The sequence below is a fragment of the Arachis ipaensis genome, chromosome B9 (assembly GCF_059453495.1).
Source record: "Arachis ipaensis isolate K30076 ecotype BB chromosome B9, ASM5945349v1, whole genome shotgun sequence".
NCBI classification, from domain to species: Eukaryota; Viridiplantae; Streptophyta; class Magnoliopsida; order Fabales; family Fabaceae; genus Arachis; species Arachis ipaensis.
In genome coordinates this window covers 43,738,214-43,810,302 of record NC_142444.1, presented here as the reverse complement: position 1 = coordinate 43,810,302, position 72,089 = coordinate 43,738,214, and the positions used below count along the sequence as shown (strand labels likewise).

The following is a 72,089-nucleotide window of genomic DNA, read 5'->3' as shown; positions in this document are numbered from 1 at the left end:
TTGTTCTGAAAAGATGCCAAGAGAACAACCTAGTTTTAAACTGGGAAAAGTGTCACTTCATGGTGACTGAAGGAATTGTTCTTGGGCATAAAATCTCAAATAAGGGAATAGAGGTGGATCAAGCAAAAATAGAGGTAATTGAAAAATTACCACCACCTGCCAATGTTAAGGCAATCAGAAGCTTTCTGGGGCATGCAGGATTCTATAGGAGGTTTATAAAGGATTTTTCAAAAATCGCAAAACCTCTAAGCAATCTGCTAGCTGCTGACACGCCATTTGTGTTTGACACAGAGTGCCTGCAGGCGTTTGAAACGCTGAAAGCTAAGCTGGTCACAGCACCAGTCATTTCTGCACCAGACTGGACGTTACCATTTGAGCTAATGTGTGATGCCAGTGATCACGCCATTGGTGCAGTATTGGGACAGAGGCATAACAAGCTTCTGCACGTCATTTATTATGCTAGTCGCGTTCTAAATGATGCTCAGAAAAACTACACAACCACAGAAAAAGAATTACTTGCAGTGGTTTACGCCATTGACAAGTTCAGATCATACTTAGTAGGATCAAAGGTGATTGTGTATACTGACCATGCTGCTCTTAAATATCTACTCACAAAGCAGGATTCAAAACCCAGACTCATCAGATGGGTATTGCTTCTGCAAGAGTTTGATATAGAAATAAGAGACAGAAAAGGGACAGAGAACCAAGTGGCTGATCATCTGTCTCGGATAGAGCCAGTGGAAGGGACGTCCCTCCCCTTTCTTGAGATCTCTGAGACGTTTCCTGATGAGCACTTGTTTGCCATTCAGGAAGCACCATGGTTTGCCGATATTGCAAACTATAAAGCTGCAAGGTTCATACCCAAGGAGTACAACAGGATACAAAAGAAGAAATTAATTACTGATGCAAAGTATTACTTGTGGGATGAACCTTATCTCTTTAAGAGATGTGCAGACGGAATAATCCGTAGGTGCGTGCCTAGAGAAGAAGCACAGAGGATCCTGTGGCATTGCCATGGATCTCAATATGGAGGTCATTTCGGAGGTGAGCGAACAGCCACCAAGGTCCTCCAATGTGGCTTCTATTGGCCCACACTCTATAAAGATTCCCGAGAGTTTGTACGTAACTGTGACAGTTGCCAAAGAGCTGGTAATCTGCCTCATGGGTACGCCATGCCTCAACAAGGAATCTTGGAGATTGAGTTGTTTGACGTATGGGGAATTGACTTCATGGGACCTTTCCCACCATCATACTCAAACACTTATATTCTGGTGGCAGTTGATTATGTATCAAAATGGGTTGAGGCCATTGCCACACCCAACAATGATACTAAAACAGTGCTGAAGTTCCTCCAGAAACATATCTTTAGTAGATTTGGCGTCCCTAGAGTACTAATCAGTGATGGGGGCACTCACTTCTGCAATAAACAGCTTTACTCTGCCATGGTTCGGTATGGAATTCGCCACAAGGTGGCCACTCCATATCATCCACAAACCAATGGGCAAGCTGAAGTCTCTAATAGAGAATTAAAGAGAATCCTGGAACGGACAGTAAATACCCGTAGAAAGGATTGGGCACGGAGCTTGGATGATGCTCTGTGGGCTTACAGGACAGCATTCAAGACCCCCATAGGTACCTCTCCATACCAACTTGTGTATGGTAAGGCATGTCACCTGCCTGTGGAATTGGAACATAAGGCCTACTGGGCAACCAGATTCCTAAACTTTGATGCCAAACTAGCAGGAGAAAAACGATTGCTCCAGCTAAATGAGCTAGAGGAATTCAGATTCACAGCTTTCGAAAATGCCAAGCTTTATAAAGAAAAATAAAAAAAATGGCATGACAGAAAGCTGTCATCTAGAATCTTTGAACCAGGACAGAAGGTCCTGTTGTTTAACTCTAGACTCAGGCTATTCCCCGGGAAACTGAAATCCCGGTGGAGGGGACCATACGTGATTACAAGTGTATCACCATATGGTTATGTGGAGCTTCAAGATATTGATTCTGATAAGAAGTTCATTGTCAATGGACAGAGAATCAAGCATTATCTTGAAGGCAACATTGAGAAAGAATGCTCAAGGCTGAAGCTAGATTAAAAGCTCAGCAAGGTCCAACTAAAGACAATAAAGAAGCGCTTGCTGGGAGGCAACCCAGCCATGGGGCAACAATCCTCTAAGCATTTTTCCCTATTTCTATTTTTATTTTTATTTGTTTATATAGAGTTCATTGACAACAAGGTAAATAATCATTTACAGAAGACCTCGGCACACAAAACAGAGAAAAAGAGCTCACTGAAAAGAAAACGCCAACAAAAGTATATTTTGGGCGTTCAACGCCCAAAATGGGCATCCACTGGGCGTTGAACGCCAGTAATGGTAGCAATCTGGGCGTTCAACGCCAGAAAGAGGCACCCATGGGCGTTGAACGCCAGTAATAGCAGCAGCTGGGCGTTGAACGCCCAGGAGAGCAGCATTTGGGCGCTGAACGCCCAAAACAGGCAGTGTTTGGGCGTCCAAACGCCAGGAAGGCAGGGAGGAGCCAAATTCATTTTTTTCCACACGTATTTCCATTCTAATTTCAAATTTTATGTTTCAATGCATGATTTTTACATGAACATGTTAAGAACCCTGATTTCTAAAATCCTTAATTTCTAAAAATCCCTCTTTCCAAATTCAATCCAACTCTTTTCAAATCTTTTCTGAAAACAAATCTATCTTTTTCACTTTAAAATCTTTTTATCTTATCTTATCCATATCTTTTTCAAATCTCCATATTATCTTTTTCAAAATTCAGATTTATCTTTTTCAAAAATCTATCATATCTCTTCAAAATTAAACTATATCTTCTATCTTATCTTTTTCAACTCAATCTTTTTATCTTATCTTATCCAACTTTTCGAAAACCCACCCCCCATCCCTTTAAATTTGGGTTCAGCCTCCCTCCTCCTCCATCAACAATTGCACCTAGCTCTCCTTCTATCCCTCTCCTTTCTTTTCTTTTGCTTGAAGACAAGCAAACCTCTAAGTTTGGTGTATTTATCCGAGATCACTAAGATCATGGCTCCTAAAGGAAAACAACCCACTCCAAGAGGCAAGAAGAGAGCGTTCCAAAACCACTTTGGAATCAAGGGAAGTTTTTATCTAAAGAACATTCAGACCATTATCTTAAAATAATGGGTCTGAGATCAGTGATCCCGGAAGTTAGATTCGATCTGAAAGAAGATGAATATCCGAAGATCCAGGAGCAAATTCGAATCAGGAACTGGGAAGTCCTAGCTAATCCTGAAACGAAAGTAGGAAAGAACATGGTCCAGGAGTTCTATGCTAATATGTGGCAAACTGACAAGCAAAAACTATCTGGAACTGCCTTCTATGAATTTCGGACCATGGTCAAAGGAAAGATTGTTCATACCACCCCTGACAAGATCAGAGAGATCTTAAAGCTACCTCAGCTAAAGGATGATCCAGACTCCTTCAACAGGAGGATGATGAGAGCAGACATTGACCTAGATAAGATTCTAGAGGACATATGTATCCCTGGAGCCAGGTGGACCACCAACACAAAGGGTGTCCCAAATCAACTCAAGAGAGAGGATCTCAAACCAGCCGCCAAAGGATGGCTGGACTTCATTGGGCGTTCTCTGTTGCCTACTAGCAACCGTTCTGAAGTCACAGTTAAAATAGCAGTGATGATCCATTGCATCATGATGGGAAAGGAAGTGGAGGTTCATCAGCTGATTTCAGCTGAACTCTACAAAATTGCTAACAAAAATTCTAAAGAGGCCAGGTTGGCTTATCCAAGCGTGATTTCTCTGCTCCGCAAGGACGCTGGAGTAAGGATGGGAATAACTGAGTATATCCCAATTGAGAAGCCAATCACCAAAGCATCAATGGAAAAACAACAAGCACAGGAGGATCCCATCAAGAAGAGAGCACAGGAATTCCTCCCAGAGATCCCTCAATCTGAATACTGGGAGTATCTTGAGACGTCTGTTACCAAGATACGGGAAGCTATGGAGCAAATAATAAAAGAACAGAAGGAACACGGTCAAATGCTGACCTATATGTTTAAAGAACAAGAGGAGCAAGGGCGTGACTTAAGGGAATTGAAGCGCCAAAAGTCTTCTCTTGTAGGACCAAGCACAATAGTTATGGTGGACCCTTTCGTGACAACCAACCTCCACCAAATCACTATGGTCAAGAACCATTCCGAGGTGCATACCAAGATGATGAATATGGTGGACCCCCTTGTAGTTACCAACAAGCCCCACCCTATGCTTATGAACCACCTCCACAATATACCTTTGAACCACCACACTCACAAGTCCCCTGCTACCAAACACCCTCACATGATCCTAACCCTTATCCACTATATCAACCACCTTATGAGCCATATGAGCCATACATAAATCCACCCCAATTCCAACCCAGTTACTCCCAAGGACCACCACCTCCATATACACCACATCCGTATCCATCAATCCAAGAGCCCTATGGTCCTACTTATGATACCCAAGCAGAACAAGAGTCAAAGGATCATCTCAAGGAAGCAGTGGATCAACTTCAAGCAACCATCCATCAAAAGTTTGACCCAAGAGACTCATGCAATGAACAAAGCATTCCCACGGATGAGTGTGTTGAGCAACAAGTGGAAAAGATGGAGAGTGTTTAACCGCCACATCCTTATCAAGAAGAACCACCTCCGTATCATGAACCCTTCCTCCCAAGTAATGAACCCTCATATCCACCCCAATCTCCAATGAATGAAACACTTGGTGTAATTTTTCAAGGGCAAGAAGAGATGAATAATAGTGTGCTAAATTTCACAGCCGCCCTGGGCGAGTTGATAAATCAATTAGCTTTCCAACATTTGAACACTCAAAGTACTCCCATGGCTACATGTGGAGAATCTAAAGAAAAGCGTAGCATGAAGGAGACACTAGAAACTCCGGTGGACAATGAAGAACATGGCTTTGTATTGGAACAAGTGGAGGAAGCCATAATAGTTGCAGAGGATGAAGCTCCATGGGAATCTAGAATTGTAGAGTACTCCTCTAATAAGATTGAAATTGATGTCAAGAAGGCCAGTGCACAACCTCCATGGCATATTCCTTATAAAGACTTGGATGGGATAGATCAAGAAGTAAGTTCCCTTGGTGATGAGGATCATGCATCAAGTCCTCCTAGTGATAAATCTACATCCGCAAATGAACTCCTTGAATATGAAGACACTTCTCTGATCGAGTCTGAGAATGATGTGGAAGCGGAAATTCTTAGAAAAGGGCGGACGGGAGTTGAGTATGCTTTGTCAAGATTGTTGGAGACTTCTCCACCTAGGTTGCCACCTACTCCTTCATTTGAGTGGATAAGGCTTGTCTCTATTCGCCTTACCATTCCACCTGAATATGGTATTCTTGAAATGGATGGCCAACTTAGGAGACTTTGTGGCATTAAGCGTAAGAGAAGGATGTTTAGTGGTTGGAGTTGCAAATCAAGGCTCATCAAGGTTGATACTTCAAGAGATAGATGTAAGAGCTCAACTGGTGATAAATCCAAAGAAGAGTTTGGTACTTTGTAGAGAATTCAGAGTGCTTGCCACCTGGATGGAACCATGATGATCAACTTGAAGACGGGTGTAGAATCAAGATTTGGGATCCCAGCATACAAGAAGATAAACTTTGGGAGCTCAAAGCTTGTGAAGAACTCCATCAAGCTTGAGAAATTTACATGGAATAGACAGAGCTTATTGGAAGTCCAAGCATTGGTGGCAGTTTCAAGATGAGTTCAAGCACAAGCCACCATAACAAGGAGCTCACCAAATGTCCAACTTAAGGACTTTAACTAAAAGTGCTAGGTGGGAGACAACCCACCATGGTATATTCTTTCCTTTTTATTCTTAGTTTTATTTTATTTTATTTTTATTCGTGTTCATTCATAATTTCTACATAGTCATCTATATTCTGCATTTTGCATACTGCATAATATATATATATATATATACACATAAAAAAAAGGGGGTGCAACCCACACGTGCACACAGGCCACGCGTGGGCGTTGATAGCAACTTCGCTCTCCCATCTAACGAACAGAAAGTTGTGATGGAATCGTGCGACTGGTATGCTCTGCACACAAATCAAGCCACGCGTACGCGTCTATGACGCGCGTGCGCCATCTGCCACAAGGGAAATCCACGCGTACACGTCAAGCACGCGCACGCGTGGATAGGAAAATCGGCGTAAATAGCATTTTGGACAAAAAGTTGTGCTGCCCCCACGCTAGAACTGTGCTAGAGGCACAAGGTCATCCACGCGTACGCGTCCCTGACGCATGCGCGTACTTTTGCTTCCAGACCACCCACGCATACGCGTGGACGACGCTTACGCGTCGAACGGCCAACTCAGTTTTCACGCGTCCGCGTCGCGCCCCGTTCCTAAATTCTTACTTCTTTCTTCTCTCCTTTCTTCTTCCTTCTTCCTCCTTTCTTACTTTCTTCTTCTTCATTTCTTTAGCTTCTCATCCTTATTCTCTGTCTTTCTATTTTTCTTAATTTATTTGCATACCTTCATTCATTGCATTTTCATCTTGTGCATATTTTTATTTTCTTTTCTAAATTTATTATTTTTCCATTGGTGTTAAATTTTCTTATTCAACTGTTGCATCTTTTCTTGCATTACTCTGGTACTTCATGACTTGTTTTATTCTGATTAAGGTAATATTATTTAAGTCACTGCTAATCCTTTATGATACTTGTACTCTTTTTTCATTGACATGAATTTATACTGCCTTTTCCCCATTGCTGCACTTTTTGCACTATTGATATGCCATTTGCTTCCACTATTTTCTCACTTGCATGTTGTAGCTACCATGTAATTGAGACCCTTATTATTTGGCATTAACACCCATATTTTATTTGTTTTCTATCTTTGTTTTTGGGTTACCTTTCTTCCTTTTTCTCTTCTTTCAGGATGGCCACCGAAGAAGGAAAAGGGAGCTTCTCAAAGGGGCAACAAACAAGTCCATCTGCACAATCTTTGGAGAAAAGCATCAGTTGTAGCAGCCCGCCCACTTGCACATCTCAGCATGCACCGATGACGGTGCAATCTTTAAGTGTTGGGAGGTCGATACCGATCTCCATGGGTTAGTTATTTTCTTCTCAACACCAATATTTTATTTTCTTTGTTTGTTCATTGTTGCATTTGCATGATTGATTGCATATTTGTTTGATTTTGTGCATATTTTACCACCACTTGGTTAAAGTAATAGTTTTCTTTTTCAAGAATTTTTTTTTAAACATTTCACTAATTTGATTAAAAATTTTGATAAACTTGTTTGAAGGAATATTATACTGGAACATGGTTTAGAGCTCGAATACACAAAACTTGTGAGATTTTGAGCCTATTTGAATTGGTTGCATTCTATCAACCAATATTTTATTTTTGGTGTGTGTTGTTCTCTCTAAAATTGTGATCTTTGTCTTTCTTAATTCTATATTTCCATGGTTTGATGTATGCATGCACTTATATGATTGAGGCCTTATTTCACTGAGCTTACATACCCATTTGGCCTTATCCTTTCATTATCCCTTGCAAACCAATTTTGAGCCTATTATACCCCTTTGTTCTTTACTTTAGCTCATCACTAACTCTAAGCGAAAAACAATAATGTCCTTAATTTGAATCCTTGGTTAGTTTAGACTAGTGAGAGTGCTCATGAATTAAGTGTAGGAAAGTTGGATTTGGAAACGTTTGGTTTAAGAATTGGGTGTTATATATCTTTATGAAAATGTGAAAGAAATGTTTAGGACATGTTCATACATTCAATAATTTAATCATATGCATTGAGAAAAACAAAATATATATATATATATATATATATATATATATATATATATATAAATAAAAATAAAAAAAGAAAAAAGAAAAAAAAGAAAAGAAAAAGAGAAAAAGAAAAGAAAAAGAGCAAATAAGTAAAAGGGGACAAAATGCCCCAAAATAAATGGTGAAAGCAATGCATATGTACTGTACTCGAAATTAAGATGCATGAATATATGGAAAACATGGTTAATGGATAGTTAGATGTGGTATTATGATTACATGGATTGTCTAAAGTTAGGTGGAAAGTTTAACTTAATTAAGGATTCAGATTTTAGTCCACTTGGCCAAATACAATCCTACCTTGACCCTAACCCTATTACAACCCTTAAAAGACCTCTTGATATGTGTATCTGTGCATTAATTCTTTGTTGATTGGTAGAAGAAGAGCAAGCCTTAGAAAGCAAGATTAGTAGAGAATTGAGATATCAAACCTTAAACACTTGAGTGATTAGAGTGTATACACTTCCGGTGAGGGTTCGATGCTCGATTCTTTGTTCCCAGCTTTCATAAGCTATTTCCTTCTGCAAGTTTACTTGTACTTTATTTTGTGATTTGAATTAGTAAAATCAAGTTCATATTTGTTCTTAAAAGATTTGTTTACTTTTAACCAAGTAGGTAAAAGCATTTTGCATAGAGCTGCATTCATACAGATAGGTTGCATTTCATACATTCTACCATTCCTCTTCACTCTTATAGCTTCTCTTGAGCTTAGCATGAGGACATGCTAATGTTTAAGTGTGGGGAGATTTGATGCACCACTATTTGGTGGTACATCTTGTACTTAATTGAGTGGATTTTTTTCACTAAACTCACACTTATTCATAGAATTTGCATGTTTTATATTTTCCTTCCTGATTTTTTGCTATGATTGGAAATATGTTTCTTGGGTCTCAAATTTGCTATGTTTAATCCTCTCTTATTACCATTCAATGTCGTGATATGTGTGTTAAGTGTTCTCAGAGATTACAGGGCAGGAATGGCTTAGAGGATGGAAAGGAAGCATGCAAAAGTGGAAGGAATAAAAGAAATTGAAGGAACTGCAAAGCTATCAGCCCTGACCTCTTCGCACTCAAACGATCATAACTTGAGCTACAGAGCTCCAAATGAGGCGGTTCTAGTTGCATTGGAAAGCTAACATCCGGTGCTTCGTAACAATATATAATTTGTCATAGCTGCCCTGAAGATAAGTGACGCGCACGTGTGACCTGGAAAAAATCCAATCCACGCTCACTGACGAGCGGATATTTTATACGCTTTTTAGGGTTAATTTCATATAGTTTTGAGTATGTTCTAGTTAGTTTTTAGTCTATTTTCATTAGTTTTTAGAAAAAATTCATATTTCTGGACTTTACTATGAGTTGTGTGTTTTTCTATAATTTCAGGTATTTTTCTGGCTGAAATTGAAGGAGCTGAGCAAAAATCTGATTCAGGCTGAAAAAGGACTGCTGATGCTGTTGGATTCTGACCTCCCTGCACTCAAAGTGGATTTTCTGGAGCTACAGAACTCGAAACGGCATGCTTCCAATTGCGTTGGAAAGTATACATCCAGGGCTTTTCAGCAATATATAATAGTCCATACTTTTCACAAGAATAGACGACGTAAACTGGCGTTCAACGCCAATTCTCTGCCTAATTCTGGCATCCAGCGCCAGAAAAGGATCAAAAGCTGGAGTTGAACGCCCAAACTGGCACAAAAACTAGCGTTCAACTCTACAAATGGCCTCTGCACGTGACTTGCTTAAATCTCAGCCCCAGCACACACCAAGTGGGCCCCAGAAGTGGATCTCTGCATCACCCATCATAGTCTACTCATTTTTTGTAAACCTAGGCTACTAGTTTAGTATTTAAACAACTTTTAGAGACTTATTTTGTATCTCATGACATTTCAGATAAAAACTTTGTATTCTCTGACGGCATGAGTCTCTAAACCCCATTGTTGGGGGTGAGGAGCTCTGCTGTGTCTCGATGAATTAATGCAAGTATTTCTGTTTTCTATTCAAACACGCTTGTTCCTATCTAAGATGTTCATTCGCGCTTAACTGTGATGAAGGTGATGATTCATGACACTCATCACCATTCTCAACCTATGAACGTGTGCCTGACAACCACCTCCATTCTATATCAGATTGAATGAGTATCTCTTAGATCTCTTAATCAGAATCTTCGTGGTATAAGCTAGAATTGATGGCGGCATTCATGAGAATCCGGAAAGTCTAAACCTTGTCTGTGGTATTCCAAGTAGGATTCAAGGATTGAATGACTGTGACGAGCTTCAAACTCCTGAAGGCTGGGCGTTAGTGACAAACGCAAAAGAATCAAGGGATTCTATTCCAACCGGATCGAGAACCAACCAGTGATTAGCCGTGCTGTGACAGAGTGCGTGAGCGTAGTTTTCACTGGAAGGATGGAAGGTAGCCATTGACAACGGTGATCTACCAACACACAGATTGCCATAGGAGGACGTGCATGCGTGAACAAGAAGACAGAGGAAAGCAGAGATTCAGAAGACAAAGCATCTCCAAAACTCCAACATATTCTCCATTACTGCATAACAAGTAACCTTTAATTTATGCTCTCTTGGTTATTCACAATTCAACTGATAAACATAATTGACTTACTGACTAAGATTTACAAGATAACCATAGATTGCTTCAAACCAACAATCTCCGTGGGATTCGACCCTTACTCACGTAAGGTATTACTTGGACGACCCAGTGCACTTGCTGGTTAGTGGTACGAGTTGTGAAAAGTGTGATTCACAATTCGTGCACCACTCACGCGTGGACGACGCTCACGCGTGACTTTGCCGCGTGCTGGACGTATCAGAAATCGGTGGGGATGATTTTTGAGCTATTTTTGACCCAGGTTTTGGCCCAGAAAACAGATATTAGAGGCTATAAAGTAGGGGAATCCATTCATTCATTCAGACAACTTTGATATACACAATTTTAGGTTTTATATGTAGTTTTAGAGGGAGAGAGGCTCTCTCCTCTCTCTTAGGTTTTAGAATTAGGATTTCTCTTAGAGTATGGTTATTTCTTCAATCCAGGTTCAATGTTCCTTTACTTTAGTTTCTCTTCTACTTTTATTCATTCTATTACTTTAGTTGATTACTTGATGTTGCCAATTTGGTTTATGAATTCCTATGTTTAATTTGATTTTCTATTTAATATAAATTGAGGTATTTCAGATTTAACATTGTTTTCTTCCATTTATGATATTAATACTTTCTTCTAATTTAGAGTAGGCCTCAGCTTGACTTTGGGGTTGATTAATATTTGGAGACCCTTGAGTTGGGAGACTCAAGAGTTAATTTGTGATTGGCTCTCTGGCCACTAACACTAATCCTTCCCAAGGGAGAGGATTAAGACTTGTGAATAGAAGTTGGCTCCCAACTTAACTTTCCTTTATTTAGTAAAGGATAACCAAGTAGAGACAACAACCTATTGCTATTAATCTTGAGAAATTCGACAAGGATAGAACTTCCAATTAATCTTCTCCTAGTCAAGGCTTTTTATTTATTTTAATTACATAAAACCTCTTGTTAATTTTCATTGCTTCAACTTATAATCATTTATGTGCCCATTGCCCAAACTCCAAATTTCCCAGAAAACTCATAACCAATAATAAATACACCTCCCTGCAATTCCTTGAGAGACGACCCGAGGTTTGAATACTTTGGTTATTATTTTTAAGGTTTGTTACTTGTGACAACTAATTTTTTGTATGAAAGAATTTTCTGTTGGTTTAAAAACTATACTTTCAACGAGGATTTATTTGTGAATTTCTTTACTAGCAAAAATCCGTTCGTCACTGGCCTACTCTCCAAGCTAGCAAGCACCAAGCCGCACTAGTCAAACCTTAATCCACGAAGTCATATGAACACATTCTATCTCATCACCAGGTCTGACCTGCATGCCTTTATCCAAGTTACCGATCTGGACGACCCCCATCATCAAATACCTAGAAAAAGGCAAACTACCCGACTGAAGCAAAGCGCATAAAGTGCAAACGGACCAAATACGCCATAATAGCATGACAACTATACAAGAAGGGACTCTCCCAACTCCATAAATGCATCAAACCAAACCAAACAGACTACGTCCTACCAAAAATTCATGAAAGGTGTTGTGGTAATCATATCGGAGGTAAAACCCTACCCCAAAAGATCATCTGAGCTGGATACTTTTGACTGACCATCATCAAAGACTCCCTCCAACTAGTCAAGACATGCAAGCAGTGTCAGATTTATGCCGACCTCTACCAAGCGGCTCCACAGCAACTCAGCACCATATCGGCTGATTTTCCCTTCGGGACATGGGGAGTTGACCTCATGGGGCCCTCCTCAATAGTCTTGGGACAACTTAGGTTCCTCATCGTGTCCATCGACTACTACACCAAATGGATCGAAGTAGAGGCATTAGCTGCAATCACGAACACCCAATGCTGAAAGTTCTTCTGGAGGCACCCGTTTCAATATCCCTGAAATCATAATCTCGGACAATGGAACCTGTTCATACCCTGGGTCGAGCTATCTGACCTGGGATGATTGGCGACAAAAATGACCGACCTCTTCAGGTCAGGCTATCCGACCTCTTCTCAAAGAGGTCGGCCAAATCGACAGGAAAGCCCAATAAAGGGCCCAAATAGAGGAACACGACCCAAATCCACAGGCCATCCAAGCCTATAGAGATAAGGGCGGTTCCCTTGAAGATAAGCTGACCTCAACTCAAAGATAAAGATAAGATAAGATAACTAACTTATCTTATCTAAAAAGGTCACTCTACACCATTATAAATACACTGGAGCACCCGGTATAACTCATACTCTAATTCTACAATAAACCTGCTTAATACCCGTCCTAACTTAAGCATCGGAGTCTCTTGCAGGTACTCCCCACCCTCCGGTGACCAAGGATTAGAAGTGCAGCCAGTCCAACAAGTCAGACACAACAGCTCCGGCCGCCACCAGCCAGCCGGACACGTCATCTCCGACCAGTACAGAAGATCTCATCCAAGATCGACCTACAGTTTCAGGTAACCCTCGGAACATTGGCGCCGTTACCGGGAAACCTGGAAGTCATCCCATCATTATGGCGGACGACCATGACAATGACCATGATTCAGATCTAGAGGACAGAACGCCGCACAAAAACGCAGATGCTACACCAAAAGATACTCCGGACTCTAACGGAGACAAAAACTCATCACATCCGGGAGTAATAGAAGCGCTTCAAGATCGTCTAAAGCAACTTGAAAAAGAAAGCCAGCATCAACGAGAAGTTGGCAAGGATCTATAAAGAGAGGTAAGGAGACGTCGAGAGCTAGAAGATAAAATCCTACAACTCGAAGCCGATCTCAAAGCAAAGGCTACCCGGACCACCCCTGAGGACAATTCACGCAAAGATCAAGATCCATTCACTAGGGACATCATGAAAACTAAAATTCCTAAGGATTTCAAACTCCCGGATATGACTCTGTATGATGGCACTACAGATCCCAACCATCACCTCAGCAACTTCAGAAGCAGAATGTACCTCACCGACGCCTCGGACGCTGTTCGCTACAAAGCTTTTCCAACGACACTCACGAAGACAGCAATTAGATGGTTCGACAACTTACCTCCTAAGTCCATCTCAAGCTTTGACGACCTAGCCAAAAAATTCCTGGCCAGATTCTCCATCCAAAAAGACAAGACCAAGTACGCCCTCAGTCTACTAGGAATCAGGCAAGAAGATCGGGAAAGTCTTTGCAACTATATGGAGAGATTCAACAAAACATGCCTAGACATAAAAAGCTTACCAACAGAGGCCGCCATCATGGGCCTCATCAATGGCCTACGAGAGGGATCTTTCAGCCAATCTATATCGAAGAAATATCCCACATCTCTGGATGAGGTGCAGGAGCGAGCGGAAAATATATCAACATGGAAGAAAACTCTCGGTTGGGAGAAACCTCAAAATCCGGATTCTCCTACCGAGACAAAGATAAAGAATCCAAAAAGAAGGAAGATCGACAAGGGGAGAAAATTAAAAAATATCATAATTACACCCCTCTTAAGGTATCCCTAGTAGATGTCTACATAGAAGTCTACCACACGGAAAAGATACCCCCAGCTCGACCACTCAAAGGTAAAAGAGGAGGAGGAAATCGGAACGAATACTATGAATATCACCGAGTCCGAGGACATTCCACCAACGAATGCTTCGACTTAAAAAATATCATAGAAAAATTGGTAAGAGAAGGAAAACTAGATCGGTTTCTGGCCACCCGAGATGATGATTAAAGAAAGAGAAGAAGGGATGAGGATGTCGGACGAATCGAGCGATCACCTCGTACGCCAGAAAGACATGTCCATATGATACAGAGAGGATTTGCAGGAGGAGGAATCTCCAAATCATCCCACAAAAGATATCTCAAAGAAGTATATCACGTTGAAGGAAAGGAGGAAGCTCCCGACATCCCTGCAATCACATTCACCAAAAAAGATGCATCTGGTATCATCTCAGGACACGACGACCCCATGGTCATCACCATCATACTGGAAAATGCCAATCTCCACCACACATTAATAGACCAAGGGAGCTCCGCCGACATCTTATTCAAAACTGCCCTCGACAAGCTCGGCTTAGAAGAAAAGGAGCTTAGAGCATACCCTAACAGCCTGTTTGGACTGAGAGATACCCCAGTACAACCGCTGGGATACGTGTCATTACATACAACTTTCGGAAAAGGGAACCAATCCAGAACACTCAAGATAGACTACATCGTGGTCGATGTGAGTTTAGCCTACAATGTCCTAATAGGTCGGACAACACTAAATCAACTCGGCGCAATAGTCTCAACTCCGCATCTATGCATGAAATTCCCAACTACAGAAGGGATAGCTACAATAAAAGCAGATCAAAAGATGGCACGCCGCTGTTATAACGAAAGTCTAAACCTCAGAGGCAGAGGAGAAGAGTTCCATACAATTGAGCTCGATGGAGTTCAGAGACGTGAAGAACTCCGTCCACAACCCGAAGGAGAAATAGAGAAAGTTCAGATCGGGGATACCTCGGACAAAACAACTAATATTGGCACAATCCTGAAAGGAGATGCAAAAGAATTACCATTACAGTTCTTACGAGATAATGTCGATCTCTTCGCATGGAAAGCTACAGACATGCCAGGCATAGACCCCAAGCTAATGAGTCACAAGTTGGCGGTCTATCCAGGATCTCGGCCAGTACAGCAGAGACGAAGAAAACTTGGGCCAGAACGATCTCAAGCTGTGGAAGAACAGGTACAAGCACTACTGGAGGCATGATTCATAAGAGAAGTCAAGTACCCACTATGACTAGCTAACGTCGTCTTGGTGAAAAAATCAAATGGGAAATGGCGAATGTGCACCGACTACACCGACCTCAACAAAGCCTGCCTAAAAGATCCTTACCCACTCCCAAGTATTGACGCTCTGGTAGATGCTTCATCTGGATATAGATACCTCTCATTTATGGATGCATATTCCGGATACAACCAAATCCCCATGTATCCACCAGATCAAGAAAAGACCTCGTTTTTGACGCCAAAAGCAAATTACTGCTACATTATAATGCCTTTCGGTCTCAAGAATGCGGGAGCTACGTATCAAAGGCTAATGAATAAAGTCTTTTCAGATCATATCGGAAAAATCATAGAAGTCTACGTGGACATGTTAATAAAGACACAAAGTGAAGAGACATTATTGTTCGACCTGGCCCAAGTGTTCGACACTATAAGGAAGCATGACATGCGCCTCAATCCCGCAAAATGTACTTTTGCAGTAGAAGCAAGCAAGTTCTTGGGTTCTATGCTCACACAAAGAGGAATTGAGGCAAATCCGGATAAATGCCAGGCCATACTCAACATGAAGAGCCCAACTTGTGTCAAAGAAGTACAACAACTCAACGGGAGGTTGGCAGCCTTGTCCAGGTTCCTAGCGGGATCAGCGATAAGATCCCTTCCTTTCTATGCCACTCTAAGGAAAGGAAAGAACTTCGAATGGACAATAGAATGCGAGCAAGCCTTCCAGGATTTCAAAAGTTTCCTGGGACGACCACCTATCCTAACTTGACCACGAAAGGAAGAACCACTCGTATTGTACCTTGCGGTAGGAAGTCGGGCAATAGCCTCAGCACTAGTTCGAGAGGATGACAAAAGGCAACAACATGTATACTTCATTAGTAAAGCACTGTAGGGATCCGAGTTGAACTACCAAAAAATAGAAAAGTTTGCCTATGCTCTCATACTGACATCTCGACGACTATGCCCGTACTTCCAGGCTCACACCATTAAGGTCCGGACTGACCAGCCCATAAAAGGGATACTGCAGAAAACAGATCTAGCAGGCAGAATTTTACAATGGACAGTCGAGTTATCCGAGTTCGACCTCCAATATGAAGCTCAGACAGCCATCAAATCACAATACTTGGCCGACTTCATTGCAGAATTCACAGATACCCTGGAAACCCCACAGAATGGAATCTCTACATGGACGGGTCTTCAAATAAGACTGGAAGCGGCGCAGGTGTGATAATAGAAAGTAACCAAGGAACCCAAGTTGAGCTTTCCCTCAAATTTGGGTTCCCGGCCTCAAACAACCAAGCAGAATATGAAGCGTTACTAGCTGGTTTGAAGCTGGCTAAGGAGGTTGGAGCTCAAAAACTCAACATCTTCAGCGACTCACAAGTAGTCACCTCACAAATAATAGGGAGCTACCAAGCCAAAGATCCCACCATGAAAAAGTATTTGGATAAAACCAAGGAACAGCTCGGACAACTCGGGAAATATAAGATCTGCCACATGCCCCGCGAACAAAATGCCCGAGCAGATGCACTCTCAAAGCTAGCCAGCACCAAACCAGGGGGCAACAATAGAAGCCTCATCCAGGAAATGCTACAGAACCCGTCAATCTCGGAAGCGGAAAAAGTCCTAGCTATAACAAGTCAGGATCAAGGATGGATGACCCCCATAATTAATTACCTCAAAAAAGAAACACTCCCCACAAATGAGAAGGAAGCAAAGAGGTTAAAATGGGAGGCTCAGTATTACACTATCATAAACAACACCCTATACAAAAGAGGGATTTCAAAACCATTGTTAAAATGTGTGCCAACCTCTAACACAAGGGAAGTTTTAGAGGAAGTACACAGTGGCATTTGTGGCAATCATCTCGGGGCACAAGCTCTCACCAAAAAGGTACTTCGGGCGGGATTTTACTGGCCAACTCTACAAAAAGAAGCTACAGAATTTGTAAAGACATGTCCCCCATGCCAGAAACATGCCAACTTTCACATCGCCCCGCCAGAAGAGCTCATCAGCGTAACTTCGCCTTGGCCATTTGCAAAATGGGGACTCGAGCTTCTCGGACCCTTTCCCTAGGGATCAGGACAAGTCAAATTCCTCATAGTCGGAGTAGACTATTTCACAAAGTGGATTGAGGTATTGCCCTTAGCCAACGCCACTGCTCAAAGAAGCCGGAAATTCCTATATAGGAACATTGTCACGAGGTTCGGGATTCCATACTCCATAACCACAGACAATGGCACTCAATTCACAGATGCAGGCTTCAGGAAATTAGTAGCCGACTTAAACATAAAGCACCAGTTCACCTCCGTCGAACATCCTCAAGCCAATAGGCAAGCCGAAGCTTCCAACAAAGTCATATTGGCTGGGTTGAAACGGAGACTGCAAGATGCGAAGGGAGCTTGGGCTGAAGAACTTCCACAGGTCCTATGGGCATATCGAACTACGCCACATTCCACCACGAACGAATCACCATTTCGATTAGCGTACGGAGTGGAGGCAATAATCCCAGTAGAGGTCGAGGAAGGGTCACCTAGAGTAGTCCACTACAATGAAGAAGCCAATTCCCAACTTCAAAGAGAAGAACTCGACTTACTTCTGGAAATCCAAGAAAGAGCTCGGATCAGGGAAGAAGCGCTAAAGCGCTGAATGGCTTCAAGATATAATCAAAAGGTAGTGCCAAGAGGTTTCGCAGAGAATGATCTCATCCCAATCCAAAACGATATTGGAACAACTCGACCCGGAAAAGGAAAGTTGGCAGCAAACTGGAAAGGACCCTACCGAGTTATAGAAGTACTTGGGAAGGGCTACTACAGACTGTCCGAACTCGATGGACGAGAGCTTCCCAGATCGTGGCACACCTGCAACCTAAGAAAGTACTATAGCTAGAGAAGGTAAAAGATCTCATCATAGGATGCACTCTTTTTTCTGAAAAGGTTTTTTTTGTGGCACCAAGTTGAGATCCAAATATTATCCGACTTAAAAGGATGAAAAACTCCAACATGTATATATTTGCACTTTCTTTTGAATAAAATATATTTTAGATATTCTACAAATTCTCAAGACGCATTAATCTGAAGCATTCATCGTCCGATTATAAAGCAACAGATCGGCAGAAAGTGAAAAATAGATTCACTGCACGATCACGATAAAAGACCAATAAAGATGAAAACGCGATTCATCTAAAGGTCGACCAAAGAAAGATAGAAACCACCTTCTACAAATCGGCAAAGATGAACACAGAATAATGCAAGAAGTTATCGAAAGTGATCCGAAAAAAGAACCTGACGAGGTCTTATGGATTGCTAAATAATAACTTAAAGACTGGCCGACGTTGAAAAGTCGGACCAAGTCAACTCAAGTTATCAGCAAATCCCTGGAAAGAGGTCTGGCCAACCCTATAAAAGAGGAATCGCTATAACTTAGAAGAGATTGACGTGACGAATCGGTCTCCTACAAAAAACAAGTTATAAAAGTAATCCCTGAAAGAGACCTGACAAAGGTCCAAGAAAGAGGATTACAAAAAATAACTTAGAAGAGGACGACGTAAAGAAGTCGACCTCCTACAAACAGCAAGTTATAAAAGTAATCCCTGAAAGAGACCTGACAAAGGTCCAAGAAAGAGGATTACAAAAAATAACTTAGAAGAGGACGACGTAAAGAAGTCGACCTCCTACAAACAACAAGTTATAAAAGTAGTCCCTGAAAGAGACCTGACAAAGGTCCAAGAAAGAGGATTACAAAAAATAACTTAGAAGAGAACGACATAAAGAAGTCGACCTCCTACAAACAACAAGTTATAAAAGTAATCCCTGAAAGAGACCTGACAAAGGTCCAAGAAAGAAGATTACAAAATAACTCGGAAAAGAACGACGCAAAGAAGTCGGTCTCCCACAAATAAGTTATAAAAGTAGTCCCTGAAAGAGACCTGACAAGGGTCCAAGAAAGAGGATTACAAAAATAACTGGAAAGCGGACCAACGTGAAGAAATCGGTTACGGAGTGCTAGAAATAAATATAAGTAAAAGCGAGAAAACCGAAATACAAGTTGGACCCACATATCCACAACCTCAAAGGATCCAAGCTACAAGCAGTAAGTACAAGGCAATCCAAAGAGAACGAGCAGCAAGGCTCTAACACTCTCAAAACTCAGAAAGGTGTCAAGACAAGTGCAAACACGCATAATATAAAATATTATAACAAGTTTCAGGGTCAGGCCCAAAAAGCTTGAAAGTTACTTGTTGTTTTTTCAAATCAAAAGTTGCTAAACAAGCAACCAAAAGGAGTATCAACAGTCAGCATAATATTCAAGACTACAAAATAAAGAGTTTAAAAGCCCACAAGTCGGGCTATTCACACAAATATCCAAGAAAATTCAGCTAAGACTAGAAGACTTCTCGGCAACATCAGTCTGAGGTGAAGGAGGGTGAGCCTGAAGAGGCACTGCATCCACCGTACCGTCATCCCTATTCAGAATTTGACAATCGGGATCTAACTCCGGACGAACGATCCCAGCGGGAGGAGCTATAGAAGTCGACATTTTAGCAGCAGGCACAGGGGGAGGCCCGACGTCATCATCATCTTGGTCGTCCGGGACAATCTTACCATCCCTTACAACGTTGTCCAAGCTGAAGAGAGTAAGGTCAACCTCAGGAGCAAGAACTTGAACCTGCTCCTTTAAATTATCATAAGCAGCATTTACGCTGCCGACAAGATGACCTTGGAGCTCGGAGTAGTCAACTCGGGCAGATTCCAACTCCTCCCTCAGACGTATTACCTCCCGATAAGATGTGACGTAACTGTCCTTATGCCTCAAAGCAGTGTCCTCGGCCAACCTCACAAAGGCCGCCAGGGCAAGAGAGCTAGCCTTCTCGTTCTTCAGATCCTTCTCCAGCTTGGCTACTTTCACCTCAAGCTCCTCCTTCAAGCCCTTCATCCGATCAAACTCTTGTTTGGCCTCCTCCATGAAGGCTTTAGTGGCATGAAGAGGAAGATTTTGAGCAGTCCGATACAGGGCAGCCCCCATATAGGCCATCTTGATGCTACTCCGAGTTATGAAGTCCAAATGGCAAAGGAGAGAGGCGTCGTCAGTAGGGACAATACCATAAGGACCGATCTGCTGGTCAACAAACTCCACCGCATCAAAGTCAGGAGCGTCAAGGTTAAAAGGCTCAATTGTTTTTTGTTTTTTGTTGGGAGGAGCACTAGAAGTAGCAACAGAAGCCTGTGGAGGGTCAGCTAGACGAACTCGAGCAGTGGGGATCACCTTCTTCGGCCCAGGAGAACTCAGCACGGGCGGCTTCATTGGAACTTGAGAAGATTCCTCTCCCGCCACCTTGGCCGAGATATTTTGAGCAGAAGCAGCCTTCTTTGCCTTTTTGTAGGCCTTCATGGAATCATTATTTTTCGACATCTCTGAAAATACAGAATCAACCATAGTGATGAGTTACAATCTAGAAGAAGCAAAACTAAGAAACAAGTATAGAAACAAGTCGGACAGTACCCAAAGCAGTTCGAACCAAAGACGGGTCACTCAAAAATATTTTTGTATCAAGATGGGGTGGTTTCCCCCATAAATCTTCAAGAACAAATACAAAAGCTCGTTCAACCTCGTCAAGCATCTCCCATGTATAGCGAGACACTCTCACATTCTTTTCCCATTCTAGAGGAAAGGCAGGCTCATCATTTTCATCAAGAAAAAAGGGGCGGGCCCCCTCAACAGCACGGACTCGGAAGAAATAATTCTTAAAATCTTTAAAACACTCATCATACATGGCAAAAACTTTATGCCCCTGGGCCGACCTGAAAGAAACCCAGGAAGCTTTCTTTTTGGAAGACCCTCCGGGCTTGACAGAAACAAAAAAATAGAGGAAAAGAGTTTGAGAATGTGTTATGCCTAACTCTTGGCAAAGCAACTGGAAAATCTTGATAAAATCCCAGGAATTCAGATGAAGTTGGGATGGGGCAATATTACAAGACCACAACAAATCGGTCTCGAAAGCAGTAAAAGGAAAGGTAATGTCCAACTGGCTGAAGAAATATTCATAGGCGTAGAAAAAGGGACGCTCCCCCTCGACCGAAGTAGGAAAACAAACCCTCTCATCAGAGTCGGGCACTATAAGCTCATAATCCCTCTCCCGAATGCTGCTACCATAAATCCTATGACGTTTTCTCAGCTCTACACAAAAATCAGCGTCCACCACAGAGACACACATCAAGACAAGGGAGTCCAGCCAATCAGACATCCCTTCGGGAACTTTAGAAGACATCTCTACAATGTTATTGCGAGAAGACATGAGGCCAACTAATCCTACAATAAGAAAAGAAGATGGGATTACTAAAAAACATCTCGGACGAGGGGTAAAATAACTCGACTAATATACAGAAGAACAAACAGAAAAGGAAAATCCCAAGACTCAAACCAAAGTCCTGGGGCATCCTTTGGAGGCAGTAACAAAGCAAGGTTTCAGGAAAAATTCACAGCTTACGTCCTGGCATCTCTCAAAAAAGAAAAGATTTCAAATAACGGACATTTCGGAAAAGAAAGTCAGAACACAAAAAGTCACTATCTTTTTACAGTCTATCAGCAAAAAGCATCGCCAAACATCAAACATGCCAAAGCGAAAATCGTCAAAGGCGCAACCTTTTCTCAAAATCAAACAAAAACCAAAACAAATATCGCAGCAAACAGGGAAAGCTATCAACAGGGCAAAAAACCAAGGAGCAATCTTCGATTAAGTGAGTAAAAATGCAGTTTTTCTGGGTATCGGACAGAAGCGACAGTAGAACATGCAAAGCCCTAGAAGCATCAAAGAAAACAGGAAAGGCGAAAAGGTTCATGCAAAGGATGAAGAAACTCTCAGAACACACATTACAACAGCAAGCAGGCGCGACAAAAAAAGAAAGATCCAAACTTTCTCTAAGCAAAATCAAAACTTCCCCACAAAACTAAAAACAAAGCATCAAAGACGAGAAGAAATTAAAAATGGAACCAACCTGGAAAAAAGCAGAGCCTTAGAAGGGTTGAAGATGGAAAGACGGAATCGCCGGATCGCTAAATGACGCCGCAAAGGCAAAATGTAGGCGAGAAGCAGAAGGTGAGAGAACGAACGGAGAAGTTACAAAGAAAGATGAAGGAGAGAAACCGTTTTCTGAGTGTAGAAATTCAAAATAAAGCTAAAGGAAACAGGGCAATTAATACCAATTAATGAAGGTATTAAACCCTCGCACGTTCCCAAGATCAAAGTGCTGATATAAAAGCACGCGCTTTTAGAAGAAAAACGTTCCACATTCAAAAAGGTTCTACAAAGGAAGGAATCGACTAAATGCCTGAGTTCGGCTTCACTAGAGAAGGACCGAAGTCAAGGACTCGACCTCAAAAAAGAAGACCGAGCTCAAGCAGGGGCACTGTTCATACCCTGGGTCGAGCTATCCGACCTGGGATGATTGGTGACGTTGGGATTTTATGGTGGTAAAGAATTTTATAAAAACAGTCGCGTTGTAGATATAGTCTCTAAACCAACAAAAATTCCTTCGTACAAACGTTTGGTTGTCACAAGTAACAAACCCCTAAATAAATTGATAACCGAAGTATTCAAACCTCGGGTCGTCTTCTCAAGGAACTGCAGGGAAGTATGTTCTTATTATTGGTTATGGAGATTGTAAATTGGGGTTTTGAGAATGAGGAGTGAATAGTTTAATTAGCAATTAAAGTAAATGAAGAACAAGCAATTTAAATGGCAAGTAAAATAAATAAATGACTGTAAATAAACTTTTGGCAAGGTGTGAGAAATTAGAGGTCCTATCCTAGTTATCCTTATCAATGAAGATGAGAATTGAATCTTAATTCCACTTTGTTAACCCTTACTAAGGTAAAGGAAGGTCAAGGGATTAATTGGTTTGATCTTCAAATCCTATTTATTCCCTAAGAAAAGATTGGGATTATTGAAGTTCAATTTAATTAACAAAGATAACAATTATCAATCATGTTTGAGTTTGATAACTCCTGAGTTACTGATTTCTTAACCAAGACCAAAAGGAGAAAAGTAAATCTACTGGAATAAAAATGTCTTCAGATGGGAATAATAGCAACATAAATAAAATAAAGCAAGATTAAATTGAAATACCTCAAATAACATTAATTCAAAAGAGTAATCTATAACATGGAAGAATTCATAAATCAAACTGCAAAAGTAAATAAAAAGGAATATTGAACCTGATAAAGAGATAATCCGGAAAGCGAATAAAATCCTAATTCTAAATCCGAATCCTAAAGAGAGAAGAGAGAGGAGAGAACCTCTCTCTAAACTAAATCTAAATCATGAAAACTAACTAAAGTGGACGTCTCTCCTTGAATGGATGCATTCCCCCACTTCATAACCTCTGGTCTATGCCTTCTGGACTTGGATTTGGGCCAAAAAGGGCTTCAAAATTTGTTGGGAGCGTTTTCTGCAATTTCTGATGCGTGGCCTCTATCACGCGTCCGTGTGGGTCACGCGGTCACGTCATTCGGAGTCTTCCTTGTCACGCGGTCGCGTCAGTCATGCGACCGCGTCATATGTATTCTGCTTAAGGCGCGCAGTCGCGTCAGTCATGCGGCCGCGTTGCTGCTTCTTCGCGCTTGGCATGCGTCCGCGTTGTCCATGCGATCGCGTGGCTGCCAGTTTCTTCACAAACTCCGTTTTATGCTTTCCTTCCATTTTTGTATGTTTCCTTTCCATCCTTTGAGTCATTCCTGCCTTAGAAGATCTGAAACTACTCAACACACTAATCACGACATCGAATGGAAATAAAGGTAATTAAAATAATTAATTTTAAAGCATAGGAAACATGTTTTTCACATACATCACATAATAATGAAGGAAAAGTAAAACCATGCAGTTAATATGAATAAGTGGGTGAAGGATTGAATAAATCACTCAAACTAAGCAAAAAATATATCATAAAATATGGGTTTATCAACCTCCCCACACTTAAACAATAGCATGTCCTCATGCTAAGTCCAAGAGTAATGTTAGGTTAAAGTGGTGGAATGCCATGCAATGCAATCTAATCTAAATGCAACTACCTAAATGAATGATGCATCATGCAATTCTAATTTTTATTCACTTGTATATAAAGCTTGCATGTAGTTGAATTAATTCACATTCTCAATGAGTCATATATATATAAAATAGCCAAACCTTAGATAGTTGATAAAGTTCCTTTACAATTGAAATGGGAGAGAAAAACATTTTATAAACTTGCAAGACAATTAATAATTTCAACAGAGAATATGTTAATGAGCTATTAAACCCTCACTGGATTTTGTGTTTACTCTCTAGTCACTCAGTGTTTATTGGGTTAATCACTTTATTCTTCTTTTTATTCTTACTTTCTATAACTTTGTTCTTCATCTAACCAATCAACAATTATAGAACATAGACATAGCAAAAATCATGAGGTCTTTAGTTAAGGTCATAATGGGGCCAAGGTAAAGGTAAGGGTATATGTATAAGGCTAAGTGAGCTAATAAGTGAATCCTTAATTAGTCTAAGATCTCACCTAACATACATACTTTGTAAAGCAAAGCTTCTTTACCTATTTTCCCATATTTTCCCACTTTTGATGTTACATGCTCAGGTTTCAATGTTTATTTTTTTCCCATGTGCATTGCTTTATTTCACATTTGGGGATTTCTTTTGTGTCCCCTTTATTCAAATACTGAAAAATAAATTTTTTTTATGCACATGGTAATTCAATTATTTTGATTTTACATGAGCATGCTTCCCAAAACTTTTATTTTGAATTATTTCATTCTTTTCAACTTTTCTACCTTTTGTTTTTATCATCCATGTTCCCAATAGGTTTTTCCACATTTAAACCATACATACTTCCTATCTTAAGCTGACCAAGGATTCAACTTAGGATTTTTATTTTGTTTTTCTGCTTAAGGCTAGTAATGTGGTTTATAGAAAAAAGGGATTTAAAGGCTCAAGGGGGCTAACAAGGGTGATGTAAAAGGGTAGGCTATTTTGGGATAAGTGAGCTAAAATCAAATAATGGCATCAATCACTCTCTTGGTATGTATTTCTATTCTATAATTGGACATGATTAAAACAAAGTAAAGAACACAAGAATACAAAAGAAGGGTGGAACACACAGGAATAAAATTATGGTTTGAATATAATCATACAATTAAGCTCAAAACTCACAGGCTGTGTATTCTCTAGTTCAAAAATCATTTATCACTTATGTATGTCATGCAGGTTTAGTTAAAAATTCCCATTATTCTCAATGTAAAGCTTAAGGTGGCTTTAAAGTTCTAGTATTTCTCCTTGATGAAATGTTGTTAACTAACTAACATGTAATGCTATATATACAAGGTGTGTGGATTATTTCCATTACTTCCTTTTTATATTTTTCAATTTAAACTAAGCTATCTTATGCTAAAAAAAGGGTAAACTATACTAATTAATCCACAATTTCTATAACTAATAAGTTAGAATTGCAACTAAAACTAAATGGCTAAAATATGAACTAAAGTGCAAAATGTAGAAAATAGAGTAAAAATACATAAAAATAGCAATATATAAGTACTGAGAAAATAAAAATAAAAATAAAAATACATAAAAGTAGCAAAATAAATAAAAAGAGTATGTAGTGGTTCACCAAAAAAAAAGAACGCCAAAGATGGCGACCTCCCTATACTTAAAATGAGGCATCGTCCCTGATGCTCATTCAAGCAGGGTGTGAAGGGGTGTCATCACTGGAAGGACGGGTAGCTGGAGTCTCTGGACGGGGGGGTGTGTGGGTGGCGCTGAGCGGTGATGACGGGGCGGCGGCGGTGGGTGGTGGTTGCGGAGGGGGAGGCAGTGGCGTTGGAGGGGAAAGAAGAAGGAAGAAGAAGAAAGAAGGGGGAAGGAGGAAGGGGGTGGGTGGCGGCGGCGTCTGGGTGGTCGGCGGCGTGATGGTGGTTCGGTGGTGGTGGCTGGGTGGTGGTGGTGTGATCGGAGAAGAAGAGAGGGAAGAGAGGGGTTTGGGGGGGCGCGACTGATAGGGTTCGCGTGACTGGAGGGTATAAATTTGAATCCACGCGATCGCGTGGGGCACGCGGTCGCATGGAATGGGGAAAGAGTGAATGACGTGCGATCGTGTCGCTGGAAATTGTGCTAAACGCACGATTCCAGCGTCGTTTCAGCGCAACTCTCTGTCTCCTTTTGGGGTGTTGTGCAATCCATGCGACGCGATCACGTCGCTCACGCTGTCGCGTGGGATTAAGGTTGTGCAAGTGACGCGATCGCGTGAGTGACGCGATCGCGTGGGTCATTTGTACAAAACGCACAATGACCGCACGATTCCAGCCTAACTTTCTGGACATTGGATCTTTACGCCGATCTCCAGGGCACGCGGCCGCGTAGATGACGCGGTCGCGTGGGAAGTGTTTTTCGCAACTTGACGCGATCGCATGAATGATGCGGTCACGTCGCGCACCCTTTTCTCTTTTTTTTTTTATGCAGGTATGCAATTATGCAGTATGCAGAATGCAATGATTAATATGAATGAGATGCAAAACTCCAGGTTCAATAAAATAAAACTTGAAAACAAATAAAACTAAATAAAAATTGAAAAAGGGACGATCATACCATGGTGGGTTGTCTCCCACCTAGCACTTTTAGTTAAAGTCCTTAAGTTGGACATTGGATGAGCTTTCTGTTATGGCGGCTTATGCTTAAATTCATCCATAAATCTCCACCAATGCTTGGAATGCCAATAGCCTCCGGGGTCCCAAACTAGGCATGTGAAGCTTCTGAGCAGCTTCAGACAGATTGTCAGGCTCCCGGGGTGATGATTGTTAGCATAGATTCCAGGATCCCAAACTTTGCTGTTAAATCCACCTTCGTCTTGATCTATACTTTTCCATCTGGGCGGTTTAGAAATTAGATTCTCACCAGGATAACCAAACGTTTCCCGAGATCCATCCGATTGATCATGATGCCAATCCGTGCACTTCGAGTTGAAGCGTGGAACCTTATTGAACCTTGTGCACCAGCTCTGAGCACGAGACATTTCCCGCTTACTCTTAAAGCCGCAGAAAGCTCTAAGCTGGCCATCTGTTTCAAGCAACCCATATTCAAGTGGAAAAATATAGTTAAAGGTTAAGGATTGTACCCACTTAAAACTTGTATTGGGTGGTAATGGCCTTGGGATAGGTGGTTTCAGTGGTTCTGTGAGTTCTACTCCCTTGTGCTCTTCTGTGAAATTCTCCACTTCCTTGCAAGATTCTTCAAATGTATCCATGTCCTGATCAAGGCCATCTATATCTTCCTCATCACTTAAGTCATAGACTGGAGGTTGAGAGAAATCTACCTCCGTATCATCTTTGTATTCACTCGAGGAAGATTCTTCGATCTCAGAGAATTCACTTGCGGATGCAAGCTCATTGCTAGAAGAACTTGACTTGAGATTATTGTCATCAAGGAAACTTGCTTCTTGGATTATTCTGTCTAGTTCTTCATGAAATACCTGCCCTGGGGACTGCGCGCAATCCTCCTTAGCATCAATTGTAACATCCTTGACAGAATTTTCCACAATTCTGGATTCCCATGGAAGTTCAGCATCTCCTAAGTCTTCAACCAACTCTTCTTCTTCAATAATAACAGCTTCCTCTACTTGTTCCAGTACGAAGCCATGCTCTGTCTTGTCCACTGGAGTTTCTAGTATCTCCTTCATAATACGCTCTTCGTTAGATTGTCCACATAGGGCTGTGGGAGGTCCTTGAATGTTCGAACGTCTAGAAGATAATTGACTTACTGCTTGCTCCAGTTGATGAAGGATTGTTTGAAGTCGATTTACTGTTTCCTTGAGGCGAACCTCTGATTCTCGGGGTGATAGATTTGGATATGGCACAGGGGAAAGTGGTGGTGTTTGGGAGTGATTGGATTGGAACTGGGGTAAATGAGGATCATGTGGTGGCGAATGGTGAAAAGGAGTTTGTGAGTGTAGTGGTTCGAAGCTATGTTGAGAGGATGGCCTATAAGCACAGGGTGGGTCTTGTTGGTGATTACAAGGTTATCCACCATGTCTATTTGCTTGGTATGCATTGTAGAATGGTCTTTGTCCATGATATCTTGGAGGGTGTTGTTGCCTAAAGGGTTGATCAGATCCTCTTGGCTCCATCCATCTTTGGTTGCTCTGACATTGATGCATGTTCCTGTTATAACTTCCATTCCTTTCAATAACATTAGAACCAAACTCAAAGCGAAAGGGATGAGAATTCATAGTAGCTAATAGAAATAAAGATGGGAAAATAGAGACAAATAAACAAGTAAAAGAAAAATATTTACAATAACCAATAATAAGGCACACGATTGCAGTTCTCCGGCAACGGTGCCATTTTGACGTTGGGATTTTATGGTGGCAAAGAATTTTATAAAAACAGTCGCATTGTAGATATAGTCTCTAAACCAATAGAAATCCCTTCGTACAAACGTTTGGTTGTCACAAGTAACAAACCCCTAAATAAATTGATAACCGAAGTATTCAAACCTCGGGTCGTCTTCTCAAGGAACTGCAGGGAAGTATGTTCTTATTATTGGTTATGGAGATTGTAAATTGGGGTTTTGAGAATGAGGAGTGAATAGTTTAATTAGCAATTAAAGTAAATGAAGAACAAGCAATTTAAATGGCAAGTAAAATAAATAAATGACTGTAAATAAACTTTTGGTAAGGTGTGAGAAATTAGAGGTCCTATCCTAGTTATCCTTATCAATGATTATGAGAATTGAATCTTAATTCCACTTTGTTAACCCTTACTAACGTAAAGGAAGGTCAAAGGATTAATTGGTTTGATCTTCAAATCCTATTTATTCCCTAAGAAAAGATTGGGATTATTGAAGTTCAACTTAATTAACAAAGATAAAAATTATCAATCATGTTTGAGTTTGATAACTCCTGAGTTACTGATTTCTTAACCAAGACCAAAAGGAGAAAAGTAAATCTACTGGAATAAAAATGTCTTCAGATGGGAATAATAGCAACATAAATAAAATAAAGCAAGATTAAACTAAAATACCTCAAATAACATTAATTCAAAAGAGTAATCTGTAACATGGAAGAATTCATAAATCAAACTGCAAAAGTAAATAAAAAGGAATATTGATCCTGATAAAGAGATAATCCAGAAAGCGAATAAAATCCTAATCCTAAAGAGAGAAGAGAGATGAGAGAAACTCTCTCTAAACTAAATCTAAATCATGAAAACTAACTAAAAGTGGACGTCTCTCTTTGAATGGATGCATTTCCCCACTTCATAACCTCTGGTCTATGCCTTCTGGACTTGGATTTGGGCCAAAAAGGGCTTCAGAATTTGCTGGGAGCGTTTTCTGCAATTTCTGGTGCGTGGCCTCTGTCACGCGTCCGCGTGGGTCACGCGGTCGCGTCATTTGGAGTCTTCCTTGTCACGCGGTCATGTCAGTCATGCGACCGCGTCATATGTATTCTGCTTAAGGCGCGCGGTCGCGTCAGTCATGCGGCCGCGTCGCTGCTTCTTCGCGCTTGGCATGCGTCCGCGTCGTCCATGCGATCGCGTGGCTGCCAGTTTCTTCACAAACTCCGTTTTATGCTTTCCTTCCATTTTTGTATGTTTCCTTTCCATCCTTTGAGTTATTCCTGCCTTAGAAGATCTGAAACTACTCAACACACTAATCACGGCATCGAATGGAAATAAAGGTAATTAAAATAATTAATTTTAAAGCATAGGAAATATGTTTTTCACATACATCACATAATAAGGAAGGGAAAGTAAAATCATGCAGTTAATATGAATAAGTGGGTGAAGGATTGAATAAATCACTCAAACTAAGCACAAAATATACCATAAAATATGGGTTTATCAATTGGCGACAAAACGACCGACCTCTTCAGGTCAGGCTATCCAACCTCTTCTCAAAGAGGTCGGCCAAATCGACAGAAAAGCCCAATAAAGGGCCCAAATCCACAGGCCATCCAAGCCTATAGAGATAAGGGCAGTTCCCTTGAAGATAAGCTGACCTCAACTCAAAGATAAAGATAAGATAAGATAACTAACTTATCTTATCTAAAAAGGTCACTCTACACCATTATAAATACACTGGAGTACCCAGGTATAACTCATACTCTAATTCTACAATAAAACTGCTTAATACCCGTGCTAACTTAAGTATCGGAGTCTCTTGCAGGTACCCCCCACCCTCCGGTGACCAAGGATCAGAAGTGCAGCCAGTCCAACAAGTCGGACACAACAGCTCCGGCCGCCACCAGCCAGTCGGACACGTCATCTCCGACCAGTACAGAAGATCTCATCTGAGATCGACCTACAGTTTCAGGTAACCCTCGGAACAGAACCCAGTTCACATATAAGTGATTTAAACAATTCTTAGATGGACCCGGAATCACCCAGAAATTCAGCTCAGTAGAACACTCACAGACCAACGACCAGGTTGAAGTGACCAATAAAATAATCCTGGAAGGACTTAAGAAGAGGCTAGACGAAGCCAAGGCATTGTGGCGTCACGAGCTAGCATCTGTCCTCTAGTCATACCGAACTTCACTTTAGAGCTTGATTGGAGAAACACCTTTTAGGTTGACATACGACATGGAAGTCGTCATCCTGGTTGAAGTTGGAGAACACGACGAAGGACACGATGAAGCCACAGAACAAGATCTCTTAGATGAGGTAAGAAACATAGCCCACCTACAAGAACTTACCTTGAAAATAAGGGTGAGCTTAAGGTATAACCATGACGTCGTGAAACGATAATTCATACAAGGAGACCTGGTCCTCCGATGTAATGACATCAATCTCCCAACTCCAAGAGAAGAGAATCTAACTCCAAACTAGGAAGGACCCTACCGAGTCAAAGCTGTGATCGGGAAAGGGACCTATATGTTGGAATGGCTCAATAGCACCGAACTACTGAGGTCATGGAACGCCACCAATTTATGACGCTATTATTTGTAAATTGGGCTTCTGAGTGGGTAACTTAGGAAAGTTATTTCACTTTTTTCTTGTTTTATTTGGTTTTAAACCCGGGCACACTTTCCTACACCAAGTTTCGAGGAGGTTTTAACGAGGCCCACATTCTCTTAAAACTTTTAATAAAATTTTCCCATTTCTTTATATATTTATCCGTATTACTTCCAACAAGTGAAATCCAAAAACTATAAAATGGAAAGTCAAAAAAAATAAAAGCAACTATCCTTGGGTACCAATCACCCCTGAGGCCAACAAAAAATGGATATCTAAAATAATAAAACAAATTAATCAAAAAAACGGCTTACCACGAAGCCCAAATTCTTCACAACAGCACTAAAAGACCCTAACAACAAAGATATATGTCGAATAAATGGCTTACAAACTTAGTAAAATACTTCTTTTTTCTACAAAGCACTAACAAATCATTCAAATTTCACAATCTGACCACCCTTCACGGTCCAGAAGGCCCCCATCATCGACACATCCACGTCAGGAGCCAACACCTGGACTTGAGCTTTCAAAGCCTCCTTGGTTGCCGAAATAGCTTCCTTGGCATCGGTGAGTAGGCTTTCTTTATCCTTCTTCGGATGGGCGATCTCAATCTTCAGAGACTCCACCTTGGAACTAGTGGAAGACGCCTCTATCTTAGCATCAACAGCCTACTTTTGAGGTCGAGCTAGCTGGGAAACAAGCTCAGTGTCTCGTTCAAAAAGAAGTAGAATCTCTGAGCCGGACTCCTCTAAATCCTTCACAACCTTCTGTCGAGAAGCCGCAATGTCCTCCAGCTTCTTCTTCAATTTGCCGACCTCCGCCTGAGAATGGTGAAACTTACCAACCAGAAGGAACACTTGAGATAGCTTCGGCTCTGCCTTCCGCACAATTACGGCAAAGCGGAGAAGGGCCCGATACACGAACTTAGCTTGGCCTACAAGGTCACAATCATGGAAGAACTCCTCGGTACTTGGTAATAGATGTTGATCAATAAAGGCCATAGCATCAAAATCCTTATCCATCACGGAGGTAACACCCACCTCCTCTTCAAAATTCTCACTGCTATTCTCCTCGACCGGCCCCTTCTGCTTCTTATTGGACTGAGGGTTAGGGATCTCCACAACTTCGGCATCGGCACTGGTGGCCCCAGCAGTAACCACCTCCTAAGACACTATTTATGAGTCCAATTGTGAAAAAACCAGAGGAGTCGACAGCGAGGCCCTGTCTCCCCGCCTTCTGAATCACGAAGAAAAGAGATCTTCAACCTCACCAATGTTGTCTGCTCGCCAGCCATTTCAACTACAAAAACAAAGCAAAAATTACAAGTTATAAACCCGAAAATACAAGCAACAAAACTACAAACTCAAAAACTCAAAACGGGGGAGACCTATCCACATAAGATCTACCCACCTCGGGATCCCCCCATAATAACGCTAGGATTCAATAACTTATCCCTGAAAATTGCCAACAAAACATCAATTCGGCGCCCACTCCTGGGTCAACCAAAACGAGATCCTCCCATAATATCGCTAAGATCTACCCACCTCGGGAGACAAACCTTCATAAGTCACCCTAGTCAGATAGGAAGCCCCCACCCTAAAATTTCAATAAGTGACAATCCAGCGCTCGCCCTCTTGGGTCAATCAAAACAGGTGATGACCTCGGATGAGGAGAACCTTGAAATACTCTGCCTAAAACCATGGAATGAATCCTCGAACAAGTCAAAGATCCGACGATTCGGCTAAGCCCGGAAGAAGATATAGCCCTTTCGATGCTTCCCCTCCTTTTGCAGAATGGTACAGAGAAAGAAAAATAGAAAAACCTCAACCCGAGCTGAAACCTTCAAAAATTCACACACCAATTTGAAGGTTCGGATGGCCGCCCAACTGTTCGGATGCAACTGGGGTGGTGCTGCAAAAATATGGTGTAGAAGGGCCATGGCTAAATCAGAGAAGGGAAACCGAAGCCCTAACTTTGTGAATAAAGGCTCATACGCCCACATCCAATCAGAAACTCGAGAAGAGTGCAAGTTCAAATAGCACACCTTCTCGTTCTCATCGGCAAGCACGAGCTCGTACTGTTGCTCCGCCTCGCCACCACCACATATGTCCCCCTCGACCCGAAATTTTTTATGATCGTCCTCGCGCAACCAAGAGGGTGTACCCGACACATCGGAAGTCACCCCATGATAACGATCGGGTACACCCCTGGCCGAAAAAATTAGGCTCGAGTTCTCCTGAACTGTCCTCCGTCACACCATACCTACAGCCAAAGGGGGTACTACTGTCAGCCCACTACCCAAAAATACAGAGCATATATAAATCTTAGCCTATGTTAATCTCACAACAACTACTAAATTCTATGTGTCAAAAATAGTGGCACCCCCTACCCACTAACACAGTATAGAAGAAATACAGAAGGGCAAAACATAAAATAAACTACCGGTCAAACTAAGTAATGGGACAGAAAGCGGCGTACCTTTCACAGAAATACAAATGCACAAAGAGGCACAAAACACAAAGCCCACGCTGACCGCAAAAATATGCAGAAATGGAGCATAAGAAGTGCATGAAATATAGAACAGAAAAAATGCGAAAAAAGGAGAAAAGTCTGAAAAATTCAAAAGAGAACCCCTCGCAAATATATATGAGACAAGAAAATAAAAGAGGAAGGACAAATATGGAAAAACACCTGTCACTCTCATTTCGTGAATTTGACGCCATCATGAAAACTGCTAAACGGTCACTTCACCAAAGAAGTGTAACAAACAGATATGAAGCCCATTTGCCCACTCAATAATCCACCGATCTCGCCACCTCATGAAGACAAGAGAAGTTCAAAACATCAGCGTCAAGACCTCAGCCTCCGAGCCCTTGCGCCCTGGAGGTAACTGTTACAGACTTGGACTCCCAAGTCTCCTTGGGTCCCTCACGAACCGGCCCACCCAGAGCCATCCGAGATCCCAACTAACTCGTCTAGAATCTGGTGCAACGGGACCCACTTTATCCCCAGAAAAAATAACTTATGCCATATATAAAAAGAGAGCTTAGTTGCTCTCCCAAGTACGATCCAACCTACCTTAACACTAAAATCCTACCTCAATAATTCTCTAACTTGGGCATTGGAGTGTCTTTGCAGATACCACCTCCGCCGCTCCAGAGGTCCGATCACGTCATCCGTCGAGACCAACGAGTTCTCAATCCATCTCTTCAACCCGTTCAAGATCATCCTTGTACATCTACCATGTTTAAAAATAAAAAAAAAATCACAGATCAAATAGACTAAGGGCCCATTTGAAAAGTTTCAAAAGTAACTTTTTTGAGATTTTGACTTATAAAAAGTAGTAGTATTAATGTCTGGTGCAATTTTCAAAATCAAATTGCAGCTTTCTAAGAAGCTATTTAGGAACTTATAAAGAAGTTAAAAAAATTACTTCTCTCATAATAATACTATTTTTTATCACATTTTTATAAAATAAGCACTTTTAGAACTAAAAATCCAAACACAAAATAACTTATTTATAAGCTATTTTTAATATAATTATTTATTGTTTAAATTATTTTTTTAAAAGAAATTTAATTAAGCTGTTTATCCAAATTGAGCTAAATTCATGTCATATATTATATTGTAATATATTATATTATATATCATGCTTCTTCATCACTGACTTGGCAAGGGATAATTTTCCATAAGCAGTTCACATCCTTCAAGATACCCTATCTATTGATTAGTTAGACACAAACCATCATTCACTGAAAAATATCACACTAATATTTTGCCGTCAGTGTCTACAACCTTTCTCCTTCCTGCAAACAAAATAATAATATTTCCAATAGTATAAGTATTTCAAATTTATTTAAGTTGGTCCCTTGAAAAAGTTTAGAAAGATATCTTGCATCTGCCAATTATGGTTTAATAGGAATATAAATATGGAAAAGAAAATGTATATTGTCAAAACTCAAAAGAAAGGTTATGTGTCACAAGTTGTGCTAAGATTGGTTTTGTACATTTTACCAAGAATATTTCTTATTCAATAAGTTTGTCGTCAGCAAAAAGTTTCATGCAACATTAAATTGCACAACCTTATGAACATATAAATATGAGGAATGCTAGAGGGCCAGTAACTTTTGTGATTTGTAGCCATCAAATAGCCATCAATGATGGTTTTAATGGTGTGAGATTGGTATGAGATTTCATCCAATGGCTCACTTTTTTTGCTGGTTACATGCTGACCAGAATTTAACAAAGTTGCTGGCCCTCTAGACTTTTCCTATAAATATTACACCAATTATTCACAGCTTAGTGCATAACGCCATAACTGCACAAAAAATAAAAACAAAAAAAATAAGAGAGAAAATGGGTTCTAAGTACTCTTCTTCCTCCCATTTTCTTTTGTCTTCAAAGCAAAAAACTTTTGTTATTCTCTTGCTTTTGTTCATAATCATCCCACTCATCATTCCTTTTGAGAAGCCAAATAGTGTTCCTAATCTCACAAACAGAATCAAGTTGGTGGAGAAAACAAATTTAAAGCCTCCTTGGTTTGATATCATAGAAAATTCCATTGGTAGAAGCAATAGCATTAACATAGGCCTTGTTAACATTAACAAAAGTGTGGAAACTACCCTTTATCAAGAATTAACTTCACTTCATCCACAAGTGGAGAAAGTGGTATCCGTTGACTTTGACCACGTCGACGGAAGCTTGACATGGAAGGATCTTTTTCCGGTGTGGATCGACGAGGACGAGATAAACAGCAAGCCGAAATGCCATGACATGCCAATGCCAACTTGGGAAGATTATAGAGACATCAATGTGGTGGTTGCAAGAGTTCCATGTGGGAACAGAACAAAAAAGGGAGGGGTTAGAGATGTGTTTAGGTTGCATGTTAATTTGGTAGTGGCTAATTTGGCTGTGGAGAGTGGTTGGATGAAGAAATTGGATTCTTATGAACAAGTTTATGTTGTGTTCATTGGGCCTTGTGAGCCCATGATTGAGATTTTCAGGTGTGATGATTTGTTGTTGCCTGATCCATTGGGTGAGTTTTGGGTTTATGAACCTGATTTGAGAAGCTTAAGGCAGAAGACATTGATGCCTGTTGGTTCATGCCAGATTGCTCCTCCTTATGCTGAAATAGGTATGCTTTTTGTGTCCTAATAAATGTTGGTGGCTCTTTTTTTCTTGGAAAATAATCATGCCATCAGATTCTTGATTTTACCACTTTTCATCATTATTATTAGATTGTTTGTTTGTATGAATTTGTTAAAAAAAAATAGAATTATCATTTTCTTTTTTCTTATATATTAGAGTATATACCCATTTTGGTCCTCAAAGAATTTTAGATTGGACACTTTAGTTCCCAACTAAAATTAATTACTTGATTGGTCCCTAACAATTAATTTCGTCGGTCACTTAAGTTCTTTACTCCGTTAACTCTAACGGGGGACAAAATGGTCCCTGACAACTCTAACAAGGGACAAAATGATCACTGACTCCTTTATTCGAAAACGACACTGTTTCTCCCCAATTTGTATCATATCTCGCATAACTCTAATATTCATACTCTCCTTCTTCACCTTCACAGTTTTCTTTTTCATCTTTTCCTTCCTCCTCTTTACCTCCAAGATTAAGCCATGGTGTAATTGTCAGACATGTCGCACCTACCTCAACATGTCATGGACCATACACTTCCTAAATCTTTGTAACTGGTACATCCACCTCCTCTGCACTACACCCACCAAAAGCATCTACTTCCACGTCTTCGATAACATCACCTCCAACCCCGACACGTTCACGACATCCTCAAGACCAAGTTCCACAAATACTCCAAGGGCACGCCTTTCTCTACTCTCCGGCAAGCAATATAGATTGTTGGACATTAGGACATCATAAGAAGATTCTCCTTCAACATCATATGCAAATTCTCATTTGAAATAGACACCGAGTGTTTCATTCCTTCTTTTCCAGAGTCCAAGTTGGCAGACAGTTTCGACCTCGCATCCAAGCTATCAGTACAACGAGCAACGTCGCCGTTGCTACTCATATGGAAACTGAAGCGATTACTGAACATTGGTTCGGAGAAGAAGCTGAAGGAAGCGATCGGAGTGGTGGACAATGTGGTCATGGAGATGATAGGACAGAGGAGGAGGGAGATGGCAACGACGACGACAGGTCTTAACAAATCAAACTTGCTGTCTAGATTCATGCAATCTATCGAAGACGATAACTAGTTGAGAGACATAGACATTAATTTCCTGAGTATGAATTGGTTAAGAACAAGTTGAGGATTTTTTTTCTTGTGAACATTAAATTTATAGAGCGTGCATTGTGCAGTTTGAAGTTACAGTGTTAGACTGCTAGTGTTATACGAGATATGATGAAAATTGAGAGAGAACAGTGTCGTTTCCGAACAGAAGAGATCTGGGACCATTTTGTCCCCTGTTAGAGTTGTCAGGGACTATTTTGTCCTCTGTTAGAGTTAACTGAGTAAAGAACCTAAGTGACTGACGGAATCAATTGTTAGGGACCAATCGAGTAATTAATTTTAGTTGGAGACTAAAGTGTCCAGTCTAAAATTCTTTGAGGACCAAAATGGGTATATACTCTATATATTATTATAAAAGAAGGTTTTGTCTTCAATAAACCAACTAGAATATTGAATTTTAATAGTGCTTCGTCATAAACAATTTCAAATTATATAAAATTACTCCTTTTTATCTCTTTTTTTTTGATAAAGTATATTTTTTATCCTTAAAGTTTGGCAAAAATTTTAAAAATACCTCTAAATTTTATTTTGTTTCAGTTTTATTCCAAAAATTTTTTATTTGCATCAAATTTATCCTTGACGGCTAAATTTTCAAAAAATTTTAAGACAAAACTAACAATAATACATGAAAATTATGCTTGATTTGCTTATATTGAGGGTTGTTCTTATGAAATTGTTGTTGAATTAATTTTAAATTTTTTGAAAAATTAGCCGTCAGGGGTATATTTGATGCAAATCGAAAATTTTTAGAACAAAATTAAAACAAAATAAAACTTAAAGATATTTTTAAAACTTTTATCAAACTTCAAAAACAAAAAATATACTTCATCTTTTTTTTTTTTAAATTATCAAGTTACCATTTTTCTTCTTTCTCGTGCGACAACAAAAAAGCCATATCACATCAAACTATTTACATATTTTCTTTGAGACACTCTACTCTAGATTAAAGTTATATAGAAAAAAAAATATAAATTCTTTTTGTAGTTCTTTTTTATTATATTATTGCTATTTAAAATGAAGATCTTAATTTTCTCAAGTACTATTTTATTTTATAAAAAAAAAATTATAATCTTACATTTTTATCATATAATTTACCATTTTCTTTTTCCAGCAAGATCACCGCCATATGTTCTTTGAATTATGACCGCACACACTCGATCATCAACATTATTCTATGTTGACGAACACGGTAAAAAGATCAATGTCTTCACAATTTACCAAACATAAGACCGGCTTTCTTATTATTCTTTATTTTTAAAATCCATCTATTAACCAAGCGAGACACCCCGGTGGTGCAATGTTGTGGTAGTAATTAAGTGGATTTTAGGACACACAACATAGTAAACTACAAATATTTTCTAAGGCCGTTGATTCATATAAATATTAATTTTATCAATTATTCACATGGTTTAATATTCTCGATATTTTCCTATACTTTTCCTTTTTATTATCCTTAAGCAAGCATGAAAGTTGCCAAAAAGAAAAATACAAGTGGAAGATGGTGCAAACGTACATCTAGATCTAGCTATCTTAGAACTTATAAATGATGTAATTGATCAAGTTGCACAGAAACTGCATGAAAAATAGTGCACCATATATATCATTATTGTGATCATTTTTCTTTGAATCTTAAAGATCATGATGATTTATAGTTATAAATTTTTATTAATTTTTAAAATTTCTTTCACAAGAAATTGTTAAATAATAGTGGGAAATGGGGTTATAATTGTATCTGGATTTTTGTGATTACAGAAAGAAAAAAAAAGAGAGAGAAAGAAGAAGAAAAGTTTAGAAAAGATAAAATTGGTATTTCAAATCATATTGTTTTTAATATAATATAATTATTAAAAAAGTATTTTTTTTTTATAACAAATGTCTTTTATCTCGACCATTTGTTCAAATTTTTTAATGGCCAAAATTTTACATCTTAGACCATGAAAATTCTGAAGATTCTTTCCCTAGTGAAGAATTCTCCTTATAAGAAATATATTACTATTACTATTCTGTGGAGTATAGATCCCACGCTGCGTAAGAGATATATTCCATTCTATGATGATAAAATGATAACACAAGTGAATAAATTATTCTATTATTATTATTATTATTATTGAATTTCAATTAAGTTTTTCATGACAATGTTTTGTTTCGAGTCTATGAAAAGTATGGTACATGTTAAATAAAGATGTGATTGACCTTCAAGAACTTGTAGTGGGATCTTTTTTCATATGATCTGAAAATATTTATAAATTTTATTTATTTTTCTTTTTTCATGTGATTTGAATACTTGATCACCATGTTGGAGATAGAAAAGTAAGAAATAAAAGGAATATAGTTTATAGAGAGGATTCTCTGTTTCTCTATTTGGTGGATCCTTGTCACGAAGGTCACCGCATAAAGCAAATACAATGGTTTTCATAATAATAATAATAATAATAATAAAAGCAGTTTAATGAAGACATTATGAAGAAACAAATATAGTACACACGTATTGTAAAAGTATGCGTTTGTTCAATCAATATAAAAATTAACTATTCACAAAACCATGCAGCGATGGAATATGATTCATTTTGGTGATTGTTATTTGTACCCAGCCACCCAGGTGGATGGGAAGAGAGGCACTTGTCCCACTAAATTTTTAAAAAAAATAATAATTCTATATATATATATATATATATATTCTCAATATAATTATATTTTTTATCCTCACAAAACTTTACAAAATTTTGTCTTGAAATTTTTGCTAAAAATAAATTTTTATTAAATTTAATAGTAACAATATTTATTTTGTTAAATTTGATTTAATATAAAAATTAAAAATAAGTAAATAAATTAACTCAATAAAATATTAATGAACAATGTTAATATAATTCTTAAACCTAATTAATTAGTTAATTATCAAACTAAATCTTAGTTTTCTAAATATAAGTAAAATTATCAATATCTTTTTTTGTTTTTAAAAATTAGTTAAAAAAAAATAGTATCTCTCTATTAATTAATATTCTTTATTTTAAAATTATATATTATTTTTTAATTTTATCTCTTAAATAATCTTATTTATAACAACTATTTTATATTTAAAAAGTATTTTATGTCATAAATATTATAACAAATAAATTTTTTAATTCAATGGGTGAAAATTAATATTTGAAAATTATAATAAATAGTAGAATAATTATTTAAAAGCATATAAGTTAATTTTGATATATTAAAATATGTATATTTTTTTATATAGTCATTTAATTATATTTATTCTTTTAGATAATTATTTACGTGATGAATATAAAAAGTTATTTTTTAATTACAATACATAATTAAATAGATGCATAAAATTTTTTATATGTATCAAAATTAAATTAAAAATATATAAAAATTTAATTATTTAAAAAAAAGAAATAAAAATAATTATAAATTAAGTTTCTATTATTTTATATAAACATACTTTTTATATACAGGTTTTTTTTTTGTATTTATATATAATTTTAGTTTTAAAACCATAAATGCTAATGTATCAATAAGCACTGACATGCTAATTAATTCACTCTTTTTATTATTAAATGTGTATAAAAATAAATAAAAATAAAATTAATTAAAATGATAAATTATTTATAATTTAATTAAGATGTTTTAAGTTTAAATTTAAAAAATAAAAAATATTTTTTTATAAATTATATATAATAAATAATATTTTAAAAATAAAAGTGTTCATTAACTCTTTTTAATTTTTATATCTCTATTATATTTTTAGTATAACTAATAATTTTTAATAATATTTATTTTAATATAAATATTTTTTCCTTCACTTCTAAAATTTTTTATATTCATCCCTCTACGTGAATGTTAGTGAATATATATATATATATAGATTAAATATTATGCATATTTTATGAAAGCATAGGCTCATCCTGTCATCTATGCTAACACGTGTAAGAATTATTAAAGAGTATAGGGTTAAATTGGTTTTTAAAAGGTTATATGATCTTTTAATTTGATTTTAAAAAGATTTTTTAATCAAATTTATTCTTTAAAAATTTTAATTTAATCACATTAATTTTTCTGACACTTCTTATGTTCATGGCATTAATAGAAGTTAACATGATACCTTAAATTACATATCAACATACTCCTCCACATTCTAATTGACAATCAATACAATATATTTATAAAATTTGGTTAAATTATGAGTCCCTAAATAACAAACCTTAATCTTAAAATATTGTATACATATCCCTTTCTTATGGAGTATAGCTGCAGTGGTTTAGACGGCAAAATTTGAGGTCACCAGTATGATGGGTGATTGAAATAGAAGTCGCAGCGATAAAAATGATCAATTTGGAGGTACCGAAAATATTTAATCAACTAGAACGAAACTCTAACTCTAAAAACAAATTTGAATTCCAGAAAAAAACACAAACAAAAGTAGACTTTAACAACGGTACAATCCTAAAAGAAGTTCAGTCAGAAAAAAAAATTCCTTTTACAAAATCGAATTTCATGAAGAAAATGCAAACATCAAAATCAAACAACAAAACAAACACTAAACATAAACCATGAATAGAGAAATTAATAGTCAGTAGACTCCTTTTAACATTCAGAAAAATAATACTCTGTGATCAAATTTTATGAATCAACAAAGAATAAAATTCTAATCCTACAAACGATTTTCAGTTCCAACAAAAAACACTAACAAAAAATAAATAAATTTTATCATTAATACAATCCTAACAAGTTTAGTAACAAAAATCCCTTAAATAATGACGAAAATGGTCGTCGGTCACATATGCAATCATTGCACCGAAGTCACAACGGCGAACTCGCAAACACACGCCGGATGCTTCAATCGGCGACAATGATAAAGATTTCTTTGTCTTCTCCTCAACGACGTCGAAAAGGAAGTGAGAGGGAGAGTTTTATGAGAGAAATGTTATTTCAATCACTATCTCTCATCCTTTCTTGCCGTCCCATATGTGAAACTTGAACCAACTCTTGCCGGAGAAGACGCATCACAACACCTGCCATTAATAGCGCGTCGAAATCCAACCTAGTTCGTCTTCCAATGAGCGTCTTTGCTGGATTTAGAGAACAACGAAGAACAAGGTTTTTTTTTGTTTACTGAGAGCGAAGGGAAATGTGGTTGAAGAATGAAGACTGATCCATACGATGCTGTTTCGATGAATCAGTTCTCTTTGACTTAAAACGATGTCGTTTTATATGGTGAGATGTAATTTAACGTGTTAGATCAGCTTTCATTAACGGTGTTGGCGAGAGAAATGACAGAAGGACTATCGTGGCTAACTTAAAATTTTTTAGGGATGAATTTGATTAAAAAAATATTTTGGAGACCAAAACAGAAATCGTGTAATATTTTAAGAACCAATTTAATTATTTAATTTACTCAATTATTAATTGTGTTTTATCTTATAAATAACTGTCAAGAATGTGTTAGGTAAGTTATTAAAATCTGGTGTTCTATCTAAAAAAAAGTTGTTTAGAGAAATCATAAAAGAATACTATATATTTTCATTTTTGCTTTCACCTCTAATTGTCTTTAAAATGCTTAAGAAAAGAGTTGGACAAGTAACAATTGTTGATATGATTGATGATTTGCAAGGCAAAGAGGTATGGAGGGGCTACATGTCACAATCAGCAGCAACAGAAAATTACAATCAAACCATGATGAAGTTACCAAGATTTGCCTATGTGACAGTTCTTCACTCATCAGAAGCATATGTTTGTGGTGCAATAGCATTAGCACAAAGCCTCATTCAAAGAGAATCAAGCACCCTTCAATACAACAATTACATCATAGATCTTGTTCTTCTTGCAGATGATTCAATTTCTCCCAAATCCATAAGGGGTCTCAAAGCTGCAGGGTGGAAAATCAAGCGCATAGAAAGGATCCTTAACCCTTATGCTGAAAAGGGTACCTACAATGAATGGAACTATAGCAAATTAAGAATATGGCAACTCACTATGTATGACAAAATCATATTCCTAGATTCTGACCTATTAGTCCTCAAGAACATTGACGATTTCTTTAGTTACCCTCAATTATCCGCCGCGCCTAACGATTTCACGTTGTTTAATTCGGGGATGATGGTGATCGAGCCGTCGCAATGCATGTTCAGGCACTTGCTAGACAAAACTTTAGAGATCAAATCATATAATGGTGGTGACCAAGGTTTAATCAATGAAGTAATAACATGGTGGCATAGGTTACCAAGAAAAGTTAATTTCCTTAAGAACTTTGAGCCTTTGCCAGGGGAGAATGAGAAACATGAGATACCAAACGAGTTGTATGTGATGCATTACTTGGGGTTGAAGCCATGGATGTGTTACAGGAACTATGATTGTAACTGGGACATGTTAAAATTACATGTTTTTGCTAGTGATTCAGCACACCAAAGGTGGTGGGAGGTTTATGACAACATGCCAAAAGTGTTGCAAAGTTATTGTGGACTTTCTAAGAAGATGGATGAGAGGAATGTGAAGAGGAGACAGAGGGCAAGAAATAATAGAAATTTCAATGATGATCATTGGAACATTCAGGTTAAGGATCCAAGAAGGAACCGTCTTGCGGATCATTATAATTAATTAATGATTAATGTTAGGTACTCAATTTTTTATTAATATTAGTCAATTTTTTTAAAATTTATTTATTTATCTTAAATTTTAAACTTTAAATTATAAAATTTTAATTTTATACTTTAAATTATAAATCTTAAACTATAAAGTTGATTGTATTAATTAACTAAAAATTGTTTCTTATATTTTTTTCTTAATTATAATATCAAAAATACATACACACTAAAAATTAATTAATATATAAATTCTGATCACACTCGAAATTTCTTACCACTTATATATGTATTAATTCATGTTTATATAAAAAATATGGTATTATATAAAGAGTTTTACACTATAATTTTTTTATTATTATTTTAGAGAATTGTAAGAATTAAACAGTTTTTTTTAATAATTCAAAATGTTATAATTAAGTAGTCGTATAAAATAGTTTTAACTATTCCAATAAAATTTAAAAAGTAGCTAGTTCTAGCGGTTATAAGAAAGAGAAAATGTCATTGTTGTTAAAACTATATGCACAAAGTTATTGCTGTTAAAACTATTATATTATTTTTATTGTACGCTTTCATTGTTAATTCTGTTGTAAATTTTTAGTATCATTGTTGTAGCAAATGTATTATGATGTGTTTTTTTTAAATTAAAAAAAAATTTGTAGTGTGTATTTAATATATATAGAACGAGAAATTATTATAAGTCAAACGAGAAATTAATACCCCGTGTGCTCTATCCGTCTGAGAGTAATATCCTCTTCCTAATGTAATTAATTTCAGTCAATTACATTATATATTGTGCAATATTTTTATTAATCCACTTTCCCATAAAGAAAAAGTAGTACTCCAAAAGTCCAAATATTTATTTTAAAAAATTTTAATTAGATATTTTAGTCCTCAATAAATTTTAACTATTAAATTAGTTTACAGTTTTTATTTTCTAAGCAAATCATCATACATCATATTTTGCTAAAATATTTAGAAAAATTAATTCTATCATTATTTAATAAATATATAAAATCTTTTAAAAACTTTTTAAAATTCTCATATCAAATTTTTAAAATAAACAAACAAAATAATGTATATTTATCTATGAACTAATAATTTAACAAATGATTTGATAATTAAAATATGTTGACACAAAGTGTAACAAAAATTCCTTATAAAGTGTTTTTGATATTACTTAAAAAAGAGAAATAAAAACCTGCAATTAACTGATTATTATTCTTTATTCCTTAAGTCTTTACGTCGTACATATTCATATTGACCTGTATTTATTTATATTTTGAACTTATTCGTATACGACTTTGATATAGGTATATCTAATGTGTAAAAAAAATAATTATTAACTTAATTATGTATATAAAATACATTAAAAATAAATTAAATACGGAAAGAATGTCACGTATGATATTCGGACACTGATATAAACATCGGACATGACACGAGACACGTCAATACGTAAATTTTAAAATATTATAAGACACGCGGACACACATATTAAAATATGAAGTATTTAAAATATTATAAAATATAAAGTAATCGTAATAATATTTTGATATTTTATTGATATTAAAATATAAATTAATTTAATTATTTAATATTTTATTTTAATTATGTCAAGTATTTAAAATATTTTTTGTTTTAATAAATAATAATATATATTATATCTAAATTTATTTTAAAAATATATGTTAAAATAAAATTGAATATACTAATACGTAATAATATTTAAGTATGTCTATATGTATCTAAAAAAATATTTTTTGTTTTTTATTAAGATACAGTTGGACACAACAGATACCAAACACCAGTAAATATCGTTTATAAAATATGTCTAACACGCAGATACACAATTCAGAGAATAGTCCGTGCTTGATAGGATGGGACTAAAAGTTACGAGACTTAATTACGAGTGGAATTTATTTTAAAATACCCCAAGTGATTTTAAAGTGGATTCAAATGTAACAATGGAAATTAAAGATGATTTTGTGATTGTTGTAATGATATGATTGCATGAAGGACCATAAGATAAGAGTGAGTCAACTAGTGACTCGGTGACAGTGGTCACAACACCAATTTCCACACGCATTATCACATAACATAGCAAATAGTGATAATACACTTTCTGTGATTCTCTTGTTGTTACCGACAACATAAATTTCATCACATGATTGTATCACACTTGGAGTAAGAGACATGGTGAATAATGTGATGAAAGAGGCACAAGGGAAGATGATTCTTGATTCAGAATGGGTTGCAGCAAGGTCCACTGAGGTTCAGTTCAGTGGCATTCAGCTCACCACAACCAACCCTCCTTCCACCGCTGCCCCAACTTCCCCACCATGGATGCATGCTCTTGTTCCCGGAACGTAATCCCTCTTTCTCTTTCTGTTTCTTTATTACACTAAATTATCTTAAGATCCAAAAAGAAAAGATAGAGATAAGAGTCAGAGACAAGAAAAGTTCTGTTTTTGTCTCTGTTTTCATTTCACTATCTTTAGTCTTATGCTACCTTTAACATTAGAGACATTAACGAGATAGTAGTTGACTCTTTTAGTAGCTTTACTTGCCATTATATTCTGCACATTTGTTAGAATGAGATAGGTATTTTGGATAAACAAATAGATACAAATTTGTAGCTTTTAGTAACATTTTTCCAGTTCTAAGTTAACAAATGCAGCCTTATTATTTTAGCTGCAATGATCCATGCACACGCTTGTTGTTTCTTTGATACTCTCTTCGTTCCTCGTTTTCGGATTCTGTTGGAGTTACAGATAAAAAGGAACAGAGTTCTCTGTTGAAACCTGCTTCCTTGTGAAAGTTTTGAGTTTTGAACATGATTTGAGACTTAAATTGAATTGGTTTAAGTGAGTTTCATTCATTTTCCATTTTCTTTCTTGTGACAGTGTTTTGGGAACCTTGGTGAAGAACAAAGTTGTGCCTGATCCTTTCTATGGACTTGGAAATGAGGCAATCTTGGATATTGCTGATTCTGGAAGAGACTATTACACTTTCTGGTTCTTTACAACCTTTCAGTGCAAGCTGGTAGGGATTCTCCTCTCTCATATGATGCAATTTCAAAAGTTTGAAACAGTATCATGATATATAATATTTATATAATTTTATTATTCAAGTTGGACTTTGGTGTAAGGCCTTTTCCCCCATCATAGCATATAGACTCCAAATTCTAACCGAATTCAGTTTATCCTTTTCTTGGTTGAGCCTTTTGCAGTCAGTTAACCAGAAGTGTGATCTGAACTTCCGCGGAATCAATTACTCTGCTGATGTATATCTAAATGGGCACAAAATGGTTCTCCCAAAAGGAATGTTTAGGAGGCATTCTCTTGATGTCACTGGTATTCTCAATCCGGATGGCAGTAACTTGCTTGCTGTTCTAGTTCACCCACCGGATCATCCAGGGACAATTCCTCCTCAGGGGGGACAAGGTGGCGACCATGAGGTCAAAGATTAAATTACTGGATTTAATCCATTGAATTTTTCCCTCTCAATTGCTTAACTTTTCTATTTTGTTGATTTTTATAGATAGGAAAAGATGTAGCCACACAGTATGTTGAAGGTTGGGACTGGATAGCTCCTATAAGGTAAAGTTGATGTTGCTTTTAATTTGATTATCTGAAATTTGAAGAGTTTCTGGACTATCTAAAGCTAATGCTAGAGTTAATTTGATTGCAGAGATAGGAACACTGGAATATGGGATGAAGTTTCCATTTTTATTACTGGGGTGAGTTTTAAGGAATGATTTAAGTTCCTTGCAAACTTCTTTTTTTTCTCTTTTTTCCAATAATTTTGTGATCCATATAAAGCACATGCCTTTTAAAAAGAAAATGCATTTTAGCTTTCCAAACTTTCATTAAATCATGATTGAATATTAAAATATTTCCAAACCATCAAAGAGTTGATTTGTTAAGCTTGTTTTTTCCATGCATCCCCTTATAATTAATTATTTGATAAATATGATCAAGCATATTTGCATTTTTATTTTTAATATAGTTCATAGTACTTCTAGCTGCTCTTTGATAGGATGATTCTGGTGTCTATATTTGGCGCAGCCGGTAAAAATAACCGATCCCCACTTGGTGTCCTCATTTTTTGACAATTATAAGAGAGTATATCTACATGCCACAACTGAGGTGGAAAACAGAAGCTCCTCAGCTGCTGAGTGTTCTTTGAAAATTCAAGTGACAACAGAACTCGAGGGGAGTGTTCAATTGGTGGAGAAGCTTCAAACTCAAATGCTATCAGTTCCTCCAAAATCTCGAGTGCAATTTACTTTTCCTGAGGTCAGTGACTGCAATCATTCTGCCTGGGAAAATGCTCAATCTACTGCTTTGTTGTTTCTGGTTTAACCTTTTGAAACATGAAGAACTTAATCTTTAATCATGACATCTTTTTTCAAGAACTTTGTTACTTTGAGTTAGCTTTCCATTTTCATAACTTATTTGTTATGTTGTCTATGTTACTCACTTAATTCTTTCTAATCTTTTTTTTCTCCCTATGTTGATAAAAAAAATGTGATCCTTGATTGATTTCTAACCTACTTTTAGTATTGATCCAATTAAGTTGGGTAACTTGAAGTTTCGTTGCTTCTGTTCAAGTGTTAATGGTCTGTAATGGCAGCTCTTCTTCTACAAGCCCAATTTATGGTGGCCAAATGGAATGGGAAAGCAAAATTTGTACGACGTTGTTATTAGCATTGATGTTGAAGGATTTGGTGAGTCTGATACATGGAGCCATCTCTTCGGATTCCGCAAAATTGAAAGCCATATTGATGATGCTACCGGTGGCAGGTATGGTAAAATTTCCAGTATTTCTTTAGTAGCACATACCATTTTTTTAAGTAGAATTCCAAACTTAAAATTGTTTTCAAATTTTGCATTATATGTTTTGTTGCATGTTTATTATATCATAGGTTGTTCAAGGTCAATGGAGAACCAATTTTCATCCGAGGCGGTAACTGGATCTTGTCTGACGGGCTACTACGACTTTCAAAGAAGCGGTATGAGACGGATATCAAATTTCATGCGGATATGAATTTTAAGATGATTCGTTGCTGGGGTGGTGGACTGGCTGAAAGGCCAGAATTTTATCATTATTGTGACTATTATGGCATTCTGGTAAGATTGGTTTTTGCTCATTTGTGTTGCTTTATCATTCTTTCTTCTTGGTTTATTTGTGTCCTTTTTTATTGGTATAGTTTTTTCGGAGATCTCAATAGTTTGTTTATAATTAAGTTCTTATATTGTTGTCATGATACTGGCTTTATATTTGATGATATTAATGATTTGACTCTTGCAGGTATGGCAAGAGTTCTGGATTACCGGGGATGTTGACGGGCGCGGTATTCCAGTGTCGAACCCAAATGGTCCGCTAGACCATGATCTTTTCTTGTTTTGTGCAAGAGACACAATCAAACTTTTAAGAAATCATGCTAGTCTTGCACTTTGGGTTGGTGGAAATGAACAGATTCCACCAAAAGATATAAATGCTGCTCTGAAAAGTGATCTGAAACTTCATCCATTTTTTAAGCATGTAAATGAAAATGGAAAACCTGTAGTAGTTGACTTGACCCCATCATCTGCTACCACGAATTCATCAGCGGACCCTAGCCAGTATCTTGATGGCACTCGCATTTATATACAAGGATCATTATGGGATGGATTTGCAGATGGGAAGGGGAACTTTACCGACGGACCATATGAAATTCAAAACCCTGAAGATTTTTTCAAGGATAGTTTCTACAAGTATGGATTCAACCCGGAGGTTGGTTCTGTAGGAATGCCAGTTGCTGCTACCATAAGAGCCACAATGCCTCCAGAAGGATGGCAGATACCATTATTTAATGAACTTTCCAATGGTTATGTAGAAGAAGTTCCAAATCCCATTTGGAAATACCATAAATACATTCCATACTCAAAACCAACCATGGTTCATGATCAGATTCAGCTCTATGGTATAGCGAAGGATCTTGATGATTTTTGTTTTAAGGTATGAGAAACTTTTATCTGGTAGCCACTCATTCATGTTGAGTTTTCCGTGATCTTATCTTTGTTGTGCAGTTGCGGGGTGTTTTTTTTTTTCTAACTGATCTTTTCAGGCTCAACTTGTAAACTACATACAATACAGAGCTCTTCTTGAGGGATGGACTTCTCGCATGTGGCGCAAGTATACAGGTGTGTTGATTTGGAAAACACAAAATCCTTGGACTGGTCTGAGAGGTCAATTTTATGATCATCTTCTCGACCAAACAGCTGGATTCTATGGCTGTCGATGTGCTGCAGAGCCAATTCATGTACAGCTTAATCTAGATACATACTTTATAGAAGTAAGTATCTAAGAAACTAAGACTAAAGTTTTCCTTTCAATAAGATGAGAAAGAAAATAACACATTACTCCCTTGTCTCTTAAATGAAAATTGAGATAGGAAGCAAATGGGAACAAGCTAAAAGGATATATCTGCAAATCATCAAGATTTTCCAGTTCTGAATAGTTTCTGGAAGGTCTTGCTTTAATTTTCTTTTATTTTTCTGCTTAAAACAGGCTGTTAATACTACATCAGAGAAATTGTCTAATATGGCTATTGAAGCTTCAGTGTGGGATCTAGATGGAATGTGTCCATACTACAAAGTTCATGAAAGCTTCACTATGCTACCTAGAACAGTAACACCTATTTTTGAGATGGACTATCCCAAGTCGGAAAACGCAAAGCCGGTCTACTTTCTTCTGCTCAAACTCTACGACAAATCGGATAACAGAGTTTTATCAAGAAACTTATATTGGCTGCACCTTCCTGGTGGAGACTACAAACTACTGGAGCCATATAGGAAGAAGAAAATACCACTCAAGATAACATCAGAGATTTTTGTTAAAGGGTCCACTTATAGATTTAAAATGCACGTGGAAAACATATCTAAAGCACCAAACACCGAAAACAGTTCAACAGAACATGAACTGGGTTGGTTTAAGAGATTACACAGATGCATTGGTGGTAAAAATAATGGTTTGAAGGTATCTGAAATTAAGGGAAATGGTATAGGTGTTGCTTTCTTTCTTCAGTTTTCTGTGCATTCTTCAAATAAGGACCACAAGGAGGGAGAAGACACAAGAATTCTCCCTGTTCATTACTCAGATAACTATTTTTCATTGGTTCCAGGAGAGGCCATGACTGTTAAAATTTGCTTTGAGGTCCCTGAGGGTGTCACTCCTAGAATTACTCTGCAGGGCTGGAATTACAGTGAAGGACACACTGTACTTGAAGCTCTATGAGGATGTCGCAGAGAAACACTGTGAAATTGATCAACTGTGTATATATTACCATTAATAAATGCATTTGAAATTCAGAACTAAACAAGCCCCCTTCTCTCTCTCTACATTTGAAAATTCATCTTTTCCCATTTTTTTTTAGATAATAGTCATAATATCATTACAAGGTTGAAATATAATCATACTGTATGTACTTTTTGCCCCCCTTAATGCCATATCATTTATATACTTGTATTATGTAGCACTGTAGCATATTATACAAGCTGTAATGTTATTTTAATATGAATTTTGAAGTGATCACACAAATTGACATGAGCCACAATTTAAGGTCTGGATGCAACAATGATGAGAAAATGTATTAAAAGATCATCATATCGCCTTCATGAACCTATTAATTGAAGAAAAGATGCTTGCTGCTTTTCCAAATAAACTTTGACCTTGTCCTGACTTCTGTTCATCCTCGCCAAATAAAATCTGGACCACATAAAGGTCAATGGACTATCATATTGATATATGGGATTAAATTTCATCCATAATCAATGTAAAAGTTTATACTGATATCTAATCACGTGTGTGTTTGTAATAGAAGGGCACCACCTGTGTTAAATGCTTTTACTAATGTAATAATTCATGATTGACTTTTTGCTAAAACCCTGCTTATACTCGTAGGTCACATTGCATTGAAATTGAATTCTTTGTATATCACTGCACAGAAAAACTCTTAAGAAACTTCTGGTTTTGTATTATTTAATGCATGCATAACATCTTTTGGTTCAGGTTTTTATTTTATTTTTTCACTATGAATTATTCGCCATCATTTGCTTGTCCTTCCTCTTTCCAATAATTTATGCTTCTCCGAATCTCCCTCTATTTTATATAGAAAGTGGTTGTATCCATAAGATCTGGCAATTTAATCTGGAACTAAAGCTACTAACCTCAAGATCTGCATAATCAGGACGGTTGATGAATTCCTTGGCAAGCAAATATCTGTCTGGCCTATCCTTGTCATCACTGAACACTTTCCACATTCTGAGTGTGATCAAAACACGACAGGAATCAAACAGCAGATCAATGTGATTAACCAAACAATTTAACATATTGCCTACAGCATGAAATTTGACCAAATTTGAATAAACAAAAATGACCGTGAAACATCTGGTGGAAAAAAGATATTGATTATTGAACCACATCTAGCAAAACAAGTGGACCAAATAATCCACTTTTACGGTGGTCTAAGGTAGTCTGGGTTTGGGTAAGAGCAATATGCAATTTTTTAAATGTGATAGTTCTTATGAGAGGGAACAGAAGAGCCTTACCCTGGATAACACCTGAAGATTGCACCGAATGGCATTGGGCGCATGTGATAAACTGTTGTAAAAGTGCTGCACAAAAATTGATCAGAGTTTAGTCTTCTGATAGTGTCAGAATAAGCCAATTCTTCAAAATAAAGCACATGAAAAAAGACTTTTATATAGTAAATTATTTGGTTGAAGATAAACATAACATTTAATAATGCCAGCTACTCTGATTTTTTACTTCAAGCTTCGTTAGAAATGTTAGCTTGGCCCGCCAAAAATTACTATCACCAGAAAAACATTAAAAAAAAAAACATGTTCATGTTTCCCTGTGATTAGGTGATATTATAATGAAAATCCTCTACTTATAAAAGTATTCATTTAACTCCATAATATTTAGGGTATACTAATATCACACTAGACATGCTTGTATTTTGTAAAATATGACTCTAATCTCCCTTATAAACACGACACTAACTTCCCTAGAGGTGAGGTTAGTGTTGGAGGGACAAGTTGTAATATCGTCTAAACTCGGGAGAGGTCATGCAATTTACACGATATTATTTCTCCCAATAAGTTTGTATCTCGGGAGAGGTCATGTAATTTACACAATATTATTTCTCCCAACAAGTTTAAGATACAAAGTAAACCAAAATAGCTCAGAACCATACCTTAGAAAGTAGCGCCTTAATCTCCGGACATTGATACCAACACCAACATCCTCACTAATCAGGCGTGGATTCCACATGATAAGGGGTCTCACCTACCAATGTGCGAGTAGTTTGTATGAAACATATATGTGCACAAAAACGCAAAAGAATGACATCAGTAATAAAACAGGAGAATTCAGTGCAGGGATGTACTGGATCACTTGAGAGATTGGATGCGATTCTCTCCACACTTTCTAACATCTGATAATCAGGAACAACCATAACCACAATCTCATCGTCACTCTCTATAGGCTTCCGGTCACTTAAGCTGGATATACAGAAGAGCGGAATGTGAGATATATGCAGCATGACTATAAGTACAGAGGAAAACTTAAATTCTACAAATAGAAATGTAACTGAACAATCATCCAGCCTTAAGTGAAATACAAAAGAATCAAATGCTTACAAAAACTACACTACTAACTATGCTGCTGGGGTGAAAAGCAAAATAAAACATAGAGCGTTAATTGATGTGATGGCAGTTACCTTGCAAATCTAAACTGAGCATCCTTCCACCGGTAGTTAAGAAGAGCAGCTGCGCCAGCATCTGGAAATATGGCTTTAACTCTCTATCAATCAAACTCATAAACTTAGAAACAAGTTTACAGTGTATAAAATAGATTCATTAAGGTTTAATTACTCGGCCGATAGTCCTTATAGTTTCACTAAATTTTCAATTAGGTCCCTATATTTTTTCTTTTCAATTAGATCCATATATCATATCAGATTTTATAACCAAGTCTCTACCGTAAATTAGAACTAATAGAATATTCTGTTAAACAAAACGGAATATTCAGTCAAGTATTAGGCATATTCGTTTTGTTTAACAGAATATTCTGTTAATTCCAACGTTTTTGTCACATTACGGATTTAATTACAAAATCTGATATGGTATAGGGGGTTAATTGAAAATCCAATGAAATTATAGGGATTAACAGAATAATTAAACCAGTCATTAAAACACAAATCGCAAAACCTTATTGAATTTGAATCATCATAATCACAAAAGCATGCCTAAGTTTAAGTATTCGTCAGCATCTATTTTGTGAATCCTTATGTCATGCAGAAATCAGTCAAAGCACAACTATCACTCTATTGAATCATTATGTCAATGAATTTTATTGCATTTTCTAATACGTGTAGTTTACTTCAATTAGTGGAACGAAATGTAACTATGGCTATATCTGTGAGTTATTTAATTTTTCTCTTCATAACCAAGAACTAGGGGTCTAGAACAATTCATGATAAATCAAATGACATATTAGTAATCTTCTTATTAAAAATAAAACTATGGACTAAGTAGGAGTATAAGTTGGATGCTAAAGAATGCATAAATACATTTGCACATGTAGTAGCAGAGAAAGCATTAATGTTGGACATAACTCATAGGTGTCAATAATGTAGGTTACATCAAAAGAAACCAATTTAACTTACATGGACATAACAAAATAACGGATCATATATACAAGTATTTCTAAGATATTGAATAGAAAATGGCATTTAAAATTCAGCAAATTCTTCACACATTTCAATTACACTAACCTGACATTCTGTTTCTGCAATAAGTGTATCCAAGAAAATCCTTGACAATTCCCAGAGCTCTACCTGTGCACCTTCATCATCTAAAACTTGCAGTTGGGGGATTAAGAGTTCAACCTGTGAGCAAGTTAAAAATAGTTAGTTCAAGAAAAATGAGGTGCTAAAGGAACTCAAAAGAACAAACTAAGCCACCCATTAACCTGTCTTTGCTTAAAAAATCTCAGTTACATGAGACACAAAATGATAAAAATTTTAATGCCAATCTCAAAAAAGAATAAAACTAGCACTATCATAGTCTTTTTTAATTTAAACATGTTAAATAAATTTATGAAGTTGATCTTAAACAAGATTTTCAGTACAATTAATCAAAGTCAAAACACCAGGATTCACCCAAGAATATCCACAAAGAAGCATTGTTCTATCTTCTATAAATGAAACCACACCTAAAAAAAAAGATCTGCGACAAATATCCAATTGATTACAGCAAGTAGTACCACAAAATTGAAAGCATAAAATATAAAAAAATTAATAAGGACATGAAATTTTGGCACATACTATGGCTCTCATCCCTCCTGAAGAGACAAACAATGCAGCTGCCTCACTTGATTGTCGCACCGCACCCTCCAAATCTGAAGGCAAACAACTAAAAACACAAAAATTGAGTTAACATCTTCCAGACACACATTATCACAATTTAGACCAAACTCCAAGGCTAATAAACGCATCATCATCTCGATAAATTCATATTTGGACTTCACCAAAAAATTGTTTAATTAACAGCATAAACTTTCAGCAACAAACGATCATTTACATAAACGAACTGAAGATAAAGCACTATTGAAAACATAAATATAAACACTATCCAATACAATGTTTCATAGCTTACAATTTACAAAAAGCTACGATAACACATAAATTGGAAAAGGAAAGTAATATTAAATATAAATTAATCAAATTAATTAATTAAGAAAGGTAAGGCTAAAAGGTGGTCGAAATAGAAGTACCTGTCATCTTCTTCCTTATCGCGATCAAGATAAGGTTCTGGTTCTGGACTCTGAGGCGTGTCTGTGTCTAGGGGAGTTTCACCTTGGAATTTATCAAACTTGGCAAGGATTCTAGTGGAGGTGGCACGGTGGAGGGTGTAGCGGTGAAAAAGGGAAGAAGAAGAAGCAGATAAGGGAAAAGAAGAACGAGTGGCTGTGGATGAAGCTGAAGCTGCGAGGGTTGAAGGAATATAGGTATAGTGGAAGTTGCAGGTTATAGTTGATGAAGCCATTTTAGTTTGTTGACTGTTAGTTACTCTGTTCCAACATCCAAGGCCCTGGAATGTATCATCATCATTCACATTCCATAATCTCACACAAGTGCGTCTCGCTCTCACCGCTCTCACAGTTCCACTTCAAAGTTGAAAAAAAAAAAATAGAAAATGAAATATAAAAAGAGATTTAATATTTCTTTATTTTCTCAATTTTCTTTTTAATTTGTGTTCATTTATATGAGTTTTAATTTTTCATGCAATAAGTCAATTAACAAAGTTTTACTGAGGGAAAAATATATGATACCAAGATATGTTATCAACAATAATTAAAAATACTTAAATATAATTTATTGTTTACAGAGACATCTAATCATGTCATAATTAATTTTTAAATTTATTATTTTAAAAAATATTATCTCCATTTAATTTATAAAAAAACTAATATATTATTAATTGTAGTATCTATCACTTAAAAAGAGAAAAAAACATGTTTGTCTAAAGTCTAAGCTTTCAGAGCTTTATCTTTTAATGATATATTTAACAATACTGAAATATTATTATTTTATAATCTTGCCCTTAAAAATTATCAAGAAAGAAAAAATCATGGCATGAAGAATCACACATAAAATATTATAATATGACAGTGTACTATAATTTTAAAAAAAATGTAAATAAATTTCTGATTTTTTGTTCTGTGAATATTTTTGTTTTTGATAATTTAAAAATATTTTTGAAGTTCATGATTTTTTTAAAAGTTGGATTATAAGTCCCTCTATTCATATGAGTCCTCGAACTTAATAAAAAAGTCTGATATGACTCTCATTGTGCTGATTTGGCCGTTACAAAAATACACGTAGAGGGAATCTTTTTAAAATGGGACAAATAAATTCCTTTGCTGCAAAACTACGTCGTTTTATAGACAGTCTTTTCACATACTCTCATCCATTACCGTATATGTAATATCTATAATACTCATACCACACTTAGAGAATTATATAAAACCTTAAGAATACCAACGATCAAACGAATAACACTCTATTTCTTCTTCCAAAAACTCTATTACGTAAGTTGAGAAAATTGTGATGTACAGTCGCTGTCGAAGAGGGTGAAAAAAGCTCCACTGTTGTCGTAGTTGCTGTTTTCTTCATCAAAGATAAGATTACATTGCTTAGTGACTCGATTTTAAGATTAAATGGTTATGTAAGTATGAACTGTTTTGTAAAAGGATTGTTTGTGCATGTTAAGAGTGATGTAAAAAAAGACAAAGGTATAATATTGTCATGCGATTGGATTGGATTGCATTTTTAGGAGTTTTGCTTTGAAATTTATTCTCTGTTAAGGCAAAGGTTCTTGGTTAATTTCTTTTTTTATTTTTAAAATTAACGCACATCTTCATCCCAATTCAACTAACTCTATACACAAGAAGTAATTTTCATGTTTTAAAAAGCAATGCCTTTCATAAAATAGAAAAGAAATCAACCAAGAACCTTTGCCCTAACATGGAATAAATTTCAAAAACGCAATTTCAATCCAATAGCTTCATAATATTATACCTTTTTTACATCACTCTCAGCATGCACAAATAACCCTTTCTTAGGGATAAGTACTTTTTTCGTCCCCAAGGGTTGGGGTTGAAATCAAAATCGTCCCCGACCTTTTTTTTCTTATTAAAATCATTCTCAACATTACAAAACGTTATAAAATCGTCCTTTTTTACTTCAATTTTATTTTTTTACCAAATTACACTTTATTATTAAAAAATTATAAAATAAAATAAATAAAAAAAAAAGAAGAAAAGGGGGTGGGGACTGGGGAGAGAAAGAAAGGGGGGAGGCCGCGAGAAAAAGGGGGGAGGAGGGGGGAGAGAAGGGGGACCGCCGCCCTGCCCTGCCGCCTGCCGTCCTGCCGCACCGCACCGCACCGCCGCACGACCATCTTCTTCTTCTCCATACCGTCGCACCACCGCACCACCGCTTCTTCTTCTTCTTCTTTTTCTTCTTCTTCTTCTGTGAACTAGATTTTTGATAAAATTTGTTGTTTTTGATGAAATTTATTGTTGCTGAAATTTGAATTTCTGGATTTTTGATGAAATCTGTTGATGATGATGATGATGACCATGAAGAGAGGAGCATGAGGAAGGGGGTGGGGGTTATGGTGAGGGAGTGGGGGTGAGGGGTGTGGGGGGAGGGGGGGAGGGGTTACAGTGAGGGGCTTGATGTTAGTGGTGGTGGTGGTGGTGTTGGTGTTGATGGTAGTTGTGGTGGTATGGTGTTGTTGCTATTTGGTGGTCTTGGTGTTGGTGTTGGTGGTGGTGTTTGTGGTGGTGGTGGTGGTGGTGGTGGTGGTGGTGTTGGTGTTGATGGTGGTTGTGGTGGTAATGTTGGTGGCAGTGAAGGTGATGGGGTGAGGAAGGTGAAGAGGAGAATGATGATGATGAGGGCATTTTGGTCCAAAAATTCGGGAAAGGATGATTTTAAAGTGTTTTTGAATGTTGAGGATGATTTTAATAAAAAAAAGGTCGGGGACGATTTTGATTTCGACCTCAGACCTTGGGGACGAAAAAAGTACTTATCCCTTTGCATAACCATTTAATTTGAAAATTGAGTCACTAAGCAAAGTAATCTTACTTTCGGTGACGAAGACAATAACTACAATAACAATAATGAAACATTTTTCACTGTCTCCAAGCGACTGCACACTACAACTTCCTCAACCTACGTAGTGAAGTTTTTGGAGGGAGAAATAGAGTATTATTCATTTGATGATTAGTATTCTTAGAATTTTATGTAATTCTCTAAGTGTGGTATGGGTGTTATAGGTATTACATAAGAAATGAAAGTGTATAAAAAGGACTACTTATGAAACGACATAGTTTTGTAATAAGGAGACTTATTTATCACATTTTAAAAAGGTTTACTCCATGTGTGCATTCGTGGGAGCCACATTAGACTTTTTCATTGAGTCCGACGGACCCATATGAATTGAGAGACTCATATGTCCAACTTTTAAATAGATAGAGATTTAAAAATATTTTTAAATCGTTACGGATAGAAATACCTGCGAAGTAAAAGGTTAGGGATCTATTTATCTTTTTTTTAATGATTTTTTATTTTAAAAGGATAATTTATATTTAACATCTTTTATATTATTTAATTTTAAAAAAATATTACAAAGAACCATTAAAAAGATTTAATTAATAAAAAATATTTAATATTAAAATAATTTAAAAATATTAATTTTGTTAATAATTAAAAAAAAGACCAATTTCTTTTTTGTAAAAAAACAAATATATTTTTAAGTTATTTTTTTATTTTTTCATAAATATATATATTTTTTAATTATCTATTATACTCAAATTTTTATTGATACATTTTCATTTTATTAACACACCTTTATTCATAACTCATAACAAAGTTTTGTTGCTGCGAATCAAATAAAAAGCTGAAAGACTAATAAATGTGTCTTAATTGTTTTATGCTTGGACAGATTATATGAATATTGTAGCTTAGCTTTGACTAACAATATGAATAATATGGCCTTGAGCTTTGAGAAGAACTAGTTCGTGAAACCAAAAGAGGAGTATACTCCCCTAGTCTTACGTTGTCATTACTTATTAGTAACCTTATTAGCTATACCAAGAAAAACAATTTGCAGTTCTCTAGTATTATTAGATGATATATATAAGTCTAATATAATAATAGGTAGAAATTCACCTGCAGTCAATTTCACATGAAGTTATTTTTGGATGAATAACACGTGTTACTAATTGATTTAAAAAAATCAATTTATTTTATATAAATGATTTAATTAAAAAACTAATTGATATAACTATGAACATGATATTAGATTTTTTACTGTATTTTATTTTAAAAATAAATTGACTAATTTAAATTAAGAAATTGTAGTTAATTGTTTACTATATAATTTTTTTAAGCAAAATTATAATTAAAAATTATTAAAAAAAATTATCTAATGTATTGGACCATCTCAATGTTAATTAGATTTTTTTCTATTATAAAATATAAAAAAAATTAATTCTAAAAAAAATCATGTTATTTTTCAGGATTTAATTTTTTTATTTTGTTTTCAGAAAATTTGTACAAAATTCACCAATCACATCGACTAAACTTATTTATTTACGTAAAGTTTGTTTATGGACACAGCAAACTTATTTACATTTTAATACGATTTGAATTGTATTAGTATATTTTTATTTTGTAATCAATTTAATTTTATTTAAATAATTAGAATTTTAAATTATAAAATTTGTATTAGTTTGTAATTTAAAATCTAAATAGATATAATTTAAATTAACGATTTATAAAATTATATGTATTCGTATTATTATACTCCTATGATTAATTATATTTATTCGATTTATAAAAAATAATGGTTGTTAATTTTTTTATTTAAATACATTCATATTATTTTTAAATTAAAAGAATATACCTATTTAAAATAATATGAGTACATTTATTTAAATTTAAAAAATTTTAAAATAATAAGAGTATGTTTATTTAAAATATTAAAATTTAAAATTTTTAATAAACCTACTTATATTAATTTTAAATTTTATTTAAAATAATACGAATATATTTATTTAAATTAAAAAATTAAAATAATAAGAGTTCATTTATTTAAAAAATTTTAATTTTAAAATAATATAAGTGTATTTATTTGTTAGTTAAAAATTAACCACCGTTTATTTTTTTTAAATAGAATAAATATAATTAATCATATGAATACAATAATACGAATATATACAATTTTATAAATCATTAATTTAAATTATATTTATTTAAATTTTAAATTACAAACTAATACAAATTTTATAATTTAAAATTCTAATTATTTAAATAAAATTAAATTGATTAAAAAATAAAAATATATTAATACAATTCGAATCGTATTAAAACGTAAACAAATTTGCTGAGTCCATAAACAAACTTTAGGTAAATAAATAAATTTAGTCGATGTAATAAGTGAATTTTATGCAAACTTTATGAAAATACAATAAAAAAAATTAAATCCTAAAAATAACATGATTTTTTTTTTCTGAGAATTAAATTTTTTTCTATTTTATAATAGAAATAAAAAATCTGATTAACATTGAACTAGTCCAATATACTAGATAATTTTATTTTTTTAATGATTTTTAATTATAATTTTAGTTTAAAAAATTATATAGTAAACAATTAACTATAATTTCTTAATTTAAATTAGTCAATTTATTTTTAAAATAAAATGCAGTAAAAAATCTAACATCATAGCTATATCAATTAATTTTTTAATTAAATCATTTGTATAAAATAAACTAATTTTTTTAAACTAAATGATAGCACGTGTCATCCATCCAAAAATAACTTTATGTAAAGTCGACTAGAGGTAGTTTTCAGCGTAATAATACGGTGCTGTGCCTCTTATTTGATTTTGAGGCCAATTTCAAAATAATTACCGACCATGATTCGGGTCATGCCATGCCTCATGAACCATGCATGATAAATGTGTGACATTTGGAAGATTCATAAATTCAAATTCAGCATTCATGATGCTTAAATCAATTTTGAGACTTGAAAACAGTGATTGAGAATGTCACGCCTTATAACTTATAACCCTAATTACTGGGACATTGCTCTATCTCTGTGTCTATCTCTTAATTACTCTATTATCAATGTTTTTAAAAATCAATAATTAATCAATAAATGAGAGAAAATAAGAAAAAATTAAAAGACTTACTAATGAGGAATTTGTGATTCACAGTAACAAATTTTTGTTATGAGTTATGGATGAAGGTGTATTAATAAGAAATTGAGCATAATAGATAATTAGAGAAAAAATATATTTACAAAAAAAAAATAAATAAAAATAACTTAAAGATATATTTATTTTTTTATAAAAAAATTTGATCATTTTTTAATTATTATAAAAATGAATACTTTTAAATAATTTTAATATTAAATTTTTTTAATAGTTAAATCTTCTTAACTCTCTTTTGTAATAATTTTTTTTACTATTATTTTATTTTAGATATATTAAATAATTTTTATTTTCATATAGTATCGGTTTAAAAGAGCTTAACACAAATAATTAATTATATATTAATATTATTGTTTCGAGGGTTACCTGAAACTGGTTGCTTTTGAGCTTGAATATGTGATCCAGACTCTTTTTGAGGCATCGTTCGACTTCTTCTGGTATCGAGGTGCTGTCGTCCGAGTTCCTCGTGAGGTGGTCGGGGTGGTACCTGCAAGGGACTCTGATGCTTAAGTTAGCAAGGGTTTTAAATAGGTTTTTAGTAGATTGAGTTCAGAATATACCCGAGGGTGTCAATGTATTTATGTAGAGTAGATAACTACCTTTTAGTGTAGTTCCATCTTTGCTCGTGAATAACCGTTCCTTTTTTCTAGGGAAGTTGTTGAGATCTCCCTTCTAAATAAATGGGAGATATCTTAGGAGTTATTTATTCTGATAAATAGAGCTGATCCGTCATCGTCGAGCCTGACCTTTTTGAGGTCGGGTAGGTGTAAAGGAGGCATGATCTCTTCCATGGGCCTGGCTATGTCTTTGGGCTAGAGTATGAATAGTGCCCCTGCTTGAGTCCAACCTTTTCACAAGGTCAGACTCGAGCATTTTTAGATTTACCTGATTTTTGGGACGTAGCCACATTACGTTAGGCATGCCGCCTTTTTGGGATAGGTCAGGTACTCAATGTGTTTTTCAAAAATTCAAAATGTTGCGGCTTTTCGCTATACTATGCACGCTATTTTTAAGGTTACCTGGTGGTGTAGAATTTCTAACAACAACTTACCAGCAAGTGCATCGGGTCATACCAAGTAATAAACTCAAGTGAGTGAGTGTCAATCCCACAAGGATTAATGGACTAAGCAAGCAATGATTGATTAGTTATTCTAGTTAGACAAGTTGAAATAAAAATTTTGAGTGTCGAATAGCTTAAAAGACAGTAAAATAAGAAAAACAAACAGTGAATGGTCGAGAAACGATGAGAATAAAGTTAAAGCTTCGGAGATGTTTAAATGTCCGCATTAATATTCAATGTCAACTACCTTGATCATACAATGATTAAGTTTATGGCAAACCCTAAGTGCTTGAATTCCTATTCTAGGCAATTCAATCTCCTCTAATCCAACCAACCATCAATTCCCTGATCAATCGATTTGTATTAGAAGGTTACGTTCAATTTCTGATTTATAAGCCACACAAATCCTAAGAACCCAAAAATGATGCAGTTATATGTCACTACCACATTAAGTCCAAATAATTAAGGAGTTGTGAGAAAGTGGTTTCAAGATGTATTTCTAATGATATAACTTTTCCAAGACTCAAGAGAATTCAAATTAGATTAGAGTTATTCTCCAATAATCACTAATTCGTAGGATGAAGAACGAAACCAATTCTTAAACATAAATCAATGTATTAATCAAGAGTATAAGAACAAATAATTATTAATCCATCAAAGTAAACATAGCTCCTAACCTTAACAATGGAGGTTTAGTTGTTCATAGTGCAAAGAAAACCCTAGGAAAGAAAAACTGTAAATTGCATAATGAAAATTAAGAGAGGATAAGTCCCTGCGAGGGCGAATCTCTATCCTATCTCTAGTCCTAATTGTAATTGATTTGAAACTTAAATTAAAGCCTAACAAATCTTTTCTAATTAAGATTTGATTTAGAATCAATCATAAGGGCCTTCCGTTGATTCCTGCTTGCACGTGTGGTTCCATTGTGATTTACGCTCTAGGCGCTAAACGCTGGTGACTGGGCATTTAGCGCTACCCACACAGAATGGTTTTCATGAAATCTAATGGCCTTGGTGCTAAATGCCGGTGACTGGGCATTTAGCACCCAACGTCCAGAAACTCTTCTTTCCCCTATTGTGTTATTGATAAACCCATATTTTATGATATATTTTGTGCTTAATCTGAGTGATTTATTCAATCCTTCACCCACTTATTCATATTAATTACATGGTTTTACTTTCCCTTCCTTATTATGTGATGTATGTGAAAAACATGTTTCCTATGCTTAAAAATAATTATTTTGATTACCCTTTATTTCCATTTGATGCCATGATTCGTGTGTTGAGTAGTTTCAGATCTTCTAAGGCAGGAATGACTTAAAGGATGGAAAGGAAACATACAAAAATGGAAGGAAAGCACAAAACAGAGTTTTTGAAGAAACTGGCAGCCATGCGATCGCATGGGCGACGCGGCCGCATGCTAGCGCGAAAAGGCATTGACGCGGCCGCATGACTGACGCGAACGCGCGCCTCGAGCGAAACACATATGACGCGGTCGCATGACTGACGCGACCGCGTGACAAGAAAAACTCCGAATGACGCGACCACGTGACCCACGCGGACGCGTGACAGAGGCCACGCACCAGAAATTGCAGAAAATGCTCATAGCGAATTCTGAAGCCCTTTTTGGCCCAAATCCAAGTCCAGAAGGTATAGACCAGAGGTTATGAAGTGGGGGAATGCATCCATTCAAAGAGAGTCTCCACTTTAGTTAGTTTTCATGATTTAGATTTAGATTTAGTTTAGAGAGAGGTTCTCTCCTCTCTCTCCTCCCTTTAGGATTAGGATTTAGAATTAGGATTTTATTCGCTTTTAGGATTATCTCTTTATCAGGTTCAATATTCCTTTTTATTTACTTTTGCAATTTAATTTATGAATTTTTCCATGTTACAGATTACTCTTTTGAATTAATGTTATTTGAGGTATTTCAGTTTAATATTGTTTTATTTTATTTATGTTGCTATCATTCCCAATCTGAAGACATTTTTTATTCCAATAGATTTACTTTTCCCCTTTTGGTCTTGGTTAAGAAATCAGTAACTCAGGAGTTATCAAACTCAAACATGATTGATAATTGTCATCTTTGTTAATTAAATTGAACTTCAATAATCCCAATCTTTTCATAGGAAATAAATAGGATCCGAAGATCAAACCAATTAATCCCTTGACCTTCCTTTATCTTAGTAAAGGTTAACAAAGTGGAATTAAGATTCAATTCTCATCATCATTGATAAGGATAACTAGGATAAGACCTCCAATTTCTCATACCTTGCCAAAAGTTTATTTACAGTTATTTATTTATTTTACTTGCCATTTAAATTGCTTGTTCTTCATTTACTTTATTTGCTAATTAGACTATTCGCTCCTCATTCTCAAAACCCCAATTTACAATCTCCATAACCAATAATAAGAACATACTTCCCTGCAGTTCCTTGAGAAGACGACCCGAGGTTTGAATACTTCGATTATCAATTTATTTAGGGGTTTGTTACTTGTGACAACCAAAACGTTTGTACGAAGGGATTTCTGTTGGTTTAGAAACTATGTCTACAACGCAACTATTTTTATAAAATTCTTTACTAGCAAAAATCCCCAAACGTCAAAATGGCGCCGTTGCCGGGGAATTGCAATCGTGTGCCTTATTATTGGTTATTGTAAATATTTTTCTTTTACGTGTTTATTTGTTTTTATTTTCTTCTTTTATCTTCATTAGCTACTATGAATTCTCACCCCTCTCGCTTTGAGTTTGGTTCTAATATTGTTGAAAGGAATGAAAGTTATAACAGGAACATGCATCAAGGTCAGAGCAATCAAAGATGGATGGAGCCAAGAGGATCTGATCAACCCTTTTGGCAGCAACACCCTCCAAGATATCATGGACAAAGACCATTCTACAATGTATACCAAGGCAATAGACATGGTGGACAACCTCGTAGTTACCAACAAGCCCCACCCTGTGCTTATAGGCCATCCTCTCAACACAACCTTGAACCACCACACTCACAAGCTCCTTTTCACCATTCGCCACCATATAATCCTCATTCACCCCGATTCCAATCCAATTACTCCCAAACATCACCACTTCCCCATGTACCATATCCAAATCTATCACCCCGAGAATCAGAGGTTTGCCTCAAGGAAACAGTAGATCAATGATGAGCGGATAATTTATACGCTTTTTGACATTGTTTTTAGTATGTTTTTAGTAGGATCTAGTTACTTTTAGGGATGTTTTTAATAGATTTTGTGTTAAATTCACATTTCTGGACTTTACTATGAGTTTGTGTGTTTTTCTGTGATTTCAGGTATTTTCTGGCTGAAATTGAGGGACTTGAGCAGAAATCAGATTCAGAGGTTGAAAAAGGACTGCTGATGCTGTTGGATTCTGACCTCCCTGCACTCAAAGTGGATTTTTTGGAGCTACAGAACTCGAAATGGCGCGCTTCCAATTGCGTTGGAAAGTAGACATCCAGGGCTTTCCAGAAATATGTAATAGTCCATACTTTGGCCAAGAATTGACGATGTAAACTGGCGTTCAATGCCAGCTTTCTACCCAAATCTGGCGTCTAGCGCCAGAAAAGGATCCAAAACCAGAGTTGAACGCCCAAACTGGCACAGAAACTGGCGTTCAACTCCACAAATGGCCTCTGCACGTGCAACACTCAGGCTCAGCCCAAACACACACCAAGTGGGCCCCGGAAGTGGATTTATGCATCAATTACTTACTCATGTAAACCCTAGTAGCTAGTTTATTATAAATAGGACCTTTTACTATTGTATTAGGCATCTTTGGATCTTTGGATTACCTTACGATCCTTTGATCATGCTTTAGGGGGCTGGCCATCTCGGCCATGCCTGGACCTTCACTTATGTATTTTCATACGGTAGAGTTTCTACACTCCATAGATTAAGGTGTGGAGCTCTGCTGTTCCTCAAAGATTAATGCAAAGTACTACTGTTTTTTATTCAATTCTTCTTATTTCTCTTCTAAGATATCCATTCGCACCCAAGAGCGTGATGAAGGTGATGATTATGTGTGACGCTCATCATCCTTCTCCTTTATGAACGCGTGTCTGACAAACACTTCTGTTCTACATGAATTAAGCTAGAATGAATATCTCTTAGATCTCCTAACCAGAATCTTCGTGGCGTAAGCTAGAATGATGGCGGCATTCAAGAGAATCCGGAAAGTCTAAACCTTGTCTGTGGTATTCTGAGTAGGATTCAATGATTGAATGACTGTGACGAGCTTCAAACTCGCGATTGTTGGGCGTTAGTGACAGACGCAAAAGGAGGGTGAATCCTATTCCAGCATGATCGAGAACTGACAGATGAATAGCCGTGCCGTGACAGGGTGCGTGAGCATATTATTCACTGAGAGGAGGGGATGTAGCCACTGACAATGGTGATGCCCTTGCATAAAGCCAGCCATGGAAAGGAGTAAGACTGATTGGATGAAGATAGCAGGAAAGCAGAGGTTCAGAGGAACGAAAGTATCTCCATTCGCTTATTTGAAATTCCTACCAATGATTTACATAAGTACCTCTATCCCTATCTTATTAATTATTATTCGAAAACTCCATTATCAATTTATATCCGCCTGACTGAGATTTACAAGGTGACCATAGCTTGCTTCATACCAACAATCTCCGTGGGATTCGACCCTTACTCACGTAAGGTATTACTTGGACGACCCAGTGCACTTGCTGGTTAGTTGTATCGAAGTTGTGACAATTATGAATTAAGATCAGAGCACCAAGCTTTGGAGCCATTACCAGGATTTGTTCGAGCCTGGAGATCACAATTTCGTGCATCAAGTTTTTGGCGCCGTTACCGGGGATTGTTCGAGTTTGGACAACTGACGGTTCATCTTGTTGCTCAGATTAGGTAATTTTCTTTTTGTTTTGTTTTCAAAAATTTTTCAAAAAGCTTTCAAAAATTTTTCTTTTGTTTTCGAAAAAATAAAATAAAATAAAATAAAATAATAAAAATAATGTTTTCAAAAATAAATTATTCTATGGCTTCAAGACTTTTAAGAATGAATTCTAGTGTTTTATGAAACATGTTGAATCCTATCTGGCTGTAAAGCCATACCCAAACTGCTTTGGGATTGGTATTCAACTAATCACTCCAGTCCATGTAATTATATGCTAAAGCTTGGCTGGCTATTAAGCCATGCCTGACCCTTTGATTGGAGCTTTAGAGCATAAGATTCCTGGAATTCATATTAAAAATTTTGGAATCCTTATTTTTCTTTTTCAAAATAATTTTTGAAAAAAATATAAAATAAAAATCCAAAAAAATTTAGAAAATCACAAAAATAAAAAATATTTCATGTTTCTTGTTTGAGTCTTGAGTCATATCATAAGTTTGGTGTCTTGCATGTTTTCTTTGCATTAAAATTTTTTCAAAATTGTGTCTATGATGTTCATCTTGACATTCATGGTGTTCTTGGTGTTCATCTTGACATTCATAGCATTCTTGCATGCATTCATTGTTTTGATCTAAAAATTTCATGCATTGCATAATTTTCATGATTTCATAAAAATTTCAAAAATAAAAAAAAAATATCTTTCCCTTTTTCTCTCATCAAATTCGAAAATTTGAGTTGACTTTTTCAAAAGTTTTTAAAATCAAATTGTTTCTTATGAGTCAAATCAAATTTTCAATTTGAAAATCTTATCTTTTTCAAAATCTTTTTCAAAAATCAAATCTTTTTCAAAATTCTTAGTTATTTTCGAAAATTTCAAAAATATTTTTCAAAAATCTTTTTCTTATTTTTATATCAAATTTTCGAAAATAACATAATCAATTAATGTTTTGATTCAAAAATTTGAAGTTTGTTACTTGCTTGTTAAGAAAGATTCAAACTTTAAGTTCTAGAATCATACCTTGTGATTTCTTGTGAATCAAGTCATTAATTGAGATTTTAAAAATCAAATCTTTTTCAAAACTAATTTCTATCATATCTTTTCAAAAATATCTTCTCATCTTATCTTTTTCAAAAATTTGATTTTCAAAATATCTTTTCTAACTTCCTAACTTCTTATCTTTTCAAAATTGATTTTCAAAATTTGTTTCAACTAACTAACTAACTTTTTGTTTGTTTCTTAACTTTTTCAAAACTACCTAACTAACTCTCTCTCTCTAATTTTCGAAAATATCTTCCCTCTTTTTCAAAAATTTCTTTTTTATTAACTAATTATTTTTATTTTTTATTAAAAAAAAAATTTCGAAAAAAATACTAACCTTTTTCAAAAACTATTTTCAAAAATCACTAACTCTTTTTCAAAAATTGTTTTCTAAAATTCACTTCCCCCTCTCATCTTCTTCTATTTGTTTATTGATATACTAACATCTTTCCTTCAACTCTCCAAAAATCCGAACCCCGTCTCTCTCTGAGTTCAGATTTTCTTCCCTTCTTTTCTTCTACTAACACAAGGATCCCTATACTGTGGTATAAAGGATCCATATTATTATTACTATTTTTTCTGTGCCATCTTCTTTGTCATATGAGCAGGAGCAAGGACAAGAACATTCTTGTTAAAGCAGATCCAGAACCTGAAAGGACTCTGAAGAAAAAAATTAAGAGAAGCTAAAATACAACAATCTAGAGATAACCTTTCAGAAATTTTCGAACAGGAAAAGGAGATGGCAGTCGAAAATAATAATAATATAAGGAAGATGCTTGGTGACTTCACTGCACCTAATTCCAATTTACATGGAAGAAGCATCTCCATTCCTACCATTGGAGCAAACAACTTTGAGCTGAAACCTCAATTAGTTTCTCTGATGCAGCAGAACTGCAAGTTTCATGGACTTCCATCTGAAGATCCCTTTCAGTTCTTAACTGAATTCTTGCAGATATGTGATACTGTTAAGACTAATGGAGTAGATCCTGAAGTCTACAGGCTCATGCTTTTCCCTTTTGCTGTAAGAGACAGAGCTAGATTATGGTTGGATTCTCAACCCAAAGACAGCCTGAACTCTTGGGATAAGCTAGTCACGGCTTTCTTAGCCAAGTACTTTCCTCCTCAAAAGCTGAGCAAGCTTAGAGCTGATGTTCAAACCTTCAGACAGAAAGAAGGTGAATCCCTCTATGAAGCTTGGGAAAGATACAAACAGTTGATCAAAAAGTGTCCTTCTGACATGCTTTCAGAATGGACCATCCTGTATATATTCTATGATGGTTTATCTGAGCTATCAAAGATGTCACTGGACACTTCTGCAGGTGGATCCATTCACCTAAAGAAAATGCCTGCAGAAGCTCAAGAACTCATTGACATGGTTGCTAATAACCAGTTCATGTACACTTCTGAAAGGAATCCTGTGAGTAATGGGACGCCTATGAAGAAGGGAGTTCTTGAAGTTGATACTCTGAATGCCATATTGGCTCAGAATAAAATATTGACTCAGCAAGTCAATATGATTTCTCAGAGTCTGCATGGAATGCAAGCTGCATCCAACAGTACTCAAGAGGCATCTTCTGAAGAAGAAGCATATGATCCTGAGAACCCTGCAATAGCAGAGGTGAATTACTTAGGTGAACCTTATAGAAACACCTATAACTCAACATGGAGAAATCATCCAAATTTCTCATGGAAGGATCAAAAGCCCCAACAAGGCTTTAATAATGGTGGAAGAAACAGGTTTAGCAATAGCAAGCCTTTTCCATCATCAACTCAGCAACAGACAGAGAACTCTGAACAAAATGCTTCTAATTTAGCAAATCTAGTCTCTGATCTATCTAAAGCCACTGTAAGTTTCATGAATGAAACAAGGTCTTCCATTAGAAATCTGGAAGCACAAGTGGGCCAGCTGAGTAAAAGGATCACTGAAATCCCTCCTAGTACTCTCCCAAGTAATACAGAAGAGAATCCAAAAGGAGAGTGCAAGGCCATTGACATAAGCACCATGGCCGAACCTGTGAGGAGAGGAGAGGACGTGAATCCCAAGGAGGAAGACCTCCTGGGACGTCTAGTGGTCAATAAGGAGCTTCCCTCTGAGGAACCAAAGGACTCTGGGGCCCATCTAGAGACCATAGAGATCCCATTGAACCTCCTTATGCCCTTCATGAGCTCTGATGAGTATTCCTCTTCTGAAGAGAATGAGGATGTTACTGAAGAGCAAACTGCCAAGTTTCTTGGTGCAATCATGAAGCTAAATGCCAAATTATTTGGCATTGATACTTGGGAAGTTGAACCTCCCTTGTTCATCAATGAACTAAGTGATCTGGATCAACTGACATTGCCTCAGAAGAGACAGGATCCTGGAAAGTTCATAATACCCTGTACCATAGGCACCATGATCTTTAAGGCTCTGTGTGACCTTGGTTCAGGAATAAACCTCATGCCCCTCTCTGTAATAGAGAAACTGGGAATCTATGGGGTGCAAGCTGCTAAAATCTCATTAGAGATGGCAGACAGCTCTAGAAAACAGGCTTATGGACAAGTAGAGGACGTATTAGTAAAGGTTGAAGGCCTTTACATCCCTGCTGATTTCATAGTCCTGGATACTGGAAAGGAAGAGGATGAATCCATCATCCTAGGAAGACCTTTCCTGGCCACAGCAAGAGCTGTGATTGATGTTGACAGAGGTGAAATAGTTCTTCAATGGAATGAGAACTCCCTTGTGTTTAAAACTCAAGGATCTCCCTCTGCAACCATGGAGAGGAAGCAAAAAAAGCTTCTCTCAAAGCAGAGTCAACCAGAGCCCCCACAGTCAAACTCTAAGTTTGGTGTTGGAGAGTCTCAACAAAGCTCTACACATCTGTGAGGCTCCATGAGAGCTCACTGTCAAGCTATTGACATTAAAGAAGCGCTTGTTGGGAGGCAACCCAATGTTTATCTAATTCTTATTTTTATTGTTTTTCATGTTTTCTTAGGTTCATGATCATGTGGAGTCACAAAATAAATATAAAAATTGAAAACGGAATCAAAAACAGCAGAAGAAAAATCACACCCTGGAGGAGCATCTGTCTGGCGTTCAAACGCCAGAACAGAGCATAGTTCTGGCGCTGAACGCCCAGAATGGGAGCATCCTGGCGCTGAACGCCCAGAACAAGCATGGTTCTGGTGTTCAACGCCAGAAATGGCAGCAAAGGGGCGTTGAACGCCCAAAATGGGCACCAACCTGGCGCTGAACGCCCAGAGTTGTGTGCAAGGGTATTTT

General features: G+C 36.5%; 4 protein-coding genes and 1 non-coding gene across 6 annotated transcripts; 2 read left to right on the top strand and 3 right to left on the bottom strand.

Moving 5' to 3' along the window:
* Positions 1–19,572: 19,572 nt before the first annotated feature.
* Positions 19,573–20,502, bottom strand: LOC148544488 (uncharacterized). The gene is made up of 2 exons (XM_088498941.1): positions 20,416–20,502; positions 19,573–20,316 (listed from the first exon to the last, which is right to left on the bottom strand). Exons 1-2 carry the CDS (start codon positions 20,500–20,502, stop codon positions 19,573–19,575), a joined length of 831 nt encoding a protein of 276 aa, XP_088355067.1.
* A 14,990-nt stretch (positions 20,503–35,492) lies between these two features.
* Positions 35,493–44,094, top strand: PGSIP4 (plant glycogenin-like starch initiation protein 4). The gene is made up of 2 exons (XM_016317572.3): positions 35,493–36,316; positions 43,053–44,094. The coding sequence occupies exons 1-2, from the start codon at positions 35,539–35,541 to the stop codon at positions 44,033–44,035; spliced, it is 1,761 nt and encodes a 586-aa protein (XP_016173058.2). The 5' UTR covers positions 35,493–35,538; the 3' UTR covers positions 44,036–44,094.
* Positions 44,095–46,075: 1,981 nt separating this feature from the next.
* Positions 46,076–51,615, top strand: LOC107618043 (mannosylglycoprotein endo-beta-mannosidase). Of its 2 annotated transcripts, none has more exons than XM_016319968.3 (11): positions 46,076–46,388; positions 46,926–47,064; positions 47,252–47,479; positions 47,563–47,621; positions 47,713–47,761; positions 48,090–48,320; positions 48,658–48,827; positions 48,950–49,154; positions 49,336–50,025; positions 50,135–50,362; positions 50,578–51,615. In XM_016319968.3, the coding sequence occupies exons 1-11, from the start codon at positions 46,216–46,218 to the stop codon at positions 51,301–51,303; spliced, it is 2,898 nt and encodes a 965-aa protein (XP_016175454.1). In that variant the 5' UTR covers positions 46,076–46,215; the 3' UTR covers positions 51,304–51,615. The 2 variants fall into 2 exon arrangements, with proteins under 2 accessions (XP_016175454.1, XP_020968324.1); XM_021112665.2 differs by having other exon boundaries at positions 46,080–46,388; positions 47,242–47,479.
* Positions 51,410–56,335, bottom strand: LOC107618044 (DUF1995 domain protein, putative (DUF1995)). Its single transcript, XM_016319969.3, has 9 exons — positions 55,849–56,335; positions 55,400–55,487; positions 54,848–54,961; positions 53,792–53,874; positions 53,459–53,573; positions 53,267–53,358; positions 52,617–52,682; positions 52,236–52,329; positions 51,410–51,774 (listed from the first exon to the last, which is right to left on the bottom strand). The coding sequence occupies exons 1-9, from the start codon at positions 56,118–56,120 to the stop codon at positions 51,670–51,672; spliced, it is 1,029 nt and encodes a 342-aa protein (XP_016175455.1). The 5' UTR covers positions 56,121–56,335; the 3' UTR covers positions 51,410–51,669.
* Positions 56,336–69,965: 13,630 nt separating this feature from the next.
* LOC148544487 (small nucleolar RNA R71) lies at positions 69,966–70,073 on the bottom strand. Its single transcript, XR_015900804.1, has one exon. It is a non-coding gene; the product is annotated as a small nucleolar RNA R71 (small nucleolar RNA).
* Positions 70,074–72,089: the final 2,016 nt, after the last annotated feature.

Coding starts and splice junctions, on each gene's coding strand:
- LOC148544488 (XM_088498941.1), bottom strand. CDS start 20,502: ATGAAGCCGCCCGTGCTGAGTTCTCCTGGGCCGAAGAAGGTGATCCCC. Junction 20,317..20,415: donor CTGACCCTCCACAGGCTTCT/GTTGCTACTTCT, acceptor TTTGTTGACCAG/CAGATCGGTCCTTATGGTAT.
- PGSIP4 (XM_016317572.3), top strand. CDS start 35,539: ATGGGTTCTAAGTACTCTTCTTCCTCCCATTTTCTTTTGTCTTCAAAG. Junction 36,317..43,052: donor TCCTCCTTATGCTGAAATAG/GTATGCTTTTTG, acceptor ATGATTTGCAAG/GCAAAGAGGTATGGAGGGGC.
- LOC107618043 (XM_016319968.3), top strand. CDS start 46,216: ATGGTGAATAATGTGATGAAAGAGGCACAAGGGAAGATGATTCTTGAT. Junction 46,389..46,925: donor CATGCTCTTGTTCCCGGAAC/GTAATCCCTCTT, acceptor TTCTTGTGACAG/TGTTTTGGGAACCTTGGTGA. Junction 47,065..47,251: donor CAACCTTTCAGTGCAAGCTG/GTAGGGATTCTC, acceptor AGCCTTTTGCAG/TCAGTTAACCAGAAGTGTGA.
- LOC107618044 (XM_016319969.3), bottom strand. CDS start 56,120: ATGGCTTCATCAACTATAACCTGCAACTTCCACTATACCTATATTCCT. Junction 54,962..55,399: donor CAGGAGGGATGAGAGCCATA/GTATGTGCCAAA, acceptor ACTTGCTCACAG/GTTGAACTCTTAATCCCCCA. Junction 52,683..53,266: donor TTAAGGCGCTACTTTCTAAG/GTATGGTTCTGA, acceptor ATTTTTGTGCAG/CACTTTTACAACAGTTTATC.